This window comes from Mesoplodon mirus (genome assembly GCF_964341445.2).
Source record: "Mesoplodon mirus genome assembly, chromosome: 4".
NCBI classification, from domain to species: Eukaryota; Metazoa; Chordata; class Mammalia; order Artiodactyla; family Ziphiidae; genus Mesoplodon; species Mesoplodon mirus.
In genome coordinates, this window is record NC_138979.1 from 59917644 (window position 1) to 59988883 (window position 71240).

At 47.1% G+C, this 71240-nt stretch overlaps 1 protein-coding gene across 1 annotated transcript; it reads left to right on the plus strand.

Annotated features, from left to right (window-relative positions):
- The first annotated feature begins 37898 nt into the window (after positions 1-37898).
- Positions 37899-38538, plus strand: LOC309803265 (cytochrome c-like). The gene has a single exon (XM_082619272.1). The coding sequence runs from the start codon at positions 37961-37963 to the stop codon at positions 38276-38278; it is 318 nt and encodes a 105-aa protein (XP_082475398.1). The 5' UTR covers positions 37899-37960; the 3' UTR covers positions 38279-38538.
- Positions 38539-71240: the final 32702 nt, after the last annotated feature.

Sequence of the window (71240 nt, forward strand, 5' to 3'; positions counted from 1 at the left end):
GTCAGCACAACCAGCAGAGATGAGAGATGGCTAGAGTGGGAGGTCTGATGCCTGAAGCTCCTTCTTCAATTCTTTTGAGCTACCCTCATAGCTTTCGTAGTCCCATGAGCCTTAAAACTCCTCTTTTGCTTAAGTTAGCCAAAGTTCATTCCTGTTGCTTGCACACCAAATTCCTACCCTGTAGTGGGAGCTGATATTCTCAAACTACAACTGTCTGGGGCTTGGGGAATATAAACTTGATAGGGAATGGTACAAAGTATAATCATGCAGCCCCTCCGGGATGGCCCACTAAAACATGAGCTGCATGAAGAGGACCTTTGTCTCTTTTTTAGCTTCTAGAACAATGCCGGGCACATAGCTCCTCTTACCGCCTCTCTTGCGGCCTGCGTGGTCTTACCTATCACACAGCACCTCTGCTGTCTCCTGACTTCCGTTCCCTGTCTTTTTGAATCTCTGCTCCCTCATAACTTCAGTTTGTATGTGGCCACCATGGCCCAGCTCTACTTCACAGCCTCCACTGTTAACTGCTTCCTTCTCTCCATGTTTCTTGGTACAAGGTCCAAGTGCAGTTCCAGGATCAAAGAAAAACAGAATGCAATGGCTCTGCCCATCTTTTTGTGCCAGGCCACCTCCTAGGTCAGTCTGATGTCTCTGAGTCGGGTGGCCATGCCTGAGCCAATCCGCTGAGGCGATGGGGCAGGGAGTCACATGGTATAAAACATGGCCACCTGGGCCACAGAGGTCACAGGCCAACCAGTCCTCCCTGTTAGGAGCCACAGTATCTCTAGCACAGAATCTCTTGTTCAGACTAGGCTGTGGGAGGCCAAGGACTATCTACACTTCCCCCTTCCCTGTCCCAGAAGCTTCATCTGAGGCACAGGATTTTTCGCTGGCAGTGGGAACCCTTCCCCCATTCTAAGGAGCTTGCTCCCAGGTGCCTCTCTGCTGTGTTTCTTGCTTGAATTGCAAATGGAATCACTGCATAAACCCTACATAACTCAGAGCCCCATGTTGGCAGTATCTTATTTTTCAATTTCTTTTTTTTTTAATTGAATGAACATACTTTATGCAAGCCGTGCTACCTTGGTGAAGGCTGTTCCCCTGTGATTCATCAGAGTAATAACTAGAAACACCATTATTTGGCTCCATCCTCCTGCTGAGAACATCACATAACTGAGAAATGTTGACACGTCTCCTAGACTTGGGGGGGAGAGGGAAAGGGGGGGCCGCGAGAGGAGGAGGAGAGGAAAGGAGGAACAAATGAATGGTTGTATGCACACACGCAGGTGGGGAGGCGTCTGGAGCCATGGGGGAAACACTGACAAACGTCCTTGGAGGCACAGAAAGAACCACACGAGCTTCTCTCCTCAGGTATCTCACACTCGAGAAAAAGAAAAGAAAAAATAAACTCACAGAATTTCACAGTGAGAAGGGATGCGGGTGATCTGGTCCAAATGCCTCATTTAACATGTAAGAAAAATAAAGCTCAGAAAGATAACAGATACCCCTACATGTCCCATTTGCAGGCACCCATGTTCCTGGGTTTTTGCCTAGAAATATATAAATCAACTCTCTGAGATGCAAAGCATAGCTTTATGTATGCTTATTGAGCCCTTTATGTATGCTTATTGAGCCCTTGCTCCTGAGTTAATGATTTCCAGACATCATCACTTTGATAGAAGGTGTGACTGAAATAGTCTTGCTGATGTTTATTGTTCTGGTTGGTTTTTTTGTTTGTTTGTTTGTTTTTTTTTTGCTGTACGCGGGCTTCTCACTGCCGTGGCCTCTCCCGTTGCGGAGCACAGGCTCCGGACACACAGGCTCCGCGGCCATGGCCCGCGGGCCCAGCCGCTCCGCGGCATGTGGGATCCTCCGGGATCGGGGCACGAACCCGTGTCCCCTGCATCGGCAGGCGGACTCTCAACCACTGCGCCACCAGGGAAGCCCTCTGGTTTGTTTTGTTTTGGTTTGGTTTGGGTTTTTTTGCTGTACGCGGGCCTCTCACTGTTGTGGCCTCTCACGTTGCGGAGCACGGGCTCCGGAGCGCAGGCCCAGCGGCCATGGCTCACGGGCCCAGCCGCTCCGCGGTATGTGGGATCCTCCTGGACCGGGGCACGAACCCGCGTCCCCCACATCGGCAGGCGGACCCTCAACCACTGCGCCACCAGGGAAGCCCTTTTGTTTTGTTTTTTAATGACCTTTTGTTAGGTTGGCTGAGCACCTGGAAACATTTTCAAAAGGTTCTCTTCAGGACAGAGAAGCCCCACAATTAATGTCTTACAAACCCTAGCGTGCTCTCAGGGCCTATGCCAATAGACTTCTAAGCTTAGACAAGTCAAACCTTCAACTCAGGTTTCTGGGAACCTTTCCATTTCTTGTCCAGTTTTATTGGCACTTCCTTAATCCAGCTCTCCTCACCTCCTGCTTGGATGTTTGCCTTGTCCACTACCTATTTCCAAACTCTCCCCTCTCCAACCCTCTCTTCCTCTTACCACCAGGCTAATTTTTCTAAAGCATGACTCTCACCTTGCCCTTCTTAGAGTAACCTTTGTCCATCTCTGCACTGATCAGTCATCTTCTGGCTGCAAGTGAAAATATCCAACTCAAGTTTACAAACTGGCGGGGAGGAATGAGATATTTACAGGTTCACATAACTGGATATTCAAGGGGTAAAGGCTGGATTCTAAGTTTTAACTGATGCCATCAAGAACATTTCTTTCCTCTATCTCTCATCTCTGTTTTCCTTCATGGCAGCTTTACTATCCTTTTGCTTTCAACTTGTCAGTGCCCGTAAGATTTATGCATGTCTTTTTAAACAATACAGGGCTGACATTTTTAAAAATCCAATCTGAAAAGCTCTGAATTTCAACGAGAAATTTTAATCCATTGAAAAATATTGTGATTACAATCTATTTGGATTTATTCATACAATTTTAATTTTTGCATTCACTTTACTCTGCCTTTTTTATGCTTTTCTTCCTCCTATTTGATTGAGTGAACATTTTTTTCTTTATTCCCTTCTTTTCCTTTTACTAGTTTGTGGCTTACACATTGTTTTAGCGGTTTCCTTAATTTTTTTTAAACATGTACACTTGACTTAATAAAGCCTGAAGTTAATAAAAATCCATATCACCCAACAATATAAGACTTTAGAATACTTTAACCACTATCAGCCCCTTCCCATCTTTACTCTATCCAGTACTTTAGATCCATACTGTTTTATACCCCATAAATATTTTACAGTGTCACTATATTTTATAAAGAAAACATGTGATTTGATTCATCCACATTTTAACCATTTTCTTTCCTTACTAGTTTTTCTTGCATCTCAGTCCTTGCTTCCAGGTAGAATTGTCTTTTTCTTTAAATAATCCTGCCATAGATCTTTCAGAGAGGATCTGTTCATAGGACCCTGTTAGTCTTTGTCTGAAATGCCTTTACTTTTCCTTTTATTCTCTCAATTAGAATTCTAGTTTGGCAGTGTTTTCTCAACTCTTTAAAGACATTCCATTTTCTCCTTATCTATAGTTGCTGTTGTAAGCAACTAATCATGCCTTTATAGTAATCTATCTTTTCTCTATTATCTCTCTTAAGACCTTTTTTGTGTGCCTGATGCTCTACAGTCTTAGTACAAAGTGTGATTTTCAAGGGGTGGGGTTATTTTTATATATCTTGATTGGGATTGTCTGTGATTCCCAAGTTTGAGGATTAATGCCAATCAGTAATTCTGAAATATTTGTATCCATTATATTTGTCTAATATTGCCTCTCCTTCTTTCTCTGTAACTCCCATCTGATGTATGTGGGGCCTTCTTATCCTGTCCTCCATATCTCTTAACCACTCTTTCATATTTCTATCTTTTTAACTCTCTGCATGTTAAGTATTTTCCTCAAATATACTTCTAAGTTCACTAATCCTCTCTCCAGTTGTGTTCAATCAGCTTTTTAACTAATCCACTTTTTATTTTTATTATAAATTTATTTATTTATTTAATTTTGGCTGCGTTGGGTCTTCGTTGCTGAACACAAGCTTTCTCTAGTTGTGGCGAGCGGGGGCTACTCTTCGTTGTGGTGCGCGGGCTTCTCACTGCAGCAGCTTCTTGTTGCGGAGCACGGGCTTCAGTAGTTGTGGTGCATGGGCTCAGTAGCTGGCGCGCACGGGCTTAGTTGCTCCATGGCATGCGGGATCTTCCTGGACCAGGGCTCGAACCCGTGTCCCCTGCATTGGCAGGTAGATCCTTAACCACTGCGCCACCAGGGAAGTCCCACTAATCCACTTTTTAAAATATCAGCTGGCTGTATTGTTTTCATTTCTAGTAATTCCATCAGGTTCTTTCTGCAATGTGAAAGTTATTTTCTCATATTTCCATGTTCTTTCCTATGTTATTGATTCTTCCTTTTACATTTTTGTTCATTTCAAGCATAGTTATTTTTTATAGACTACTAGTTCTGCTACCTGGAATTTTTGTGGGTGGAGGGTGTTAGGGTCTAATATTGCTATTTGTTGAGTCTCCTGACTCTCGCTCAAGGTGGATAGATTCTTTGTGTGTTTTGTTATGTAGGATTATAAGGCTATTTTCAATGGAGATTTATCTGTGGAGAATTCTTTGCATTGATGGCACATTGCCAAAAAAGTCTGAGTTTGTTTCTGAGTAATCCCCCAGGGGTATCCCTATCTATCCTAGCATAATTTTCATGCTAATTTATAGATCTGGAGATTCCCAGACCATGCAGGTTAATACCATGACATACCTCAACCCTTCACAAGACATAGACTTGCATTATAAATGATCAGGGGAGACGTTCCCTCTTCAGAGCTCGGGCCAAGACACACATTCAATTAAAAAAAAAAAAAAAAAAAAAAGACACACAGCTTTCCTTTTATCTCCCTGTGTAAGATGTTTTCCCAGCACAGTGCTTGAACAATCCCACCTTTATGCAGGCTTCTCATCTCAAACTCAGCACAGGCTCAAAGCGTTATCTCTCACTCTATGTGAAAATCCAATCACAAGTCTAGGTTATAGAGGCTGACACTGCCCACCCCAGCCCAAAGGCAGCTACAACCTCAATTTATATGTCAAATGCTCTGATTTTTGCCTCATCTTCACTTAGGACTCCTTGTGGTTCCCCATATATTTTGCAAGCTCAGTTAGACATCTTATACATATACCTTTATAACACATTTGTTATAATTTATGTATAATTTTTTAATGTATAATTTTTAAAGGAATTTTCTGAGGGAGGGTTTCTGGGTTATCCAGGCAAATGCTGCCAGAAACAGAGGTCTCTGCTTTTCTCCATGTTGGCTTCATTCCCAGAGCAGCTTGCTCTATGTGGTGACAGCAATGGCCCCTAGCAATTCCAAGCTTACCTGGGCCTTAGAGACAGAGAGACCAGAGGACAGAGTGGATCAGTCCTGAAATGGGGATAACTATCATTGGCCTGACTTGGGTCACATGGCCATCTGTGGACCAATCATAATTACTCAGACGCCCTTCAAGGGAAAGACTGGCATAGGCCCACCTGAACCACATGAATACCAAGATCAGAAAAGGGGAAAGTAGGTGCTTGACAAGCAGAAACAACAGGTGTCAACCACAGCCACTATAAAATGCACAAAGTGTTATCTCATGTAATCCCAACCCTGTGAGGTAATATCTATAATCATCTCTCCAGTTCACACAGCTACTGAGGGGTAGAGCTGACACTGGATTGTGGGTCACCTAACTCAAATCTTGGACATTTTAAATCAAGGCTAAACACCTTGGCCCAGCAGATACGGCCTTGTATTCCTCGGTCCTGCTTTATCTGTCTAGCCTCATCTCTTGCCGCTTCTCTACTTGCTGCTCAACAATGTTCAGTTTCACCGTCGTGCCTCATGCAGGCCATCCCTGTACTTGTGACGGCCCCACACAGTCTTCCAACCAAGCCAGGAAGAGGGCAGGACCTGGAGCAGGAGAGACCAATAGGTTTTCCTTCTCAGGCCAACTCTGATCATGGGCAGGGTCTACATAAGATGCTACGATAAGGCTGTATCCAGGCTCTGTGGGTATCTTAGGTCTGGTTCCTAGAAGCAGAACCCTGAGGCAGGTATTCCCCTGTACTTCATTTATGAAGGGAGTGGTCTCCAGAAAAACCTGTAAAAAAGTGAGGGATGCAGGAGAAGCAGTTACACGAAGATGTGGTTTCAGCTGAAGCCTGATCTACAGAGAATGAACGGGACCACGGAGCTGTCCCCCAGTGAAGCAAAGCTTTCGTATCCCTGTGTCAATCAGTCAGCTGTGGGCTGGCCCTTAGGGTAGGTGGGAGGAGACTGCGACCTCTTGGGTATCTCCTGGAGAGGGGTCTCCTGTCTGCTGGGCGAGATGTTCCAGAGAAGAGTGCAGCTGTGAGTTATTAGCATTGAACACTCCCAACAGCTGGGGGTTGGGAGAACGAGGATCTGGGCAGGGCACCAACGGCATCTCGAGAGCAGTGGGAAGGACTGTCGTCACTGATTAATGACAACAACAAGTTATGAAAGCTGCCCTTTGTTGAGCACTTCCATGCCAGACACTACCCTACTTTACAAGTGTCCTCTCATTAAATACTGACAATGACCACATAGCTAAGTGCTATTCTTTCCCAAGACTGCAACTAAGGAAGCTGAGGCAGGCACAGAGAATCTAATTACTCAAGGTCACACAGTAGGCAGGATTCACACTGCACCCCAGAACCTGAACGTATCACCCTTTAATGAGGCCTGGTGTCAGTGAGAGAGGCAGGAAGGTGCCATTTTGGAGACTTTGGACTGCCTTGTGCAGGAGTCTTCTCCCTTCAGATGCATCTGGGCACTGTCCAGGCCACATCTGGGGGATGGTGTCTCCTTCCAGAAGCTTCCATCTGAAAGGGAAACTGACCACCTAGAGGTCATTTGGTCTGGAGCAGCCGGCCAAGGATGAGAGATGGGGGAATCAGGACGTACGGAGAATCCACTGGGGATGTTGAACCTAGAAGGGCATTCTGAGAGGAGCTGCAGGGCCTCAGAGCAGGAAAGGATGCTGAGTTCACAGATTCAGATGGATGAGGGCAGAGACCTGGAGGGGTGGCATGACTTGTCCCAGGTCAAGTATCTGGTTTAACCCAAGGCCTCTGACTGAGTGGCGGGCCGATAAATGTTTAAACGATCAGCTCTCTGGGAATACAGAGACCTGATCTGTAGCATTTGCCAGTTTCTGTGGTGTAAACTCTCCCATTGTGGTCAAGTTCAAGCTCCCCATGTGCCATCACGGAACGCAGAGGTGGGAGAGATGCACACTTTCGGCTGCTGTGAGTTGGTAGAAGCTGGATCCCACACACCAGCGACTCCCAGCTCCCAGGTCCAGTAATTCCCCAACACTAATCCCATAAGACTCCCACTAAAGGAGCATTCTAAGGTTACACAACTCTGAAAAACACAGCATTAGCTAAATCCCATTCTCAGAGCATGATTTGGTGCATTAGTTTATTAAAGGCCCCCAAAGTCCCACAGCAAAGAAACCTGGGCAAGTTCAATTAGCTCAGCATTCTCCAAACCTGTTTGACCGCCCAACCATTTCATCACATACCTCTTAGCAAGATCCCTTGGAACCAGCGTTCAATGAGACACACTTTGCAAAATGCCAGACAAAACAATGTCTTCACATAAACAAACGGCCATCATTGAAGAGGGGGATCAACTTGCTATTCTACTTGCTTTCAGGGAGTGGAAATGGGACCAAGGAGTTAAAATAAATGGAGGCAGAATTCAAATTGGTAAGAGGAAGTCTCTTCTAATGCTAAGACCACCCAACAGTAGCATGAGGCTAGGGCTTGAAGGGAGAAGGTCATCCTTGGCCTAGAGGGTGGATAACTGTAGGTCAAAGGATGCTGGGAAGGGGCTTCTTGCACCAGAGAAGAACTGCATCTCTTGCAGTTAGAGAAGATGCCTTCCAAGGACTATCTGTAAAGTCCCAGGATTCTACTAGTTTGAAGTGCATAGATCCTCAGAGTAGGGTCCATCGGATTGGTGGGGGTTGGTGGGGTGGGGGTGGGGTTGTGTGAAAATAGAGATTCCAACTCTTATTTATGTGTGTGATATAATTATAGAAGGACTAGGATGTCACCACTTACCTAAATACACTTCTTTAATGTCTAGTTTCTGCATAATTCACATTAGAGCTTTATTTCTTTAGCTTAGTGCTTTATTCCATGTCTATACACACATTCTCCTGGGAAAGGGGTAGTCCGACATAAGTTACTGTGGGCCTATGGTGCGGTTAGGTTCTCAGTTCCTCCCAGAGAGAGGGAATTGTTTGGAGAGGGAGGTCTGAGGAACGGGAGGAAGGTACAGGGGTCCTGAGTGCCTGGGCTGGAGGCTAGAGAGACCTCAAAGGCAGTCTTGGATGCCTTCATAAATGTGTTTGGGGCCAGGCCTGTCCTAGAGATATCCCCAAACTATTTTAGGAGGCAGCAAATTTAGCTGGTGGCTGGTTTGCAAGTCATCCAGATATGTTAGTATTTCTGATGAGACAATCTGTCTCAGAGTGAGACCTTTAAAGCCTTTACAACCAAAAGGGATTTGCCTTTTGGAAACACTATTATCTAAAAAGCACAACCACCACATTCTATTTCACTGGCCAAACCCAGCAGTGGGTAAAACATTCATCACCGTGTTTGCTTCATTTGTACAGAGATTGCCAGGTGAAAACTTGCTTCCATATTCATTGTCTGGCAGAATTCTCAGAGCAGCCTGAAAAAGCAAGCAGCTGGGTTTTTATTTTATAAATGGAAAAACCAAGGCTTTTACCTGAGGTTCTCCAGGGAGTGGATGGCAGAGTTTAGACTTCAACCCAAGTTTTTCAGATTTCAAATCCCGCTGTGATTAATTTTTTAAAGTTGATTTGCAGTTTTAACAAGGTAGTATGTAAGTATTACACTTTAAACTGTCAAGTGGTTCCACGAGGCTTTTGTTGAAGAGTGGTGGTCCTCTGCCCCATGCCCTCCCAGCCCTGAGTTCCCAAAACCTAGAGGCAAGCACTTGCCATTTTTTGGCTATTTCTTGTATTTATCTTCATATTTCTAAGTAAAATGCTTAAACTTCCAGTTCTTGATTTAAAAACCTTTAGATATGCAGTCAGCCCTCCATATCTGTGGGTTCTGCATCTGTGGATTCAACCAACTGTCATAAAAAATATTCCAGAAAGTTCCAAAAAGTAAAACCTAAATCTGCCACAGGGGCAACTATTTACATAGCATTTACATTGTATTAGGTATCATAGTAATCTTGAGTTGATTTAAAGTATATGGGAGGATGTATGTAGCTTATATGCAAATACTATGCCATTTTGTATAAGGGACTTGAGCACCCTTGGATTTTGGTATCCACGGGGGTTTGGGGTGAGGTGTGTCCTGAAGCCAATCCCCCATGGATACCAAGAGACAACTGTAATCTAAAATCTTCTTTCTGGACTTCCCTGGTGGTGCAGTGGTTAAGAATCCGCCTGCCAATGCAGGGGACTTGGGTTTGATCCCTGGTCCGGCAAGATCCCACATGCCACAGAGCAACTAAACCCGTGCGCCACAACTACTGAGCCTGCACTCTAGAGCCCATGAGCCACAACTACTGAGCCCGTGTGCCACAACTACTGAAGCCTGTGCACCCTAGAGCCCACATGCCACAACTACTGAGCCCATGTGTCACAACTAATGAAGCCTGTGTACCCTAGGGCCTGCACGCCGCAACTACTGAACTCACGTGCTGCAACTACTCACGTGAGCCTAGAGCCCGTGCTCCGCAACAAGAGAAGCCACCGCAATGAGAAGGCTGCGCACCACAACGAAGAGTAGCCCCCGTTCGCTGCAACGAGTGAAAGCCCACGTGCAGCAAGGAAGACCCAATGCAACCAAAAATAAATAAAATTTAAAACAAAATTAAAAAAAAAAAACTCTTCCTTCTATGGAAGATGAGGATTGTTTATTTTACACCCCATTCACACACGTGCACACACACACACACACACCATACACTCACATGCACACATACCCATATAGGCACTTTCCTTCCTCTGCACATCACAATTTTTTTTTTTAATAAATTTATTTATTTATGGCTGCGTTGGGTCTTCGTTGCTGCATGTGGGCTTTCTCTAGTTGTGGCGAGTGGGGGCTACTCTTCCTTGCGGTGCACGGGCTGCTCATTGCGCTGGCTTCTCTTGTTGTGGAGCACGGGCTCTAGGCTCTAGAGTGCAGGCTCATTAGTTGTGGCGCACAGGCTTAGTTTGCTCCGCAGCATGTGGGATCTTCCCAGACCTGGGCTTGAACCCCTGTCCCCTGCATTGGCAAGCGGGTTCTTAACCACTGCGCCACTAGGGAAGTCCTACATCACAATTTCTTTACATCACAATTTTTATTTCTGCTATGGTAGTTCGAATTTCCAGAATCTTTCTGACTGCTTTTTGAATAGCATCCTGGTTTTGTTGCAGAGACAATATGTCTTGACTTATCTGAGATTTTACTTTTTCATTTGAAGCTTTCATTTTCTCCCCACATTGTTTCTCTTTCTTCTGAGTTCCTTTTCCATGGGTTCCACGTTGACATCTGTCTTTCAAGTTAGAGACTGTCTTCAAATATCTGATAATCCTTGTTTTTTACATACACGTTTATGCGTAAGATGCTAAAAGGCATTCGGATGCTCTCAGTGCCCGGGTGGGTGGTTTCACTATAGGATGCTGAGGTACAGACCAGCCAATTCCCTGTGGTCCTCCCACCTGCCTGTATATGTAAGAATTAACTCTTGGACCTGTTGGTTCCCGCAGAAAAATCATCCAGTCTGCTGTCACTGGGGAAGCAACAGGGAGAAGGCGACTCTAAGCCTTGCCTCCAGCACTCTGGAAGCCAAGTAGTGGAAAGGTCCCCCGTTCACTATGCAGACTTACGCTCAACCTCACTTTCAGTGCTGCCTGCTTCCCTGGGCCAGGGATCTCCTATTTAGCATCTCCATGAGTGCAGCTCTTTTCCGCTGGCTGGGGGAGAAATACAAGCCACTATTTCTCACTATTTCTTGGTGTCACTGAGCGGGGAGGAAATCACGGTCAAAGTGTTTCTGTTATAGATCGCATCAGGCCAGTTCCTTGGAAATCGACTTTGAGTTTTGCCTGCAGGAAATGTACTGGGGCATGCCTGCAGGATGAGTGACGGTCGGGGAGTGTTAGAGGCAGGATTAGCCAGAGGGAGGAGAAAGACTCAGCCAGTTCCAGGGAGCCCTGCAGCTGAAAGGGCCCAGCAGAGCAGGCTTGCCCTGAGGCGAGAGGGCTGGGCCTTTCTACTGCCTTACTGACCAGACACTGGAGGTGGGCTCCCCCAGAGAGGGCTAGTGACCTTGGGCAAGAGGATTCTCTTTAACTAAGAGCAATTTGCTGGAGAGAGACGAGCTGAGAGTCACCAATACTCCCGGCATGCTGGAGAGGTAGTGCCTGGAGCCTGCTGGACACTAGGCAGCGCATCACCGCAACCACTAGAGCGACCTGCCTCCACAGGGCCCTCTAGAATTCTGGTTGGTCTTTTCCCCTGGGGAAACACAGAGGAGAAAGGTGTATCCCCACAGCAGCGCCCACCACCACTGGAGCTGGTTTCAAGGCTGTAACGATACCCCTCCTCTTTTTTCTACTCCCCATCCTAGATTTACCTTACCTTACTGAGCATGGATGCTGGACCAGACGGGTAACTTGCGGAAGTGACCCAGACCGTCATCCCTGAGGGGCCTGAGCCCTTGTCGTCATGCCCTTCTCAAGCAATGGATATTGCACTTCTCCCTTATCTGTGGACACTGAGCAACGGAGGACCAAGAGACACCCCAGAGTATGGCCTGAGTGCCAACCACAGCCCTCCCTGCCCCCGTTTTATAAGAGGAGCCCCACCCCATCGTGATGATCAGAGTCAGCTCCTCCTGCCAGGATGGGGGCCCCTTTCTCTGCCTGCTGGTCTCTTGGCACAAGGAACCCAAAGTGATCAGTCAGCAGTCATTGATGGAAGTTTAATGGAATTCTCACCATGTCTCTAGAAGAAGCAGGTGCCCCCGGAAGCCCAGACCTTGAGACCCACTAAGCCTAAAGTTGCAGGAAAAAGAAGCATAACCTCCCCATATGGGTCACAAGGAGTGATGACCAGCAGGGGCCCTGCTCCTGCCACCCCTGGGTTCTCAGAACCATCGGTTCCGCCTACTGGGCATAGGGCCGCTGCCCATGGATGAGTCCTTACCTGTTTTTGCCTCGGGTCCCTTCTCTCTCCACACAAAGGAGACAGCCAGGTGCACAGCCTGAAGCTCTGCCCCGGGGAGGACGACACTCATGGCTAAATGGCAGCAGGGCTGCAAGGTAACTAACAGTCCCTTTGCAGCCTGCATCCCTATTCCAAGTCAGTCCATCTGTGAACCAAACCGGCGCTTAGTCCTTCCCCATCAGCTAGTCCTAAGTGCTAGTCAGTGGTGCAAGCACAGCGAGAGGGGCCAGTACTACAGTGAGGCAGGATGTGGGGTCTGGACCACCTGCTCAGGCACCTCCTTGCTCCCTCTGATCTGCCCCGACCCGACCCCAGAAGTACCATTTCCCTCTTCTGGGAGATGGTTGCTGGGCCCTCGATGTTGTGAGTTCATGGGTCTGGCAAAACTCAGCTCTCAAAGGGCAATGCTGGCTACGTGGACATTTGCTGTTCTATGGGTTAGGTGCTTTCTCTCTTCCAGGGCCCAGGAGCATATCAGGAGCTGTGGTTCTTCTCCACTGCAGTCGGGATGGCTTTGTTCTAGAACCCTAGATGTCTACTTTGTGATTCTCTTACTGGTGTTTTCCATAAATTCCACATGACGTCTTGTCCCAGCACTGATAACCTCTAATATCATAGGATCTCCTGGATGGTGTGGCCCAACTTGTAGGACCACTGAAACCATAGCCTGAACCTGCTGCAGAACCCTTTCCTGGACCCCAAAGACACCAGCCTCTCATGTCATATGGCAGATGGCTTAGAGCAGTACTCCCAAGTGCATAATATGCTGACTCCAGAACCCAAAGAGGCCTAACAGGTGTTGTACTTCTTCCTTAATGATGAGAGATACAAGATGACTCACATCTGGAGAGAACATCCCAGGATGTTCCAGACCACTGAACCTCTAGACACTGCCATGGCCAGGCCCTGAATCTTTGTAAGCTTTATCTCCCAACCTCTGATGCACAGATGTAACCCAAGCCTCCAAAATTCTTGCTCAGCCAGTCTCACTGGCACCATGTCATCAGTAGGAGAAGCCAAGGTGACGTTCTGAAGAATGTCCAGATGGTCCAGGTCCCTGCAGACTACATTATGACAGAGGGTGGAAAGTTATCACGGTTCTGGGGTAAAACCATAAATGTATACTGTTATCCGTCCCAGGCGAATGCAAAACATTTCTGACCCTCATTCCTGATACTGGTGGAAAAGAAGGCATTCACCAACACAATGGCCATGTACTACTTACCTGAGGCTTTGTTAACCTACTCTAACAAAAGTCACATCTGGCACAGCAGCTGCAATTAGGGTCACTACCTATTTGAGTTTGCAAACAGCCCACTGTCATCCTCCAAGACCTGCCTAGTTTAAGCAGGAGGGTCAGACTACTGAACTAAAAGGGGAAATGATACAGACCACTCCCCACCTTCCCTACCCCACATCCTCCAGGTCTAAAGACCTAGATGAATCTCTTGCATTCCCCCTGGGATTGTGACATTGTTTTTTTTTATTTCCTACTTTGGCTCTGTGTGGGGAGACAGTTTCAGAGACTTCTACTGGGTCTTCATTACAGTAACTCTCAGCCCACATGTCTAAGAGGAGTTCTGCCAACTGCTAAGTATGTCCATTACAATTATACATTTGAAGTCTAGGAAATGAACAATGGGTAGGTCTGTGGACCTAGTTGATCCATTATGAGTTACCTGGGTCAAGACTCTATTTACTACCCACTATCTCTCCCCACTCCAACAGATGTGTTATGATTGGTCAGGTGACCAGGAGGGGAGATGGAAGTCAATCCTGAGAAAGGTATGCATTGCCTTGCACGGGAGAGGCCTTTGTACCACTTCCAAGAAAGAGAGAATTGCAATCTCTTAACAGGAAAAAAAAAAAAAAAGAGTACTACAAAGTTGGTCTACAAAGTTCAGAAGGATCTGGAGATTCAAGATTTCTGAGTGCATCAACCCAGATGTCCCCACCCAGTTCTCTGCGTCCCACTCCTTCCCAATCATGGCCCTGATCTTGGCATGACAAACTTTCTGAGGTGAAGAATTCAATCTCTTCTAGAGTTCTGCTACCCTTATAATTAAGTCCTGGACCTAATCCTCAGCTTTTCCTGCCCTCCAGTTGCAAGAGTTAAAGTTCCTTTTATATGCTGCCAACTGGCCTCACTGGCTTTCAGACTTGGTCTTTGATTGGTGAATAATCACCCTCAGGCTTTTCTTTCTTTCTTCAATGCACTGATTGCCCTTAGCAACAGCCATTTAACTTGACATTCTTCATAATTACTACTTCCCCAGAATTTCTCAAATGCCTTGGATATTGCCCCCACCAGGGTTCTACCTTCCGCTGGTATCCCCTCTTCCAGTGCACTCTTTGTGAAAGTGTTAACAATTGCACCATGACAGCACGCCAGGAGTTACCTATATTCCACTACCATATCCATAAGTCATTGCCACCAGTGATGAAGTCCTCGTCGCCGGCCAGCCAGTGGTAGGTAACTCAGCTCCACAATCCTATTTTAGAGTCTACTATCTTGGACCACTCCTGGCACCAACCCTCTTAGGTTAGGTTCTCTGGGCAACAGACTCTTAAGACAAGATTTGTATACAGGGGTTTATTTGGGAATGCCCTCGGGATCAACACCTGGGAGGAGTAAAGGAAGTAACATTGGCAAAGAGAGGAACTGAACTGTGACATCGTTGCAACAAAGACCTCAGCTGGCCCTACAGGAAGCTCTGGAGCTGGGATGGTCCTTTGGAGTCTCCCTATCTTCAGGAAAGGGAGCAGAAAATGTTTACCCTTGCATCCACCAGTCTCTGGACGTGTGCCTCACCCCGGAGAGGATAAGACCTTGGGCAAGGGACTTTCTTTGGTTGAGGGTGACTCTTGGTGAGGAACTTTTTGCCAAGAGCTGTCCACCAACAGCATTCAGAAGCTGGAGAAATGGGTTCTGAGGGAGGATGTGGGTGATACACCACAGCACAGACCTACCAGTTCTGCTGTTCTCGGCTCCACCCTACACCTCAGCCTCCAGAGGTCCTTGGCGCCTCCAGCTTCTGAGTCTTTCTGGGGGGCTCTACTGGGAAATAATTTGCTTCATTTCATCTCCCCAACCCCCCACCACTCCCTTGCCTTTATAGGGGCCCTGGCTGTCTCCCATCTGATGAGTTATCTACTGCTAGTCCTTTTACTTCCCAGCTTCAAAAATCTTATTGGACTCTCTTGCCTGATGTCACCACCTCTTCCTCTTCCCCAATGTGGATCTCTGCCTCTTTTTTATTCCTTTGTTGTTATTTTAGTAGGGATTGGGGAGGGGGTGAGAGTACACATGCATTCATTCTGCCATCATTACAACGTCCATCACTGCAATTTTATTAAACAGCAAGTAGTCTGAGTCCTGCCTTCTTCCCATCACCCTTCCTCCTTGGACTTCCAGGAGCTTCCATCCTGTAGTCTGTGAAGTCTTGACCCAACTTCATCTATGGCAGAGGCTTCTCCTGTAGCAGCCTGTCACGTCCACCTGGAGAGGAGTTTTTCTCAGTTCCACATTATCTGACCTACCCAGAGGACTGGAGTGTGTGAAACTGCTCCATGAAATGACTCCTCAGGGACTTCAAATTCCCACACTGGGGGTAGGATCTGATCCCCTCCTCCCACCCTCTCGTAGCTCTTCTCCCTCATCTGAAAGGTTCCCTTCTTTCCCTATGGCCCCTAGCCAGGGGCTCCCACCTTCTGGCTCCAAACTATGATCCAGCCTGGTCGGCCCCCAAACCACTGTTTCTCAAAGAGAAGCACGGTACATCTTGGGGTGCACGTCATAGTTTCCAGGGGAAACAAAACCATAGGATAAATATGGAGCATTATTTGGAGTGTCAATGTCTGCCCTGTTGGATAAACAGAATTATGTATATATGTAAGTTTTTCCCACTCAATAAAGAGGTATTGGGCTTCCCTGGTGGCGCAGTGGTTGAGAGTCCGCCTGCCGATGCAGGTGACACGGGTTCGTGCCCCAGTCCGGGAAGATCCCACATGCCGCAGAGCAGCTGGGCCCGTGAGCCATGGCCGCTGAGCCTGCGCGTCCGGAGCCTGTGCTCCGCAACGGGAGAGGCCACAACAGTGAGAGGCCCGCATACCACCAAAAAAAATAATAAAAATTAAAATAAATAAAAATAAAAATAAAGAGGTATTGTGTTCCAACAATGTAATTGCAGATAGATTCTCATATTGAAAGATGAAGGTCTGAAAACCTCTTCCCTTGAAGTGGTTATACATGCAGGGCAGGATCTGATCATTTACTGAGTCAACAGAGATGCACGCCCTGTGTGTGCCAAGCACTGTGATAGGTTAAATAGGAAGCAAGACTGATGAGGTACCTGCCTTCGTGGGACTTCTGTTCTAGTGGACAGAAGCAGTGGCTACTTTGAAGAGAGAAATACCCACCAGACTGCATAAACATTCCTCTGAATGAGTAAAAAAAAAACTAATTTAACAACCAAAAAAAAAAAAAAGGTCTCATTAATAGTCACATCTTTTTCTCGTGAAGGGAAAGGAAAGCTAAGGCAGAAAATTCTGAAAGTCCATTAAGGGAGTGAAACCAAGAAACATAGCCCCATAGACTAGAGATTCAAGACAGGCTTAAGAAACACAACATCAGGACTCTCCAGGGAAATGGGTAAGCCGGAGCCAAAGGCATTAGCACTGAATTAAGAGGAGCTTGAGCTAATGAGAAGGCAGCAGGATGTGGGGAGGGAAGGTGACTAGGGATCAAGTGCTGGACTGAGACGAGGGAGGCAGGAGGCCAGGGCCCCTCAGCCGGTGTCACTGACATGCTAAGCACGGCCTCCTCCTCCTCTGTCCTCCTCAGGGACAGAGCCAGCCAGATGTTAGGCTTCACTTTCTTCTGCATTCCTGCCCTTGCTCCCCTCCCCTCTGTCCACCTGGCTCTCTCTGGAGCTGCCATCTTGGTCCAGGTGTGAGCTGCTGTGTTTCCTCCTTGGGGGAAGGGGCAGCTGAAGCTGGTCTCTGAGTGCGGGAACAAGTCCTCGTTCCCTGGTAAAGGAGTAGCAGGACAGACACTGGGCCCAGGGACAGGACAAGGGTGGGGGGCATCTTGTCAGGATCCCCAGACTCACCCCGCGAGAACCGCCACGTGTTGCAGCCCAGAGTATGTCACGCCTTAAACTTTGACTCTTTGGCAAACAAGTAGTAGTCTCCACAACTAGTTAGTCACCAGCTGGGCCACAGCACAGCTCAGCCACAACTTAGCAAGGCCCCCATTTATTCCAGCCAACTCATCCTGCAGGCCTGCCAGGCCCAGACAGTGCACAGGGCAATTCCAGGTGCTCACAAACTCAGCCTGGGGCCCCAGACAATCACCCTGCTTGGTGACACTTGAGCCCCCCCCAAACCCATCACTGTGGCTTTTCATACACCACAGATGAAGCCCCTCTGGGCGAGAGTTGGAGGGTCTCACACACACAGGAGGCCTGGGGCTCTGAGCCAGCACCCAGCCCCCGCCACCACTGCCCCGGCCCTCATCCCCAGCAGGTGCTCCCTGAAGCGACAAGGACAGTGATGGTTCGGGTGGGAGCGCATGAGTTATGGTGCCGGTGCCTCGTAAACAAGTCTGGTGCCCGCCTGTCTTCATGAATCACCGAGGAGTCCTAATCCTTCATTAGAACATTCAACAGTAATTGCTGGCGAAATGCCACTTGCCTTTTTCTCATTTTAACAAAACATTTATGCATGAAAGATTTAATGCCAGGTATCAAGCATATCATTGTAAATTTACCACTAATTAAGCCTAATTAAAATAATTAAATGGCTGTGGAGTCACCATGTGAATTAAAATCGCTTCTCCTCCACCAGCCTGTTTCTCACTAGCCAGGCCCCCGGTTTCAGAGACAAATATATCTCTTTCTCTAGATTTTTTTCCATCGCCCCGCTCAGCTTCACGCGGGGTATTTGCACGGCCAAGGAGATTTGATAATTAAGATAACGCTGTGATTTGACGGTGCGGTTTTTCAATTTCGGGACCCCAGGAGATTTTCCTTTATCTCAGTGAAGTATAGACAATTTGACAAATCTGTTGCTCGAAGCAGTCGCTGGCGTTTGCATATTCATTACTCATTGGATTTTTAATCAAAGTAGCTGATGGACCTCTTGCACCACAAATAACTCGGTCATGAATAATTTATCCGCGCTCACTGGCGGGGCGAGTGCACCACCCCCCCGTCCCCCCACCCCCGGTGGCCAGGGGCCCCTGATTGGCTCACCAGGTCTGGCCTGCCCCGAGCAGCACATGGCCGCTCCAGATGTTTGGGTATCCATATGTGCACAGCTCATCAAAAACGGCAACGGCCCGCACCCAGGGGCCTCGGCCGTCCCCAGACAGGCCATCTGGAGTTGGAGGGGAAGACACACCACGGTGAATTGTGGGATGCATGTTTATATTCAGTGGCGCCGGCTGTGGCTGTGGAGGGGCGCGCACGAGGCCCTGGAATGCGGAGGATGCTGAGATCCAGGGCGGCAGGAAAGACTGGTGCCGGTAAAGCTGGGAAGCTACAGGCAGGGCCATTCCACATCTTCCTGTGGGTTCCCCTGGCTGCCTCCCCGATTCTTGGGCCCCTATCTTGCAACCCGCCCACCCCATAAACACACACATCTTTTCCCCAAGCCCTACTGACCAGTCAGGGCCAGCTGCTCCCCCCGGCCCCCCTCACTTTGTCCACGCTGCGCCTTTATCTGCGATCCTCAGCCCCCTCGGTGCTACCCCCAGCAGGGCTGGCTTAGAATTTCCCTCCGCCTCAGGCACTCTTACAGCACTCACGCCTAATCATATCAAACGCATTTAATTTACCCACATGCCACATTAACTATATTTTATATTTAAGTGTGGAAGAGGTGAGTGGAGATGCAGTTGACTGGGTGACATCATAGCGCGTTTTGTAGACATTTAATGGGCCATTTACTCATTCTGATTTTGCATTTTTCTTTTCCTTTGGAGCCCGTGGCGACTGGCTCCCTGGGTCTCAGTGCTTCTGCAGGCTCCTGACAAGCAGGCAGGTCTGGCGTTGGGCCTCCCGTGCCAAGTGGTTTCAAAGGCCCTGGTCTACACATTAGCCTTTACCACACCCAAGGTTCACAGAGTGGAAACTTCCGTGACCCCGCGGCTGAGGCTGATGCCCCTGCCTGGGCTTCTGGAGCATCCCGGTCCTCTCTGGCCCCAACACACATATGACGATTGCTAGCAGGCATGGCCCCCTTCTCCACAAGACAGTGAGCCTGGGAGGGCAGCCTGCCCGTCTCTGTCCCCCACACCGAAGCTCATGTTTGAGAAATGAACACTGGACTTCATGTTTCCAAAAAGAGGATCGACGACCTTGGAAGGGCAAGTGAGCTGGAATCGCAGTCTGAAAGCGTGTATGGAAGACAGACAGGGACAGCCCTTCTTGACCCAAGCCACAGATCCCCGTGCAGGGCAGGAAGGAGGGCACTTCCTCCTCGCCTCCAGCTACTTCCCAGCCACCTCTCAGCCAACAGCCTCACCCGTGAGAGTGGGGTTAGGGTGCCCCGGGCCCAGATCTGCTGTGGCACACGGGGGTCTCCCTGAGTCCGCCCTGAGGACTCTCAGATCCAAGGAACAGCCCCTGCCCAGGTAACTGATCGGACCAAGGTGAACCTTGGCCGCAGAGCCCCTCTCAAAATTGGGGCGCAGGTACTCACACGCCCCTTGTGAGTCAGCACCACCGTGACTGCCTCTCCCACCACCCAGCTCCACACCCCCAAGGCGCTGGCGGGAGCTGGGAGAAGACTGCCGACTAATTATCAGGCAGACGGGAAAACCAGTAGGCCACGCTCTCCCTGTGACAATTAAAGTGGAAATATTTCCAGATATTTTTGTCTATTTTTTTTAAGGTGAGAGGGAAGGTGTGCTTATACGACATGTTTCTGTTTTATGGGGAGGGAGGGAGTGAAGAAACAGCCTAAGCCCTAAGCAGGCTCCTTCCCAGAGCCTGTCACGGATGGTAAGGACCCCCTGTCGCCCCGAGTGGCTGCTTGCTGTCAGGGCCCACCTGACACACTCGTACCTTCCCGTTTGCAGGTGGGAACTCCCCACCAAAGCGCACTCGCACCCCATGTCACTGCAGAGAGCTGAGGTCCCCCAGTCCTCAGGTGGCTGCCCAGCTACTGGCTCCACCCCTAGAGACACCAGTCAAAATTCCAGAGGGAGACCCACAGGCAGGATTCCAGAAGGAGAGGCACCAGCAGTCTCCTCTCTAGAGGACAGTGAAGAGCGGCTGCCTGGGAGGGGCAGCAGACACCAGGGCGCTGGAGAAAGATCAATCCCACGCTCACACCAGAACCTTCCTCCTCCACCCGTGGTCCTCCCACCCTCCATCCACTCTCCTCAGGGAACCCACCCACCAGCAATGCTTATTAGACCAGACATGTCAACCCTGGACTGCCCCACACCTCAGGCACTCTGCCCCACCCGTCCGTCATCCTCCCAAGGGAAGCAGAGACCAGGCTGCGGCTTGAGCAACGGCCTCTCCCTGACTGAACCTTGTGGGGGCCAGGGCAAGGGGCTGGAAGACTCCTGCTCAAGGGACAGCCAGTGCACAGACCAGGGGTCAAGTCAGGACTGGGGTTGGGGGGGATGTCACTCTGACTTGCCCCTCTGGAATCTGAATGCGGACACAATAGCGAGGATGCCAGGTGAGGCCGGAAGAAAGTTATGAAGACCCAGGAAAGGAGCAGTTACACTGATGGCAGAGCCTGGAGTAAAATTTATCGCTCTGCTTCTGAGGGAGGAGATGAAATTAGCCGTCCCTAGAGATGACTGGGCTGCAGGAGATGGTGATTCCTGGGAGCCAGGAGAGGCTTGTCGCCCTCACCACCATAGTACATGTGGGTATCCTTAAGGTCACTCCACGACTGGGGTCTATTCCCTGCCCCCAGAAGCGCCAAGCCCTCACTGCTCATCGCCAACCCCCGCCCCCCAGAGGACCCCCCAGGGGCTCCCGCCTTGCATGTCTCCTTCCCACTGACAGCCAGGAGCGCGCACTGGAGCACAGTGGTACAGCAGCAGTCCAAGCAGATACAACAATACTGCAATTATGCACCTCGCTCAGAATCCCCCAGTCAGCCATCTGCAGCCATAACCATTCAGATCCCAGTCTTGTTTGTTTGTGTCGTAGTCAGAGCAATAATGTGTATTCCCAATTCCTTGACAACGAACTTTAGTTTTATTGTCTTTGTGTTCCATTGTTGAATTTGCAAAATCTATGTTTAACAGCACTGTTATAATTTTCAACTCCAAGCAATATTTTTGCTTATGCTTCCAGCTTGGCAAACATGTTTTGAAAACCTGTTGGGTGAAAGGCATGATGCTGGATCCTAGGACACAAAGATGATGAAAATAATAACAGTGACTCTTATTGACCACCTACTCACTGAACTCTCCTAATGACCCTATATATTGGTACTGTTATGATTCCTATTTTTACCAGTTTACCAGTGAAGAAATGGAGGTCACGCAGCTCTTAAGTGGTAGAGCCAGGGTTTGAACCTCGGAAATCTGGTTCCAGGAGGCATGCTCATAATCTCTGTTAGAAAAAGAAAATAAAACTCTGTGGAAAGCTTACTGTCTAATAGCAGAAGTGGACCCATAAACAGATAATTTGACTTCTTATGTTAACCGCTAAGAGAACAGTACATACTGGATGCTTAAAAGCTGTAGCTTTAGGGCCTCCCTGGTGGCGCAGTGGTTGAGAGTCCGCCTGCCGATGCAGGGGAAACGGGTTCGTGCCCCGGTCTGGGAGGATCCCATATGCCGCGGAGCGGCTGGGCCCGTGAGCCATGGCCGCTGGGCCTGCGCGTCCGGAGCCTGTGCTCCGCAACGGGAGAGGCCACAACAGCGAGAGGCCCGCGTACCGCAAAAAGAAAAAAAAAAAACAAAAAAAAAAAGCCGTAGCTTTATATAACATGTATTTCCATTAATTCCAACTCTAAGTTTTCATGACTTAAACTGATTGTAGATGACATCTGTAATCACAAAGGCTACTAAACATAGAAAGGCCTCTCTCCTGAGCTCCTGCTTTCTTTCATGGCGGGGCCCGGCTTCTGTGCTAGCTAGAGGAATTGGCAGGAGGTAAATCAGGAAAGCTGAACGCTGCTGGTGTCTATCATCATGTTGAGGGTACATGTGTCGCAGCAATCTGATTGATCTCATGCGGTTTTATTTCATATCCTCAGGGAAAGTGTAAGCCCCTTGAGGATAGCATCTGTGAACGTCCATTTGTTAATTCCTTTCTCCATGAAAGAAAAATCACACAAACACACACATTATATTGAGCACCTATTAGGTGCCAGGCATGAGCTAGCAATCAGAGTTAGAGAGATAAAGAGAGCTTTACATTCTGAACAAGAAAGATGGCCAAAGAGCTAATGAGTGACATGGTGCAGCCAGGGCTGTATCAGAGGTAAGAAAAAGTGCCAAGAACCCAGAGGAGGGAGTGACCAACTCTGCCCAGTTGGTGGCTATAAGCAGTCCACACAGAGCAGGGTTCCTGTTGCTGTAAGGTTTAAAGGAGAAGAACGATGAAGAGTAACCCAACTGCCAAGTGGCAATAACATCCAAAGTCCTTAAGCAGTTCTGTTATCACAACTCTGATTAATGAACACACTTCAGTACAGGCAAGGTTTTACACACGAAGTCTGACCCTCCTCTCTCGAATCCATGCTTTCTACCCCTCTCTCCCTCCTTTATCCTCTCTGCTTCTCAGTGCCTCTTTCTCTGCTTAACTTTCCCTCCCCCCTTCAGTTTACCATCCCTTTCCTCTAATGATCTGCTTAGTGTCTATCTTTTCCCCTTACTTTCTTAACTGTGGTTAACTGGACATGATAGGAAACTCAGATTCTGGAAAGAACCAGGAATCTGGCAGGACTGAGCCATGGTACTGACCTGGTTCTATCTGGGTTACATCCTTCTCTATCCCAGGTCCCACCACCTCCTCCTGGAAGTATTTTCTCACTCATCAAGAAAGTGCCTGAGTATTTCACATGTGAATGAGTTGTCACCTTCAAAACTGGCCTTGGGGACTTGCCTGGTGGTCCAGTGGGTAAGACTCCACGCTCCCAGTGCAGGGGGCCTGGGTTCGATCCCTGGTCGGGGAACTAGATCCCACATGCGTGCCACAACTAAGAGTCGGCATGCCACAGCTAAGAGTCTGCATGTTGCAACTAAAAGATCCCGCATGCTGCAATGAAGATCCTGAGTGCCATAACTAAGACCCAGCGCAGCCATAATAAATAAATAAATATAAAAAAAAAAACTGGCCTTGGATTTCACCCTCGTTCATAGGGCAGAACCTCATGAGTATTGCTAAGTGTATCCACTCATGTGTTCATTCATCCATCTATCCATTCGCTCAATCAACAGGACATTCTGAATCCCTGTGGTAATTACCAGGGAGGTTGAGATGAATATAGCCCACTAGCAGAGCCAAACACATACAAGCCCAAATGACAATATGCTATCATATAAATCAGAGTTGAAAGCAGTGGCCTGTGGAAATGAAGCCTGCAAAAGGGTACTGAAGAGTGAGCGGAGAGGTAGAAGGAGGATCAATAGAGAATGGTGTCATAAAAACCAACAGAGGAAGGTTTTAGAGCAGGGGAGGTGCCAACGGGTCAAAGGCAGCTAAGTGGTCCAAGAGAACAAGAATGGAAACGCTTCACATGGATCTGACCACAGGAAGTTGCTGGTGACCGTCGTGGTGCAGTTGCGGGGGACAAGGATGGAAGCCAGGTGGTCGTGGGTCAGGGAGGGAGTGGATGGTATGGACATGGAGAACTTCAGTGCACACAGCTCTGCAGAAGTTTGGCTGGATGGATGAAAAAGAGAAATAGGGCAGTAGATGGAAAGAGACAAGCAGGTAGAGAGTCTGGGGATTATTTAGGATGAACGAAATTTGAGCAATATGGCAGATCTCACTGCCTCCATCTGGGACAGGAAGAGAGTCTATCATTTTCCCTCTTTCCTTCCTTTCAGAGGGTCCCTGGCCCTTCATCAATGCCTGCTACATGGAGGGCCGGCAGGCAGCCTCTGCTATCCCTGATTCTGCTAGGGGAGCTGGAGCCAGCAGAGTCCTGCCCCTTTAAGTCACGGACCCTTTAAATGCTTGGCTGAGTCAATGAGAGCGAGGAGTGTGGGGAGGCCACGGGAGAGGGGCCTGGGGACAGATCCCAACATGGGTGTGCAAGTGCACGCACGGGAGGGTGCTGTTTAACAGGGAATCCCCAGATCACAGAACTGAAGTCCACGGCGTCGTTGGATCTAAGGATCCTCTTTTTTACATATGAAGAAACTGAGGCCCAGAGAGAAGAAGGGACTTGCCTGAGGTTGTACAGAGAGTTTTGTAGCAGAGCTGGGTCTAGCCCAGGCCCTTGACTGTTGGCTTCTTGCACGGTCCACTCCAACTACCCGAGGCATGACCATGCTCAGCCTTGGGCGGCTGCATTACAGGGCTGGCTGTGAAAACACATTTGAATTCAGGATAATTTTCCTGGAAAAGCAGTGTGGCTCAAGGTAGTTAGATGTAACCTTCCAGCCAACTATGATGGATATAGGCGACACCATCATCATGACCTCAGGGAAGCCCACTCTGAGCCCTGACATGGGTCCCTGTGGTGCACCCCAGAACACCCTGCACATCTGCATAAGAGGCACGGTCCTCGGCAGTTCTTGTCCCATAGCTGTCACCTACACTGCACCGCACTCCGTGGGGACCTGGATCTGTTTGCCTTGTTCACTGCTTTGCCCCAACACTTAGCCAACGACTGGCCCAGAGTGCAGTTCAATTAGTATCTGTTGAAATAATTAATTAGTTAATTAATTCTACCCTGTAGAACAGGCTCTCCAGGTGGAAAGGTGTTCAGAATTCTGACCTCGAACCTGAGGGAACTGTCTCTCTCCCAGGCAGCCCCTGTCACAGAAGCAGGCCTCCTCTCCTGCTCTGTTTCCCACGAAGCAGACCCAGGGCCGGGCTCCTCCAGATGCTGGCGGAACAGCAAACATCACATATGCCTCCCTCCTCCCATGTTTGAATGCTGTGCTTCTCTTAATGCTACGCAACCATACCCTCTCTGTTGTAAGCTAACAGCTGACTACCTGCCACCCTACCACCCTTGCTGCCAGTTTTGAACATGCACCCAGAATTGCGAAGTTGACTATGGGGCCCCAAATGTAGGCCTCGATGTTACTAAACGTTATCTGATTGGATGTGCCCCTTCCATCTCGACTGTCAAGGTGTGCATGCATGCTACCTTTCCCCTAATGCATTTACTGTCCTTCCCAAATTCGGGGCATCTAAAAATTTGGCAAGCAGTTGTTCTGTCTTCATCAACTTAATTGATTAAAACAGAGACTGGTCAGCATTTAAGCCAGAGTCCTGTGGCACATCACTAGAGACCCACCCCATCAGGTTGATAATGTTTTTTTTTAATTGACACATATTGAACAGACTCCTTTACCAGTTACAAGTGCATCTAACATACCATCAGCCAGCTCTGAATTTATTTATTTATTTTTTTTTTTTTTGCGGTGCACGGGCCTCTCACTGTTGTGGTCTCTCCCGTTGCGGAGCACAGACTCTGGACGCACAGGCACAGCGGCCATGGCTCACAGGCCCAGCTGCTACGCGGCATGTGGGATCTTCCCGGACCGGGGCACAAACCCGTGTCCCCTGTACCGGCAGGCGGACTCTCAACCACTGCGCCACCAGGGAAGACCTGAATTTTTTCCTAAACCTTGATCCAATGATTGGAAAGACATGATTATATGACCTTTTTGCCATTTTCTCGACTCAGCTTTCTTTATATCTTAATTTCTCTCTAGGCCTCCCCATCTCCTCCTTTTGCACATTATTGCGTCTTTTTAAGAAAATATACATGGCTTGTAGGTCCACAGTGTAAGTATTTGAGAAACCCTGATCTAGCCAAAATTGTTCTTGTGGGTTTTCTCATGACTGCACAGAACTTAACATAAAATCAATGTGTAATAAATGTTTGTGGAAGAAAAGAAAGATGCTGTGAGTGAGTTTGCCAAATTCCTTGTTGGGAATGAAATCTATGTGTTAGAAGGTTCTTCTGGAATATGGTTGTTTTCTTACTGCAGTTTCCCTAGAAAGGAAAACCTGAAAGCAAGCTTGCGTGCTGATGCTTTATTAGGAAGAAGTATAACCCCAGGGCAGTAAGAGTGAGGGCAGGAGAAAAGAAAGTAAAGAAGAAAGCTGTACTAGGTTGAATAGGGTCCCCCAAAACTCATGTCCATCCAGAACCTCCAAATGGGACATCATTTGGAAATGGGATCTTAATTAGGTAAGATGAGGTCACACTGGACCACTTAGGGTGGTCCTTACATCCAATGGCTGGTATTCTTATAAGAAGAGAGATACAGAGATACATAGATACTCATGGGAGAAGGCATGTGAAGAGGGAGGCAGAAATCAGAGTGATGTGTCTACAAGCCATGGAAAGTCAAGTATTGCCAGCAACCACCAGAAGCTTGAAGAGACAAAGAAGGACCCCTTCCTAGAAACAGCAGGAGGAACCCGGCCTTACGGACACTTTGATTTCAGACTTCTGACCTCCAGAACTGTGAGAGCATAAAGTTCTGTTGCTTTAGGCCACCCTGTTTGTGGTCCATAATTATGGCAGCCCTAGGAAAACAATACAGAGGGAAAGTAAGTACAAGGCAGTGTGTTCTGAGATGGGCGCATCTTTATACAAAAAGAGGCTGGATGCTAAATTTTATGTTATGTGTAGTCTACCACAATTTCAAAAACTGAGGAACAAAAAGAGACCAGATATATCTGAAGAGGCTATTTGGAACCACTGCTCCTTGGAATGGTCTGTCAGCAGGGAAGAAATAAAAGGAATTGATTCGCTATCTCCTTCCTACCTTCTCTTTCTCATTGGTCAGAATTTTCCACCCAAGGTGTTAAATCCTCTGAACCTCTAGACCCTGTCATCAATGAGCAGCTGCTAGGGGAACCAAACCTATGTCTGTGGTTGGGCTCCTCCACTGAGCCCAGAAATAGCACTAAGAATCAGAGTCTCTGCTCTGGCCAGATTGGGCTCCATGGCTCATGCCAGGGGGCATGCAGAACCTGGTCCTCCAACCCCAGGAGGCTGAGGTGGGAGGTGGTGTCAGGAGACAAGACATGAGCAGCACTGAGAGGACCCTCCTGAGCAAGCAGCTCAGGGACCAGAGGGAGGTGAGGCAGGCAAACCTAGAGAGGCTCAGGCAGTGACTTCACAGTGATGTGTCTGCGCATGAGAGTGTAGAAGCTGCTGATTCAGGGTTCCCACCCCAATGCCCGTAGGGACCAGACACTGATTCGAGAGGTGAGCCCTGTGTACAACCAGACAGTGATCTTGGGAGCACACATTCTCTGTGACAGGCCAGCCTCTATCAGGTGGGCAATCAATTGTTGCCTAGCAGGACATGGATGCAGCATTGCCAGATCTTCTCACTTTTCACAAGAAGAAAAAAAAAAATCCAGATTTGAAAAAAAAAATGACCTCTCTCAACTTTGCAATGTTGTTAGGTATTGGGAAAATGTGTCTACATGGTATGAGTGTGTGAGAACTAAATTAAGAAACTTAAAATTCTCTTGAAGGATATAGAGGTGACTTAACCAAATGGAAAGATGTACCATGTGCTCAGACAGGAAAACACGACATCATAAGGATGTTGAATCTCTCTGAGTTAATCTATACAAAAAGTCTACATAATCTAGATAAAAAGTAATCGAGTATTACTTTTAAAGTAATACATGTGAATATAAAGTGCATACAGGAAAAGATAAACAAGCAATAATAGGAAAATTCTGAAAAAGCAGAGGAAAGGATGGGGAAGGCCAGCTTTAGCAGATAGGAAAACACAGTATATAAGTTTCACACATGAATAAATAGAGAGAGAGATGGACCCAGAAGGAAAGTCTGGAAATAGACACAAATACATAAGGGAATTTAAAATATGATAAAGATGAACTGGCAAGATGGAGGCATGGATTACATCAATAAGTGATAGGGATAACTGGGTAAGACATGTAAGAAAAAATAAAGGTAAATCTGTATCTTCACCCCACACAAAATAATTTCCATCTAATCTAATATACCATTTATTTCATTCATTTATATTGTTTATTGTCTGCTTTCCCACTCTGGAATGTAAGTTCCATGAAGCCAGGTGTTTTTGACAGTTTTGGTCACTACTGTATCCTCTGTGTCTACAACAGTGTCTGACATACACTCTGTGGTCAATACATATTTGATAAATGAGTTAAATAAGCGAATCAAACATTTAAATGTTAATAGCAATAGCTTTAAAGTAAGAGGAAAAACCACTGGAGTATATTTTCGTAATCTTATAGTGGATAATATTTTTTAAGTATTAAAAGAACTTAAAAACCATAAAACAAAAAAAATGATAAATTTGATCATAGAAAAAAATTTCTTAATGGCAAAAGCCATGAAATTAAAGACAGAAAATGAGTATCTGGTAAAACACACACACAGACACACACACACACACACACACACACACTTCTATCTCATGTAATAGACAAAGGGAAAAATAACCTAATATACAAAGAGCTCCTTTAGAAAAAACACAACACAAGAGAAAAATTGGCAAAGACTATGAATAGAAATTCACAGAAAGATGTTTATCCTTACTCATAATATGACAAATGCAAATTAAAACTCCTATGAGATACCAGTTTTCATCTATCAGATTGGCAAGACTGAACATTTTGCTACTTCACTGAGTTGATGAGGGTGTGAGGGAACAGGCCCTCTCAGACACTGGCCATGGGAGTATAACCTGGCCCAGACCACAGTGACAAGCAATTTAATAACGTCTTCAAAATTATAAACGCTCACACCCTTGACCCAGAAGTTCTACTTCTAAAAATTTATCCTACAGATACACTCAAACACTTGCAAAACAGGTTGTACAAGTTATTGCAGCATTGTTTGTAGCAGAAAAAAAACTGGAAACAACCCAAATGTCTATCAATAGAAGTGTGATTAAATACATGATGGTCTCTCCATACAGTGCAGCGTGAGCACTAACACACCACACGGCCTGAAAACGACGCGGAAGTTCTATCTGTGCCAATATGGAAAGGTCTCCAAAACATATAACTATATTATTCAAAATAATGAACACAATGAACGCAATTAAATGTGAACAAACGAGAGTTAGGTCTGGTCTGAGAGCTGCCAGTTTTCAACCCATGTAGAAATGGTATTTCATTACATGATCAACATGAACAATTGTATCAGTGAGACAAGTATAGACTATTGAATAAATGGTCTTGGACAAACAGAGTAGCCACTGGGGAAAAAAGTAAAGTTAGGTTTCTTATTTCACACCATGCCGCACAAAAAAATTCCTATGGGTTAAAGAACTAAACATAATAAATGAAACAATAAGAGTATTAGAAGAAAATATCATCTTGGGGAAAGAATATATCTTTGAAAGATTCAGGACTCAACAGCAACTGATAAATTTGACCACATAAAAGTGTCATAAAAATGATGGAGGGGAACATAAAGCCAAAAGACAAGAGACAGACTAGGAGAAAATAGCTGCCACATGAATAAAAGACAAAGAAATAATAACCCCCTTATATATAAATTGTGTGTATAGATCAGTAAGAAAATAGACAATCTAGTAGAAAAATGAGCAAAGAATGTGAAAGGGACACTCACAGAAAAAGAAATGCCAATAAGTCATGAGAAGATGCTCATGCCTGCAAGTAGTCAGAAAAATGCAAATTAAAGCAGTAATGGGATATTGCTTATCACCCATCAGATGGGGCAAAAACTGGGGGAAGGGAGGAGGAACATATTCAGTGTTGGAGGGAGATTGAAGAAGTGGTCTCATGTGTTGCTGGCAGGTATATAATTAGAATATCATTGTTGGAGAGCAACTTGGCATAATCTATCATATTTTTAAATGTGCATACCCTTCAAGCAAGAAATTTCTGAGTAGCCATCCTAAAGAAATACTTGCACCTATACACAAAACAATATATGTAAGATAGTCATTACTGTATCGCCGTAACAAGAAAAAAAGAACCAAACTAAATGTCTATCCACAGAGAGTGGTCAAACTGATACATATGTATTATAGAACGCTTCACAAAAGATCTAGTTTTTAATGGAATAGATCTATAACTGAACAGGACCCTATGGGGCCTTCCCGGGACAGGACACCCCACCACCACCTGCCTCTTGTCTGTAGAAAAACTTTAGCCTCCTAGGCCTTCCCCAAGTTCCAAAGAATAAATTTAATCAGAGAAATGAGAATATGCAGAAACAAAGGAAACCTGGCAAGCAAGACAAAGTAAGAGTAGTTTACCCATTAGATGAAGTCAAGGACCTTTAGTTCCTCCTCAAGAGCTACATATAATATTTTGAGCCATAATCCTTTGAGCTGTTTTGCAGAGATTGAAACTCCCAGCAGGTGGAAGAAGTTAACTGTATGCTGCCCACAAGCATGTAGACCCCAGACTAGTTGGAACCAGAAGGTTGATGATGTTGACTCCCAGTTACCTCACCAAAAACCAATCAGAAGAATGTCCATGAGCTAATCACACACCCTGTAACCCTCTCCTCAGCACATAGCCCCTTCCTCTTTTCCTTATATAATCCCTCAGCAAAACCTGGGAAGTGAGGAGTTGGTTCTTTGGGACATGAGTCCACCTTCTTCCCAGGGTTGCTAGCTTCTTCAATAAAGCTGTCTTTCCTTTTTCTCCAATACTTGTCTCTCAGTATTGGATTCTTGAGCAACAAGCTGCTGAACCTGAGTTCGATAACAGATCTATGTGAAAAAAAAAATGAAGGTATCTGCAAAGACATTGTTAAGCAAAAAAAAGAAAAAGCAGACCGTAGAAGAATACATATACTATTTTGCCAACAGAACAAACCATGTATTTTTATATTAGCACATGAGTATATAAATGCTTATAAAATAGTCTGGAAGAACACAAACTCCTAACAGCAGGCACTTCTGAAGAGAGGAATAGGATGAGGGAGGGTGAAGGCAAACTTCTGTTTTTGCTGTATCCCTCTCCAATCTATCAAGCATTTGTGACATGCTATGTATAAATGTGCATTCATTGATTCATCCAAATATATGCATATGTTCACATACACATATTAAACATTACAACAAAAGATTTACTGAGGACTTTCCCTGTGCCTTGCACTGTGCTAAACACTTTACTTGCATTATCTCGTTTAATCCTCACGACAGTGTTATGATTTAGGTACTGTTATTATCCCCATTTACAGATGAGAAAGCTGAGGCTATGACAGGTTAAATGGCCTGAAGTCATGCAGATAGGAAGTGGCAGAGCTGGAATTCAAATTCAAGGGTGTCTGATTTCAGAGGACACATCCTCAGTCTTGCCCTTCTAAGAACACATTTAGGTAACACATTTAGGTAGTGACACCTGGAGTCCAACCTCTTCCAGCTCTGTGACTCTGCAAGGTCCTTGGGTCAGCTGGACATGCCAGGAGAGGGAGCCAGGAGTGCCGGAGAAGGTGGCTCTCCCCAGCTGGCGGGTCCCTGGAAGGGCAGCTGTAGCCGGTTAGCCTGGGGACCCCATGCTGCCTGTCTTCCAGCTGATGCTGAGGGCTTGTGCTCATGCACAGACGCACAGCTTTAGAGCAGAGCCCACAGGGCCCTCACTGCAGGCCTGATCACCTCTGAGTGCAGATGGGGAAACTGAGGCTCAGAGCAGGAAGGGGCTTGCTCCATTGCATGTGGAGGCAGGGCTGGAATCGGGATGGGATCCCAGCTGGTCTTGCCCTCTCCCCCAAAGGCTGACAAACCCTGTTGCAATTTCTTTCCCCATTAAGTGGAAGTGGAGCACTTCCACAGTGCTGGGTGCTGAGGGCCAAACAGGACACGGCACAACTTCTTCTAATTTCTTCTTAAATCAGCCATGTCCAAGGGCAGCTTTTGTAACCCAAAGGCTCATTTATTCCTGAAGGAATATCCACAGATACTCTGGTGTCTTAACAAGTGGCAGGAGATGGGCAAGGACTGAGCTGGCCCTCTGCGAGCCACGGGGACTGGGGCGGCAGCGGGGCGTCACACTCGGGCATCTCATCCCTCTCTCTGTCTCTCTCTGTCTCTCTCTCTCTCTCTGTGTCTCTTTATCTCTGGTTTTAAATCATCTAACTGCTCCTGCTTTGGGCAGAACAATTACAGCCATTTGACCTGAATCGATCTTTAGGCCACAGGGACCTCCTTCTGGGTTCATCAAAAAGGCCACCATTGTCCCTGGCAGGAGCGTCTGACTCACCTCTGGGGACCAAAGTGATGGCACCAGGCTCACTGGATCTGGAGACTTTGTTCTCAGACAGGATTAAAGGACTGTCCCCTAAAATCCAACCACCCTGCCCTGCTGGGCTGCCCTCCTATCTCCTTCTTTTTGGGTCTCTTTGCCCCTGTTTCTCTCTGTCCCCCATTTCTTCCTCGGTTTCTCTCTCTCTCTCTCTCTCTCCCTCTCTCTCTCTCTCTCACACACCCCTTCTCTCTCTCATCATGTCTCCATGTCATTGTCTGGACCTCTCTGTGTCACCATAATTTATCTCAGTCTCTGATTGACTTCCCCCCCCTCCAACTTCCCCCTTAGTCATTGAAGACTCAAGTAACTTGCTGATTGCCAATTACCTTCCCTGCTGTTTCCCTCTCATCTTCCTTCCTTGTCTTTCCCCTCTTTTTTCTTCCCTCCTTTTCTCTCTGCTCCCCCCAACGCCCAGCCAACTGGGTGCTACAGGAGCCAGGCAGCCTGTGACCTGCAGGTGAGAGCCATCCCAGCTCTGGGGAGGGGCGTGTGGCTTGTGACCTGGTCATGAGGCAGCGTTGCCTCTACGCGTGATCCCAGGGCTCACTACGGCTGTGAGCTCTCTCACCTTCCCCGTGGCATTTGTCAATCAGAGCCAACATGACAGGCCATGGTACAAGTTGTCACACACCCCTTTCAGACACATTGCCAGGGCTTATTTTAAACCTCTGAGCCCAGTGCTAGGATGGCAGGGTTGATGGTGCAAAGGAGCACAGGATGGTCTGAGGAGAGCGGTACTTCCCCCAGCCTAGGCAGTCTCATGGTGTGCCTTGGGGAGCTCATGGGGCACCATGCACCCTGGTACTCTCTGAGGTGAGGCCACATCGGCTTCTAGGCAGTGAAGAGAAGCCCGAGTCCCATCGAGGCCTGGCTGGCTGCAAGAGGAGTGTCCACTCTGGACTCAAGCTGAGACCTGGGACCCAGGCTGAGCCAAGCACCAGTCTCCCTGGCTGTGATACCTGACCAGACAGGCTGCCCCAACCAAAGCCCAGGCCCGGCTACCATGAGACTGGCAGGCAGCTGTAGCCCGGGCCAGGTCGGGGAGCCGTCTGCTGGGTCAGTCTGCAGGGGCACAGGCGCCTTCCCTGCCTGCAGGCCACCTCTTCCCCGCTACCACCTAAAGACTGCTCTCCCAGAGAACCCTGGGGAGGCTGCCCTGGGCACCAAGGGCTTGGCCAGGAAACAGTGCTTGAGAAAAAACACTACACTGGCGGCAGGAGACCCAAGTTCTGCCCAGCTCACTGTGAGATCACTACCTCACCTGAGCCTCAGGGTCTCATTTATAAATCTAAAGATCCACTCACAGGGAAATGATTGAGGAAATGAAGATACATACACACAGTGGAAAGGACTGTCATTGTGGTCACTGTTGCCAGATGCCCATTCCCCTTTCTTTTGGTCTTAGCAGGGCTCACAAACGTGCACCTCTAAACTACATTTCCCAGCCTCCCTTGCAGCCAAGGACAAAAGCTCAGGATAGAAATAGCCAGTGATGGGTGCATTTTCTGGATCACACACTTAAAGGGGAACTGCTTGTCCTGCATTTCCTCTTTCCTCTTCCCAGGGTCTAGGCTCCCCTTTTCAAGAGTGGTGAGTTAGCTTCTGCCACGCAGATGGGGACAACATACTGGAGGCAACAAGACAGGAGCAGCCTGGGTGCCTGGAAGAGGGGATGGAGCTGAGCTGCCCACCTCTGGATCACCACCTGCTCTCACATGAAAACCATACCTCCTGCCTTGTTTAAACCTCCGCTATGTGGTCTTGTTAAAGCAGCCAAACCAATATCCAAATGAGTGTTCACGCCATGGAGTACTCTGGGAACATTAAAAAGGACAAAGTAGCTCTATAAATACTTCTATGAAATGATCTCCAGGATATACTGTTGGATGAAAAATGCAAGTTGCCAAAAAAACACATAGAGGGTGACTCCATTTAGGCTACAGCAGGCGCAAACCTCCTGTGTACCCAGAGAAACATGCAGATTTCTGTATATCCACATTCATACATGGAAAAGCACAGGAAAAGACCTGAAAGGATACATGCTAACTGACAACAGAGCAACTTTTCTCTGCACAGGGCTCCAGGATCAGGTCCTAGGGGGTCAAGTGAGGACTGTGATTGTTTCTTCAAACCACTCATAATGAGACGGTAGGCGCGAATCTCTCAGCTCCCTTTCAGCCATAATATCTTATGATTTTAAGCACATAGAATATAGACTTGACACTGCTACCCTCCACCACCCCTCACTCGTAAGAAGTTCCCAGGACTTCTTGTTTAACCAAATTCATCTCCACCCCATCCCACCCATGCCTCCCTCTCCCCCAGCCAATGTTCCAGGTCTTTCTTCCTCCACTCCCTCTATTAAGTTTCACCTTCCCTTTATCCATTTTCCCCTGTGCTGATCATGAGCTTGGGAACTATGTGATAGGCTAATCCCTGTTATGGGCTTTAATGCCTGATGTCTCAGCTGACGGCATTTACCTGCCCCAGTCACATCTCCTCAGTATACCCAGGCCCAGGTGTAGAAGCAGCATACAGCAGGTATACAATAAATATTCAAGGAAACAGAGATGAGGCTTGAAGACATTAGGCTAAGTGTAATAGGCCAGACACAAAAGGACACCATCTATTGTATGATTCCACTTATATGAGGTACCTGGAATAGCCTAAAATAGAGAGATAGAAAATAGAACAACGGTGGCCAGAGCCTGGGGGAATAGGGAAAGGGGGAGTCAGTGTTTAATGTATACAATTTCAGTTTGGGAAGACAGAAACATTCTGGAGATGGATGATGGTGATATGTGTACAACAATGTGAGTGCACTTAATGCCACTGAACTGTATACTTAAAAATGGTTAAAATGGTAATTCTTAGGTATATTTTACCTCAATTTTAAAAATCAGTCAAAAAAAAAGGGGGGCTTCCCTGGTGGCACAGTGGTTGGGGGTCCGCCTGCCGATGCAGGGGACACGGGTTCATGCCCCAGTCCGGGAGGATCCCACATGCCGCGGAGCGGCTGGGCCCATGAGCCATGGCCGCTGAGCCTGCACATCCGGAGCCTGTGCTCCGCAACGGGAGAGGCCACAACAGTGAGAGGGCCGCGTACCGCAAAAAAGAAAAAGAATACAAAGGGGGAGGGAAGGAGGGAGCAGCAAGCCTGTGATGGATGATGCTATGAGGATGGAGGGGGCTTCCTAGTGCCCTTTGGAAAACACCCAAAGCACTTTCCCATCTGCCCTAAAATTCTTAGTCCTGTAAACTTCCTTTCAAGCCACACTGAGCTAAAAATAAGTGATAAATTGTGGGGTGTTAAATTTATATTAAGTGAAAATGTTACCTTCCAAAACCAAATTATTGCTGGAATGGAAAAAAAGGAGGAAAAGAAAATGGTCATGGAAAACCAGGACAGAGAACACTCAAAAGTCATTTCAAAGGTATTGAAGGTCAAGCATTTACACGAAGACTGAAAAGTGGCAATGCATTTAGAGACCAGGAGGCCAGAAGTAGCCTTTCCTGTACAGACACCTGGTGTGGTGGGAGCAGAACCCTGATGACCATGTATTACAATAGTCAATGGTCACACACATACACACTCATTCCAAAGACTGTGGTGTAATACATAAGGTACCCTGTTAATTGAACAAAGCTGTTACAGAACTATATATATACATATGTGTGTATGTGTGTACATATATATGTATAGTATGATTTTAATTATGTTAAAATCAAAACAACAACCAAAGACACTAGAGGAAACATATCAAAAAAGGAACCATTGTTTTGGTACCCTTTATTTTCTTTTTCTATTTATAAATCTGACTTAATGAACATATGTTATTTTTATAACAACAGATAAAAATCCATGCCTTTGGATTACATTACAATGGTGGGGACCAGGCCATAAATAAATAAACAACATGTCAGGTGGTGATAATGCAGAAGAAAAATAAAGCACTGGGAGGGGGTCAGAGAGTAACAGGTAGAGGGATTGTTTAGTAGAGGGTCCTCAGGAAAGTGACAGGCAGCAGAGACCAGAAAAAATGGAGGGGGCAAGCCTTGTGGATATATGGGGGGAAGAGAAGAGGTAATCAACGATAATAAATAATTTATGTTCAAGGATATTCAGTGCAACATTAGTTATGATAGTGAGAAATTAGAAACAACCTAAAGGATGAGTAAAAGGGGAATAGTTAAATAAAATATGGCACGTCCATATCATGGACTATCCTGCAGCACTTGGAGAATGCAAAATAAAACCACAGAAAGCCACACCCACCTTTTACATCCATAGGACTGATCTGATGATGGATCAGGGTCAACCACAGTCACCTGGGAGAGGAGTGCTCGAAATCACTGCTGGGCAGGGCACATCTTGGTCCAGCACTGCAGGAAAGCAATTTAACTACATATGTATCAAGAATCTCAGAAATATCTATTTTTGTTTAAGGGAATAATTCTCCTTCTAGAAATCCATCCTCAGATAGTTTTAAAATGGACAAAGCAAACCACACTCTTACTTACGATGGTGAAAAGTTGGAAATGGCCTATTATTCAACATTTAGGTATTTAAGTAAAATACGGTACATCCATATGATGAAATACTGTGAGGCCATTAAAAGTGTGTTTTCGGGCTTCCCTGGTGGCGCAGTGGTTGAGTCCGCCTGCCGATGCAGGGGACACGGGTCCATGCCCCAGTCCGGGAAGATCCCACATGCCACGGAACGGCTAGGCCCATGAGCCATGGCCGCTAAGCCTGCGCGTCCAGAGCCTGTGCTCCGCAACGGGAGAGGCCACAACAGTGAGAGGCCCTCATACCTCAAAAAAAAGAAAAAAAAACAAAAAAAAAGTGTGTTTTCAAAAAAATGATACAAGTGAATTTATATACAAAACAGAAATAGACCCACAGACACAGAAAACAAACTTATAGTTAACAAAGGGGAAACTTTGGGGGAGAAGTAAATTAGGAGTTTGGGATTAACATATACATACTACTATATATAAAATAGATAATCAACAAGGACCTACTGTATAGCACAGGGAACTATACTCAATATCTTATAATGACCTAAAAGGGAAAAGAATCTGAAAAAGAATATATATGTGTATATGTGCATATATAAATGGAACTGAATCATTTTGCTTATACCTGAAACTAACACATTACTAATCAACTATGCTTCAATTTAAAAAATTATTACCGAGAAAGCGGGAGGTTTGGCTTGGGAGCGGGAACGGCTTAGTCGTACACGGAGAAAGAACGATTTAAAAATGGGTGATGTTGAGAAGGGCAAGAAGATTTTTATTCAGAAGTGTGCCCAGTGCCATACTGTGGAAAAGGGAGGCAAGCACAAGACTGGACCCAATCTCCATGGTCTGTTTGGGCGAAAGACAGGTCAGGCTGTCGGATTCACTTACACAGATGCCAACAAGAACAAAGGCATCACCTGGGGAGAGGAGACGCTCATGGAGTATTTGGAGAATCCCAAGAAGTACATCCCTGGAACAAAAATGATCTTCGCTGGCATTAAGAAGAAGGGAGAAAGGGCAGACTTGATAGCTTATCTCAAAAAAGCTACTAATGAGTAATAGTTGGCCACTGCCTTATTTATTATGAAACAAATGTCTCATGACTTTTTATGTATACCATATTTAAATTGATCTCATACACTAGAATTCAGATCATGAATAGCTGATGTAATATTTCTGTCCTGATTTAAATAAGATTGGCTTGTGGCTAAATGAATATGGTCAGCTTTTTGAATTTTGATAGTAATTCTGGTTCAGCAAGTACTATCCCTGTTTTCCCCTTCTAAAGAGATGATTAAACTTGAATAAGGAATGTTAAACTTTTCAGGGATATGGTGAATGCCTTCTCAAACCCTATAGGAGATTGGTTTTATATTTAGATTTCTATAACTGGTTATATTAATATATTTAAATATTGAGAAGCTCCCTTCACTGTCTCATAGACCAGCAAGATTCACCTGTGTTTCAAGTTGTGTTCATTCACCTGTTAAGACAAGGGCTGAAGATACATTGACATTGTCCACTTTATCTTTTTGGTTTTAAATATGCCAAATTAATTAAAATTCTCCATCTAAAAAAAAATTATTACCAAAAAAATTTTTTTTTAATTTTATGTTTTCAAAGAGTTTCTTTTAATCCTACAGGAAAATGTTCATGATATAATGTTAAGCACAAAAAGAAGTCAATAGTCAAAACTGTATACAGTATAATATCATGAAGAAAAAGAAAAGTAAGTACCAAAAAAAATTAAAAAAAAAAAAGAAAGAAAGAAAAGTAAGTACCCTTAGGTAAAATGTGAAATAAATGTGCTCAAACTGTTATTCATAGCTGCCCCTGGGTAAGAATATGGGTGGTATTGTTATTGGGTTTTCTATAGACTTCTGTACGCTTTCCTGAACTTTACAAGTCCTATATGAGGAGCGCATATTATTATTATTATTATTATTTTGCATTATGCGGGCCTCTCACTGCTGTGGCCTCTCCCATTGCAGAGCACAGGTTCCAGACACGCAGGCTCAGCGACCATGGCTCAGGGGCCCAGCCACTCCGCGGCATGTGGGATCTTCCCAGACTGGGGCACAAACCCGTGTCCCCTGCATCGGCAGGCGGACTCTCAACCACTGCGCCACCAGGGAAGCCCTATTTTGATAACTATAAAAATAATAAAATTTAGGGAATTCCCTAATGGTCCAGTGGTTAGGACTCAGTGCTTTCACCACTGGGGCCAGGGTTCAATCCCTAGTCGGGGAACTAAGATCTCACAAGCCACGCAGTGCAGCCAAAAATAATAATAATAATAATATAATAATAAAATTTAAAAACTTTAAAAAATTACTCTCTGGGGAAAAAAACAGAATTGAACACGTGAAAAAGTGAAGCTAATAAGTGTAGAATATTCTTTTGATAAAACCGGCTCTCAAATTATTTTGTAATCAGCCTAATGGGGGCCAGTTCTCAGGGTAAAATTATGATTTTTTTTTTTTTTTTTTTTTTTTTGCGGTACGCGGGCCTCTCACTGCTGTGGCCTCTCCTGTTGCGGAGCACAGGCTCCAGACGCACAGGCTCAGCGGCCATGGCTCACGGGCCCAGCCGCTCCGCGGCATGTGGGATCTTCCCGGACCGGGGAACGAACCCGTGTTCCCTGCATCAGCAGGTGGTCTCTCAACCACTGCGCCACCAGGGAAGCCCTGATTTTTTTAGCTATTGTTTTTTATTTGTGTTTGTGTTCTAAGTGATGGGAGAGATCTGACCTGGTTCATAGGCTGTGAGGAAAGCACCAGAAGAGAGAAAGCCGCTGAAAATGCAGAGGACAGAGGAGCCACAGGTGAACTTGACTGCAGGCTAGCAAGGCCTGGTTGGCCCTCTTCAACTCACAAATAAAATGTCTCAACTGATAAAGAAATGTCACCCTAGACAGTAAGAGAAGGAAAGGCCACACTCCCAAGGGTGGGGAGTGAGTCCTGGCTGCACTGAGAGACGCATATCAGGCTGCCTCCATGCCACCATTGAAACAAAATAGCTGGGAGAGTCAGAAAGAAAGTGGGAGAAGCATTGGGCTTCCGCAGCCACTGCGTCTGCCTCAGGGCCCTGGGCTGCACTGGCAGAGGGGCAGACAGCTCCCCACTCCCCACGCACACCTTCCTCTGGCTCTTCTGGATTGAGACGTTTCACTCCCAGGACAGGTGTGGCCCTTGGCCCAGTGCGAAGAGAGGGGAAATGGGAAGGGCACGGAGAGGGCTGGGGAAGGCAAAGGTAGGAGGCAGGCTGGCTGGACCGAGTGACAAGAGACAGATCAGAGAAGAAACGACAGAACCAGAATCCCTTTGACAAATGCCCACGAGACCCTAAAAACCATCCAAGGGTGAATGGACAAACAAACTGTGGCACAGCTGAAAAACTGAATGCTGCTCAGCAGTAAGAAGGACCAAATGTGGACATGAGCGGCACCTTGGATGGATCCCAAAGACATTATGCGAAGTGAGAGAGGCCATTCTCAAAAGGTTACCTACTGAATGATTCCATTTACATGACAGTCTCAGAGAGAAGAAACCACAGTGATGGACAAGAAATCGGGGTAGTTGCCAGGGGTCCTGGATGGGAATGAGGGGTGGGTGGCTATGTGAGGAGTCTTTTTGGAGGGATGGAACTGATTGGGGGGATGCTTACGAGAATATACTTGTGCTAAAATTGATAGACGTGTACACCAATAGAAAAAAGGCAATTTTAGTGTATGATCATTATTAAAGTAAAATGAATAATTAAAAAAATAAATAACCTGGATGAGAGAAAACAGATCAGTGGTTGCCAGGAATTGATGGTGGAGTGACTATAAAGGATCCGCAGGAGGGAATTTGGAGCAGGGGCGGGTGACAGAAATGTTTTGTGTCTTGACTGTGGTGGTTACATGACAAAGCATTTGTCAGAACTCAAGAACTATACCCCAAAGAGTAAATTTTACTGTATGTAAATTAAAAAGCAAACACGTAAAATTTTAAAGCTTTAATAAAAAGTTTTTTTTTAACTGGGCCAGGGGTATGCACACTAATTTACGTTCTCAGATCTAGATTTTACCAGCTTCTTGAAGAAGAAAACTAATCTAATGAAGTGAAGACAGTAATCAAATTTAAAATAGAAGAAACCTTTGGTTTTCCATTGTCCATTGTGTTAACAGCAATACCTAACGAACAAAGACTTCTTATCTTAGGGATAGTTTTTGAAATTTCAAAAACTAAAATATGTCTTATGAGCATTCAAGATGAAAAAAAAAACAGGTGTAACTCCAATTTGTCAATAGTACCATCCACCAGAAAAAAATGGAACTTTTTTTTTTTTTTAAAGAATCTTGATGGGAGGGAAAAGAAGCCCAAGAATTTGCTACCCAACCAATTTGTTTTTCATTGAGAGGGCAACACAAAGACAGTTTCAGATATGTAAGCCTCAGAAAATATATCACCCACATGTTCCTGCTAGAAAAAAAGATATTTTAAGACACGTGTTAGTCATCTGAGAGATGAATCAAAATGGAGAATTCAAGAAAGGAAATGAAATAGTACAAAAGGATTAGTGACAAACTTTAAAATCAGTTAAAACCTCAAAGTATAATTACCGAATTAATGCAAAAAGAGGAAAGAGGATTGCTTGTTTCAAATAACTGAGGAAAATTAAACTGGATTGTTAAGCCCTGATTAAATGAACACATCTAAAAAGCGAATGTAGATGTAAAAATTCAAAGTACAATACAAGCAACTACATTCAACAATCTACCAAGAGAACAATTCTCTTTGATTTATTAGGCTTGACGTCAGAAACACAGGAATCATTTAAGATGAGGAGGTCTGATGATGTAATCCAGCACTTCAGTGTCAAATTTCTTAAAGATCTACTTAATGTTTGCTAACAATTACTCCATGAATTTAAACATATTCTTAAGTTAAAATCTCTGAGAAAATTAAGAACAGAAAGACATTTTTCTAACATGGTAAAGAATATCTCTCTCAAACCAACAGCCAAACTATGAAAATCAGCTATACATTACAACGTAGATGATCCTTGAACACACGATGACAAGTTTAATAAGCCAGTCACAGAAGGACATACTGTATGATTCCACTTATATGATGCTTAGAGTAGTCAAATTCATAGAGACAGAAAGTAAAAGGTTGGTTGCCAGGGGCTGGGGGAGGAGGGATTGAGGAGCTAGTGCTTAATGGGTCTAGAGTTTCAGTTTCATAAGAAGAAGAGAGCTCCTGAGATGGATGGTGATGATGGTTGTACAGCATCACGAATGTATTTAATACCACTTAACTGAACACTTAAAAATAATTAAGATGGTAAATATGATAAGAATTTTACCACAATAAAAATTCTTTTAAAGACTAGACAGGAATAAACAAAAATAATAATGTGTTAGGGGTTCTGAGTGATTATTCTCCCTTATCAAACTATCCATAATGATATGTCTCTTATAATTTAAAAAATAATTGGAAAAGACAGCTCTAAGAATGGTAATAACAACTACATTTAATTAGCCCCTACTATGTGCCCGCTGCTTGGTAGCTACTGCCGAGGTGTTGTCTAATCCTCAGCTACTCTACAAAGTGGACGCGTTTGTTTGAAACTTGACGAAAGCGGGTCTTATGAGGACTATGTGAAGCCATTCACGGACCTTTTTAAAGAGACGAGCATCTGTGGAGGATGTACTGGGTTCCTGGGAGGGCCTCTGATTGAGCTCCTACTATGTGCCCATCCATGCTGGATGGGGCAGGCAGTCCAGGCAAAGAGCGACAACAAAGAAGGCAGAGTCATTTGGTGGAGCGCTGGGACCGCCCTGGGGAGCGCTGTGCCCTTGATGTTGCGAGGAGCCCATGAGGGTTTATGAGGTAGGGATGGGGTAAGGGAGGATTATGCTTAAATGTTAGAGGCTGCGGGGAGAGGGAACAGCGCTGACGATGTTCCAAAGTCTCTAGTTCAATGGTGAATAGTTGGCGGTGGTGGTGAGAGGCTGTTAGGAGCAAGGACATCAGCGAAGGTGGCGCAGTCAGGGGAGGGCTCACAGAGCCCTGGGACATGGGCTCGGCAGAGAAGGGTGAGCCACACAGGGCAGGTGGAGAGCCCCAGGGGTAGGGTCCTGCAGCGCAGCAGTGCTCTCCAGGGCTTGTAAAGGTGAGAGGTGGAAGTTACTGACCGGCCATCTGTAGAGACTGGTTACTTCAGAGAACAGCCTTCACATACAACACTCTGCAGAGGTTTGAAAGAACGCAGCCACAAACGTAGAACAGGATCTTAAATTGAACCACGAGAAATTGCCGTTTTGTACTTTATAAAAGCAGTCACACATCAGCAATTTCATACGGCTCAATCTGAGATATAGTGCGGTCCCTCCTTGTTTAAAAGGAAAGGAAAAAGCAAGTGTGTGTGTTCAGGTACACTAGAGTAACAGGAAAACACTGGAGTGGGGATGGAATTGGGTGGGTCAGGGAGGTGGGAGCTTTTATTTTCACTTCCGCAACACACTTCTATAGGGCTTAAATTCATCACAATTCATATGGTGATTATTTTTTGAAAGGAAGGAAAGTTAATTAAATATGAAGGTTGAATTAAGGATGTTTTAACCCTCAAGGCTGACCTGGTTCTGACCTTGGTCCTATATCCACTGTATGATCTCAGTCACCTATTCCTTCTTTTGTGAAATGGGGGGCGCTGATTAGATCAGTGAGTCCCACAGACACAAATGAAAATCTCCTAGAGACCTTTGCAAAAAATAAAGAGAAGAAGAAAGAAGGGCAGAAGATCTAAAAAGACAGTTCTCCAAAGAAGACACAGATGGCCAACAGGCACATGAAAAGATGCTCAACGTTGCTAATTAATAGAGAAATGCAAATCAAAACCACAAGGAGGTATCACCTCACACTGGTCAGAATGGCCATCATCAAAAGGTCTACAAATAACAAATGCTGGAGAGGGTGTAGAGAAAAAGGAACCCTCCTACACTGTTGGTGGGAATGTAAACTGGTGCAGCCATTATGGAGAACAGTATGGAGGTTCCTTAAAAAACTAAAAATAGAGCTACCATATGATCCTGCAATCTCACTCCTGGGCATATGTGGAGAAAAACATAATTCAAAAAGATGCATGTACCCCAATGTTCACTGCGGCACTATTTACAACAGCCAAGGCATAGAAGCAACCTAAGTGTCCATCGACAGATGAACGGACAAAGAAGATGTGGTATATATAAACAATGTAATATTACTCAGCCATAAAAAAGAATGAAATAATGCCATCTGCGGTAACATGGATGGACCCAGAGATTATCACATTAAGTGAAGTAAGTCGCACAGAGAAAGACAAATATGATATCACCTGTATGCAGAATCTTTAAAAAAAAGGATACAAATGCACTTACAAAACAGAAATAGACTCAGACATAGAAAGCAAATTTATGGTTACCAAACGGGGTGGGGAGAGGGATAAATTAGGAGTTTGGGATTGACATATACACACTACTATATAAAAAATAGATAACCAACAAGGACCTACTGTATAGCACAGGGAGTTATACCCAGTATCTTGTAATAACCTATAATGGAAGAGAATATAAAAAAAGAATATACATATATATATATAACTGAATCACTTTACTGTACACCTGAAACTAACAGAACATTGTAAATCAACTAGTTTCAATATTTTTGAAAATGCAAAACAAAAAAGGAACAGAAAAGGAAACAATTCACCAGGCCTGGGAAGCTGCATTCTTACCAGTCCCTCCCCAGGTGACTCTGATGATTAACCAGGGATGGGAACCCCTGGCCTGAAGAGGCCATAATTTTCCTTCCAGCCCTAACATGACTTTATTCCATCGCAGTTGTTGTTCCCATCATCCCCCTTCGACTGAGTTTAGTGCCAACCCAGTAAGACATCCAACTCCGTATCACAGAAGTGTCTTAAAGCACCCTTCTAGGGCTTCCCTGGTGGCGCAGTGGTTGAGGGTCCGCCTGCCGATGCAGGGGACACGGGTTCGTGCCCCGGTCCGGGAAGATCCCACATGCCGCGGAGCGGCTGGGCCCGTGAGCCACGGCCGCTGAGCCTGCGCGTCCGGAGCCTGTGCTCCGCAACGGGAGAGGCCACAACAGTGAGAGGCCCACGTACCGCAAAAAAAAAAAAAAAAAAAAAAAAAAAAAAAAAAAAAAAGAACCCTTCTAGCACCCAGTCTCTTCAAAGAGGAAGAACTGGGAAAAAAAAAAAATTAATGCTCAAATGCTTCAAATGGATTAAGCATTTGGTTTATTATTTTTTTCCGTGAATATAAACCATTTTGCATTTTGGAATCCTTCTGCAAACACAAAGCAGTTTGTCTTTGTGTTTGCTCATTTAAAAACAAATATTTGCCTGCCAAGCAAATACTGTCTCTTAGGATGTGCTATTAATAGGATAATTAGGCAGCCGGTAATGAAAAGGATTGCTGGTAATTATGGCAAGATTTGTTTTGGCATTTGAAGGCAGCAATGGAGGCTGGAGTGCTAAAATCTACCTTCGAGTTAATGAGTACAATTAGAACACACCTGAAAAAATAGCCCAGCTAATGAACACTTCACTCCACTTTTAAAGTGACAGCACTCAGTGGCTCCCTAGGCTGCTTGGGCAATCCCAGCCCTGATGTTTCCAAAGTGACAGGGGGCGGGTTGTGGACACAACAGAGAACGTGAATTTGCCCAGCCTCAGTTTTCAAAAGAGCTCACTGTCTATGAGCTCTTTCCTCTCACCTCTACTCATCCCATGTTTTGTTTGAAAGCAAGTTCAAACAAAATGTATTTTCTCATTTGAGTTTCATCATAACCCTTTGAAATAGATAAGTGAAGTTTAGGTTTTTTTTTAAAGGAGGGTGTTTCTTGCCATTTGGGGGATAAGGAAGTTGAGGCCAGAGATGCCCAGGGGTTGCCCAAGGTCAGAGATGAGGTCAGAGGCATTGATGAGGTCAGGGGTCAGAGTCTAGGTCTAAGAAAAATTAGAGAATGATTCGGAGAAAGGTAGTTTTCTAATTCCTGTAGGGGTCCCCACATCTGCACAAAATGCTAAACTTGCTGGGTCCTCTTTAAAGCAGCCGCCCTCCAACTTGCAACCCTGGTTAACTTCCCTGTAACAAGGTAGGGTCTGAAATAACTAAAATCATTCCGCTCAGAAAAGATTCCCAAACGTATCCTTCTCCCTCTCCCCTGCTGGCCTTCTCCCTATCGTGGCTCATTCTCAGGGAGGTTTGTCTCTGTGAGCAGGTGCATGTGTGGGCATGCTGGGCCTGGGGGAGCATACGGGCCAGTGGATGTGTGTCTGCATGAGCTCTTGGGGGCTGGGCATGGAAATCTGGCGTGTACATACACACACACACACACACACACACACACACACACACACTCCCTGGGGATGAGCATGAGCAGAGTGAAGACAGGAAGGAAAATGGCAGCCTATCTAAGGAAGGCTCTGCAAAATAAGGGAAGTTATTCAACCTCTTTAAAGTCTTAGTTTCTTCATCCCAAGAAATGGGAGAAGAATTCACATCCACTGTGTAGGTTTGTCATTAAGGATACAGTGAGCCAAAGTATAAAGCATGCCCGGCCCATCATCACCACCGTAATTATTACTGTGATAGAGGCTATTGTAAAACGTTCTCTCTTGCTGACCCCGTGTAGGGTGGGTCACACATTGGCACTGTCTCATTCAGACCTCTGGGGCAGTTCGGTGGGCCAATGAGGAAAGGAGGGCTGGAAACTCTAGGGAGGCCATACCCTTCTAGGATTCATGAACCTGTTCTCTATGCAGGGAAAGTCTAAAACCAGAATCCTGCCAGAACAAATGTAGAGGCTCAAGCCTGAGATTTTAGGTCATCTCCTCCTGCACTGCATCCTCTAGCATCTTTGTCCTCAACTGCAAACAACAGCAGCAGCTAACAATTCACCAGGAACTGTGCACATACTCTCAAGCACAGCATTTATTGTTCACAGCATCTCCATGAGGCAAGTCACATTATCTTTTTAAGAATGAGGAAACTGGGGCTCAGAGAGGTTAGGTAACATGTCCTAGGCCACACAGCCTGTCAAGGATCAGGCCAGGATTGAACCTGAGCCAAGTAGCCCCAAGGCCAGGCTCTTTCCAACCCACACAAAGTCATATATTGTCCATGGTCCAAAGTCTCCTGCTGAGAACTTGAGGACTTGGGGTCACTATGATGACATTCCTGGGAATTGTCAGAACTCTGGACTACCCCATGGCCCATTAGCATTAGAAATTACAGGGACAGGACTTGCATTTTGTTAACTAAACTCAAAGAAGACTACCCCTCACATAAAAGCTGAAATCTATGTCCCCTGCAATAGCTGGCTCTGCACTGATTAATTAGAAAATTGCATTTATATAACCCTTTAATCTGTATTTATGTGTTGCTAAGGGTGCAGCGAGCTGGGCGGGGAATTACATCCAGATTAGCTTTGAGCCATAAGCAGCCTGGATTGGAGCTGCTTTCTGTGCTGAAAGAGGAGAATCAAAAGGATTTGGGGCAGGGATCCCCAGTGAGGACTCTATCCCCCTCTCCTGCCTTGGACCCAATGTGTTTGGGGCCTTTGAGGGATACCCAGTAAAACCCACATGGCCTCCTTGGTCAGAACAAGGGGTGAGATTACCCAAAGAGCTAATTTCCAGCCGAGTTTGGCCCTTGGTTTCCTAAACAAAATTGGTATTCTTCTTTTCAACACGTGTTCAGCAAGATTAAAGATCCGTCAACCTGCACAGCTTAATTCAAGCTGTACTGGAAGCAGCCCACGTCCTCCCAGAGTGAGGGAAAGGAAGTGGGAGGGCACAGGGCCTGAAATCCTGTTTATTGAATTAGAAAGACCCTTAATGGATAAAGGGTACTGATGTAGGGATCTTAATAGGTTATGATGTTTTGAGGAAGCTACTGGATCTCAAAAATCATTTGAAAATCATTTGAAAGTATTTCAGTTGTGGTTGTCACTTTTTTTTCATTCTCTTTTTAAAAAGTTGGATCAGCAGATGGGCATGGGTGGGGGAGATGTGGCTGAGAGGGTCAGTTCCCTTCTTCAGCGTCTGACTCTGGAGCCGTCTGGCGTGGGAGTCAACGAACACAGGGTCTAGGTTACAGATGGGGTGGAGAGGGGTGCAGGCTGGGCTCATGGGTACTGTGGGGAGGAAGGCAACACAGCTGGAGTTTGACAGCAGAGCAAGGAGGCTCCCACTCTTCCCACCATTGCCAGGAAGTTCAATTCCATTCGTCTAGTGAGGCCAAAAGTTGTTGACCTTGGCCAGTCTGTTGTCTTCCCTGGGCCTGTCCTTCATCAGTTATGATGAAGGGAGTGGACTGAATGACTCATGAGGCTTATTCCAGCTCTAATATTCTGATCTTATAAGCATCACCATGGATTTCACAGCCAATCAGAGCAGCAGTTCCCAAAACTCTCTAATGCTCCATAGCAGGGGGGAGAACATTGTGGTTTAAAAGTGTGCGTTCTGCAGTCAGCCTGCTGGAGAGAAATCCAGCCTGGCTCTCTCTGTCTTAAGCTCCTTAACCCTGGCTCTGTTTTCCTCCCCTGTTATATCGCAATGATAGTAACAGCACCTGCATCACAGAGATGAAGTGAGAAGCAGATGATTAAATACGGGCAAAGTTGTTCCAATAGTACCTGGGGCCCAGCAGGCACGTGATCAGTGGAAGCTGTGATTATCATCACCCTCCTGACGCAGACCACAGCGCCCTCTCCCCACCAGGTGCCACTCACTGGGGCCTGAGTGCACACACCTTGGACAGCTCCCGGGTTGCTCTGCAACTTGACGTGGGCTGCCCGGGCGATGCTTCCTGGAGGACATGCCAGGCTCTCACCAAGCAGCTTGTTGAACAGCTCACAGGCCACAGGTTGCACAGCCGTGTGCAACCTATGGCCTGTGAGCGGCATCCCAGTTTCTACCCTGAGGTCATTTTACTCTGCTTCCTCTCGTCGGATCCTCAGTGAAGACGAAAACCAAAGTTTCTCCCCATACCCAGCATTCCCGATCATACTCATACTCACACCGTCTTTCTTATTTTTTGTTTGTTTTGTTTCGTTTTGTTTGGCTGTGTTTGGGCCTTTGTTGCTGCGTGGACTTTCTCTAGTTGTGGCGAGCGGGGGCTACTCTTCGTTGCGGTGCGTGGGCTTCTCATTGCGGTGGCTTCTCTTGCTGCAGAACATGGGCTCTAGGCACGCGGGCTTCAGTAGTTGCCGCACACGGGCTCAGTAGTTGCGGCACACGGTCCCTAGAGCGTGTGGGCTTCAGTAGTTGCAGCACATGGGTTCAGTAGTTGCAGCATGCGGGCCCTAGAGCACATGGGCTTCAGTAGTTGTGGCTCACGGGCTCTAGAGCGCAGGCTCAGTAGTTGTGGTGCATGGGCTTAGTTGCTCCACGGCATGTGGGATCTTCCAGGACCAGGGCTCGAAACCGTGTCCCCTGCACTGGCAGGCAGATTGTTAACCACTGCGCCACCAGGGAAGTCCCACTCACACTCTGTCTTATCCTGGGTATTTTACACAGAAAGTACATGTTCTATGCTTTCCAAGGGGCCCAATGGCACTTCCAAATTGGAAAACAACCCAGTGTCTCATGGAAGCAGAGGGAGCTTCTTGGGGTGGATGTGAGTGGGGTGATGCTATGGAAAGAGCCCTGGGGCAGGAGACAGAGGACAGGGGACGGGTCTTCTGCTCCACCTGACTTGCCCTGTCTGGGCCTCCCTGTCCCTGACTGTGAAGTTAGGTATGAGGCTGGATCACTTTCCCAAGGTGTTTTCAGCAGGGCACCAGTCCCAGAAATGCTCTGTCAGAGGGAAAAAAAGTCTGCCCAAAGTGTGTGTGTGTGTGTGTGTGTATAGACACACACACGTATATGTCTATAATGGGAAATGGGGCTATTATATCCCCTTCTTGATGATGAGCAAAACTCATTAGTGTATTAAAGGCCCTGAGAGATTCTACATGATAAAAACAAAATTGTTTAGTTTTACTTTACCCAGGGGTTTACAAGAGTTTCTGCCAACAGTCCTCTTTTCAAGTGAGTCCCCCCTGGCCTCCTATGGAATTAGATGGAGGCCTCTGATCTTTCCTGGGTCCAACAGACTGTGCCCCCTCCCCCAGGAAACAATAAATAAACATGCAGCAAGTTGCAGCCATCCCAAGAAGAAGTGTTTTAGTGTCCTCATTTCTTGGCCCGAGGCAGAAAAAGAGAAGAGGAAACCAAAACCATGTGACCAGCCTTGCACACTGTCATAAAAGGACCCCATGGCCCCCTGACCCAGGGCATCATGGAGAGAGGGGAGAGGTAGTTCAAGGAAGAGTCAGGAAGCCCAGCATGAGTCGCCCACCATAAATAAATAAATCAGGGGGCCACCCTCAAAGCAGGTCGCATTGGGTTATTTGAGCAAGGCTGCTCGACATCTGGACGTTTCTGTTAGCCCTCACCCCTCCTGTTGCCATAAATTTAAGCTAATCCTTTGGGGCCCAGGATCATAAGAATAATCCTCACATCTGTGTGGGCTTTTCAGCTTTCGAAAGCTCATTCACAGCATTATCTCATTAGCTCCCCTCAATGCCTACAGGAGGGACTCAGGGATGGTCATCCCCATTTGGCAGAGAAGATGCTGCAGTCCACAGAAGGAAAGTGACTTTCTCAAGGTCACACAGCAAGGCAACAGAGAGCTAAGATTAACTCACACATCCCCTGATCCCCAGCCCAGAGCTCTCCCACGAGCACAGTGCCAGCTTACAGAGAACGCCCTGAGGCACAGACTCCATCCCCCTGCCACCATATGAGAATGGAATGTAGGTAGAAGGCTATGGTGGGAGGACCATGGGCTTTAGAGTCAGACGACCCAGGTTCAAATCTCAGCTCCAGCTTCCTGGTCATCAAACCTCAGACAATGCGGTCGAGCTCTACATCAGCTCCTCCCCGCAAACATGGGGAAGAAAACTCTGCCTTGAGGGCCACCTGCTTCACCTGCTCTCCATCCCTCTCCTCTTCTGATAAGGACGCCCCCCCCCATCTTGGGGAAACTGTTCTTCCCCACAACTCTAACCATGTAGCTCTCAAAGGAGCAGCCCATCCCAGTGGTCCCACCTGCCTGAATATGGGAGTGGGCACACAACCCAGCCAGGCCAATTGGAGGCCTCCCCTGAGAGTATCTTCAAAATGAAATAAAGGAAGACACCCCTTCCCTTTCTGGGGGTAAAGCTGAGAAGATGTGACCCCAGCCTCATGGGCAAAGCTGGCCTGAGAGATTGAAGCTGGTGTGCAGAGGGAAGCAGGGCAGAGATGGGGAGAGAGCCCTGGGGCATCTGAGGCATCTGATGCAATCAACCCTGAGGCCCCTGCCCTTCCCATGGGTGGGTCACATGAGCCTGTGAATCACCTAGGCAGGCTCCATCCAGCCCCTAGGATCCAGACTGTACTGAATGTGTAGCAGATGGGATTACCACCCACACCGCTCACTTGGAGGGGCCCTACCGGCTCAAATTCCAGGAAAACAGGCAGCCATCTAGGAGGTTCCCAAATAGCACTCCACATAATGAACAGAAGACCTGAGTTCCTCAGCCTTTGTGGACCACTAGAAACTCAGAGCTTAAAAGAATTGAAAGATTGGAGTCCTGACCTCCCATTTTAACATATGGGTGAGAAAACCCATTTCATGTGCCTGAATGTTGGATCCTAAGGGCACTCGTCTAGTTAGAAAGTCTTAGGACGCAGGGAATCCAGAATCCTGGGTCCTCCTCCATCTGCTGCTCTTTTGGTTGCCTTCCCTCACCCTGGCTCACACGCTTAGAGGATAAGAGAGGAGAAAAGAACTGGGTAATGCAAATGCACCTGGATGCTCTGCTCTTCTCAGAAAGGGTTGTAAGGATCAAGCCAGATTATATAATATGTGACTATGAAAGGATTTATCAAAGTCTCAGCACCGCTGAAAACAAGAGATTATTGTTATTATGAAATTACAGACTCAAGATTCCCTTCACATAAAGTCTGACTTTCCCCAGGGAAATAATGGTAAACCAGACTGTGTACAAAGGGTGGAGATGGCAGTTAGAAAACTGAGCCAAGTCACCTCCCCGTAAGTCATCAACTGAGTCCCCTGCCTCTCCTGCCCTCTAACCCCCCAGCCCTCCAGCTGCCTGAACTTGGGGAAATGGGTGACGGACCAACAGTCCTGGTTTGTCTGGGAATGAGGGGTTTCCTGAGCTAACAGCTGTCTGGCAAGACTCACTAGCGCCCGTATCAGGGCCACGTCCTTTTATACTTCTGTCTCCCCCTGCACCCTGAACCACTGTTCTCACTCTCACCCCAGAGCCTGGCAAGTGCTCAGCTCAGCTCAAATACACCCCCCCATCCTGTGCCTCTGTCCGTGGTCCTGAAACACTTTTTTGTGCACTGAGACAAGGCTAGTTCTCCCAACCCTGGGATTCTTTCTGTTTCATCCAGGTATTCATTCCATAAATATCTTTACCAGTTAGCTATGGCTGTATAATAAACCATCCCAAAACTTAGTGGATTAAAACAAAAACATTATTTTTTTTCTCATAATTCTATGGGCTGCCTAGGCCATCCTGGCTGGCTGATCTGTGGTCAACTGGTGGCTTGGCTGAAGCTGGATGAGCTAGGATGGCCTTACTCATACATCTGGTGATTGACAAGCTGTTGGCCAGAGCACCTCACTACCTTCCATACAGTCTCTCCAGTATGTTAACTCAGGCTTATTTGTATGGCGGAATCAGTGCCCCAAGCCTGTAAGAGAAGGCAAGCTCCAAGGCTCAAGTTCTTTTTAAGTCTCTGTCACATCTGCTAATGTTCCATTGTCCAAAGCAAGTCGCATAGACAAGCTCTGAGTCAGTGTGGGAGGGGAGTCCCCAAAGGCCCAAACACAGGGAAGAGCATGACTGTGCCTGTCTTTTTAAAACAATCTGCCACTTCTCCCATTATCCTGCACCCACAAAGCACTCTAAGGCTACAAATAATGGGATGACCCACTGGTGAATCCATGGAGAAATGAGTTTGCCCCTACAGCTGTTTTAAGCTGAGAGTCCACTTGGCCTCTGCTGAAATCACTTTCAAAATTGTATCAGGAACAAATAAAAGTCTCTTTGAGCCCTCTCTCGAACATTCAGGGCCACGTTACCAGTTCTCACTGCATCAGACAAGAACTGTTTTTTTTTTCACTTCTAAACTTTAAAAAACAAACAAACAAAACAAAACAAAACAAAAAACCCTTCTGAATTGTAAGCCTTTTCAACAACATTCAGCAACAATTTTTTGAGTTATGCATGGCTAGGCAATAAATCCTTAGTTACCTTCTTGGATGAATGCAAAAGAGCTTTAGAGTACAGCAGAGTTCCCTGGCCCCCAACTCCCCAGAAGGGAGGAAGTTTCAGAGGGCACTTTCTAGGGCCCAGATCCTTACAGAAATTCTCACTGAATCCTCATGACAGTCCCTCCTTGATAGCGTTGCCATCTCCACTTCAAGGATAAGAAACTGAGGTCAAATACCATATGGTATCATTTATATGTGGAATCTAAAATATGACACAGATGAACCTATCTATGAAACAGAAACAGAATCATGAATATAGAGAGCAGACTAGTGATTGCCAAGGCGGGGGTGGGTGGGGTGGGTGGGGGAGGGATGGAGTAGGAGGTTGGGGTTAACAGATGTCGGCTTTTATATATGGAATGGATAAGCAGCAAGGTCCTACTGTATGGCACAGAGAACTATGTTCAATATCCTACAATAAACCATAATGGAAAATAATATATAAAAAAGAATGTATGTATATGTATAACTGAATTACTTGGCTGTACAACAGTAATTAGCACAAGATTGTAAATCAACTATACTTCAATAAAAAAGAATGTTTTTTTTCCAAAATAAAAAAAAAAAAAAGAAAAGAAACTGAGGTCAGGTAGATTAAGTATCTTGGTCGAAGTCCAAGAAGTGGCAAGTTGCATGGAAAGAATTCAGACCCAGGAGTTCTGACCTCAGAGTCAGAGTTCATTCCATCAAGCCATCACCTCAGGGTTGCAGAGCGCTTAGACTCAGGGTCGGGGGCACAAAGGCTTCGATCTCAGCTCTGTCCCTGGCTCCTGTGTGACACTAGAATACCCACTGTCTTCTCTGAGCTGTTGTCCCATCATCACATGGACATCAGAACACCTGCACCTGCTAATCCAGGCTCAAATGCGGCAAATGCAAACATCCTCAGCCTGCCCCCTGCCTTGTGGAGAGAAAGGTCAATTGGCCTCTTTGGAGAGTGATTTTGGCAGCATCTTTCCAATTTTTAAATGTGTGTGTTCTTGATCTGGCAGTTCTAAGAATTCATGTTAAAGATATATGTCTGCATGTGAGTTAGGACATATGTATAAAGATGTTTATTTCAGCATTGTTTATCATAGCAAAAAAAGCCTAGAAATAATGTAAATGCCCAAATGAATTATGCTTATCCATGATACAAAAATACTGTTTATCATTTTAAAAGGGGAGGGGGAAAGACCTACTGATGAAGAACATATCCAAGATACATTGTTTAAAAAGAATAAAGTAGGGCTTCCCTGGTGGCGCAGTGATTGGGAGTCTGCCTGCCGATGCAGGAGACACGGGTTCGTGCCCTGGTCTGGGAAGATCCCACGTGCTGCGGAGCGGCTGGGCCCGTGAGCCATGGCCGCTGGGCCTGCGCATCTGGAGCCTGTGCTCTGCAACGGGAGAGGCCACAACAGTGAGAGGCCTGTGTACCGCAAAAAAAAAAAAAAAAAAAGAATAAAGTAGATCTATATATGATGGCACAGGAAGATCACTGAAACATATTTTAAGTACAAAAAATAAATTTTAGGATAATAAAACTTACATATGTTATTTATGTTGAGAGAGAGAGAAAATCATTTGGAAGGAAACGCACCAAATTATTAACAACTTCTGCCTCTAGTAACGGTAAGAAGGTGATGACTTTTTTTTTATTTGGTTCTACTTTCCATATTTCTACACTGTTGAGCATGTTCATAACAAATACGTGTTATAATTGTAATGTAAAGAGAGACCAGAATTCTAGTGCTAGAAGAAACTTTGAAGATGACCACAGCCCATGGAGAGCAGCTGGCTTGTTGTCACATAGGCAACCACTGGTAGAGTCAGGCTGAGATCCTGACCTCTAGATGCCCAGCCCAGGCTGGTTTCAGTCATAAGAGCAAGCCCTTCAGAGAGCATATAAGCCATAAAAGCCTGAAGAATCACTGATGTAGCACAAGGGGAAAATCCTGGTCAGAGTGTAGAGAATGGCATTTGGTCTTAGTTCCACCATTTACCTACTAGGCAAAATCACTTCACTTTTCTGAGTTCTATTTCAGCATCATAAGTTGGGACTGGTGCTGTCTATCTCCCACAGTTATTCTAAGCCTCAGATAAGACAGGCAGGAGGTCCTGGCAGCAAACACATGAACTTGAACCCTAAACAGGTCTGTGTTCAATTATTTAGTCCTCTTCTCTGAACGCTGGACCTAGCAAAATGCATCTCACTGGGTTGTTGGAGAACTAAAGTGACAAAACGCATGTCAAACACTTGTCACAGTCTAGGGACTCAGTATGGAAGCCATCGTCATGATGGGAAAGCTCTGTGAAGACCGACCGGGGCTTTGCAAGGCTCGCCATTAGACAACAGGGTCTTGTGATTACTGGGCTGGCTTCCCCTTCTGGCCTCCTCTTCCTATCCTCCCTCACCTCCTTGAAGCAGGATGCAAATCCTCTGATGCCCCAGGGCCCCAGACTCATGGGAGAACTGCTCCTCTGACACTGCTACTCCACTGGCCGAGTTCAGAAGGCAGCTACACATTTACAGTCCCCACAGACGTGGAGCCTCACCCTTGGGAAGAGAGACACACTTGGGGTCTGGAGACAGATTCAAATCCTGAATCAGTCCCTTCCAGGTTACATGAGCTTTTGACTTCATTCTGTAAGCAACAGAGAACCATGGCCCAATTTGAGAGATTGGGTTCGTTTCTCTGTATATGAATTCTCGTCTTTGTTGACAGCCTCAGAAATGAGAGAAAGGCAACCCTTCCCTGTGCCTTTTAAGATGAATGGAATCCACACCGCATTTCTCCTCTATGCAGTTCAGAACAGGCTAAATGAGAGGTGAAGGCCGGAGGGTGGCAGGAGGATACTGAAACACCAAAGAGGCACCATTCCTGGGGCTTGGAGCAGGGGGGTCTTTCCAACCCCCTCTCACTGCTCAGGGAAAACACCACCCTGGGGTCTCTGATCAGGCCTCTGCTCAGCACATAACCTTCACACTCCCCCAGCCATCCTCCGTGAGCCCCCTGGGTCCCTGGCTTTACCCCACCTCGCTCAGCATCTCGGGCACACCGGATGTAGAGCACGGATTGCACTGATTTCTACCGGGAGGCCAGGAATTGCTGGGTGGCGTGACCTGCCGCTGCTGAGGAGGGAGGGACGACATCTGGGCTCTGGGACTGACTCAGGGCGGGGCACAACTTGGCATTCAGCTGGAGCCTTGTTTTTCAGCCTGAGCCCAAGAGCGATCCGTCGCAGCCACCGCAGAGCCGCCATGATCGGCCCCCTTCACACTTCTCACCAAGTCAGCTTCTCTTCCCGTCCTGGACTCAGCTAACATTCGCCAAGGGCCCACCGTGGCCTCAGCCCCGTGTGGGTTCCTGAGGAGCAGCCTTGCTCCCGTCCCCGCTCCAAGCACCCCCCGACACCCCCGCACACACCAAGAGCTACTAGAACTTATAACTCCCCTGTCCCGGGAAAACATGACATGAACCATGAAGCTGCAGTGAGTCAGTGGGGGGTGTTTGTTTGGTTCTGACTGTGAGCCAGGCGGGAGGCCACAGAAGGGAAAAGCCCGAGCGGTCCTGCCTCCAGAGCCCCAGGACTCTGTCTCTTAGCAAGAGCGAGGCCTGGGATGCAGGCAAGATCGGCATGATTTACGAGCCAGGTCCCCACTGGAATGGTTTTCTATGTTCGGGTCTCTAAATAAAGGCGGAGGGTAGGGGTCTGTGAGGAGAGTCACAGTTGTTTAATCACTGAGGTTATGAGCAGAGACAACCAGAGTTCTAAGTGCATAAAGTAAAGAAAACATAAACATATGTTCTGGAGAAAAGAAGAAATAACAACTCGCTGAGTTTTCTGCTTCTATTCAGCCTTTGTTTCTAAGTTTGGCTATGAGGCTTTACATTTCACTACAAAAGTTTTCAAGAAGATTTGCTGCTTTGTTTCTGTTGACGTTCTTGCCCTAACCCAGGATGTGAGGGCTGGAAAAACCCCACGGATTCTCATTACTTAAAGTGGGGTCCCTGGAACTGGGCACCTCCTCTGGGAGCTTGTGAAGAAGGCAGAGTTTCAGGCCCCGCCCCAGACCTCCTGAATCAGAATCTGCATTTTAGTAAGTTCCCCAGGTGTTTCGGGCACACACCATGTCAGAGAGGCTGCCCGAGCCCCAGGATGGGGGTTTCCCTCCATGGGGTACACTCACATCTCAGGCTGGCACGTACACGGATCTTAGGAGGTAAGAGAGTGAACACTTACTATTTTAACAGCTAACTTTACTGTCCATTTAGAGCAAATGATGCATCATTTACAGAAATGGTAGATTGACATGAATTGGTGTGTTTTAAAAAGTGAGTCAAGGGCCTCCCTGGTGGCGCAGTGGTTGAGAGTCCGCCTGCCGATGCAGGGGATACGGGTTCATGCCCCGGTCTGGGAGGATCCCATATGCCGCGGAGCGGCTGGGCCCGTGAGCCATGGCCGCTGAGCCTGCGCATCCGGAGCCTGTGCTCCGCAACGGGAGAGGCCACAACAGTGAGAGGCCCGCGTACGGAAAAAAAAAAAAAAAAAAAAAAAAAAAAGTGAGTCAACTTAAGGGAAATACTCACTGACTAATAGTAGGGGATGCTCAGATAGGATGCTGCCTTCGGAGAGGGGATGAGAGTGACTGTTTCCAGAAGTGCTGATCCAGGGCAAGCCCTCACGCGGGTTGCGGTGAGAAGACAGCTGCACAGAGAGAGACGGGGACTTGCCAAGGTCGCACCGTGAGAGTGTGACGACAGGCAGGACTGGAGCCCGAGGCCCCGTCCAGGTCAGCGGTGCCCTGCCCTCCCTGTGCCCTGGCTGGGCGGCTCAGCCAATCACCCAGCTGCAAACCTGAGCCTGAAGCTGGGGCTGCAGCCACAGTGGCAACAGGTACTGGGACATTTGCAGGTGACACTAGGCAAATGAGCAGTGTAAATCACTGTTACTGAAAATGAAGGGATCACGGGGGGCCAAGGATGATTTCAAGATGAGCCGTCTCCCTCCTCCCAGTGGCCCCCAACTCTTCACAAATGAATAAACTTTTTTTTTTTTTTTTTTTTTTTTCCTTTTTGCGGTATGCGGGCCTCTCACTGTTGTGGCCTCTCCCGTTGCGGAGCACAGGCTCCGGATGCGCAGGCCCAGCGGCCATGGCTCACGGGCCCAGCCGCTCCGCGGCATATGGGATCCTCCCAGACCGGGGCACGAACCCGTATCCCCTGCATCGGCAGGCGGACTCTCAACCACTGCGCCACCAGGGAGGCCCTAAACTTTTTTTTTTTTTTTTGCGGTACGCGGGCCTCTCACTGTTGTGGCCTCTCCCGTTGCGGAGCACAGGCTCTGGACGCGCAGGCTCAGCGGCCATGGCTCACAGGCCCAGCCGCTCCGCGGCATGTGGGATCTTCCCGGACCGGGGCACGAACCCATGTCCCCTGCATCGGCAGGCGGACTCTCAACCACTGCGCCACCAGGGAAGCCCATGAATAAACATTTTAAGGGGTTCTGCATAGTCTGCGGAGCCGAATGAGTTCTCGGTGTAGTTTGGTGAGGTTTTGCAGAGAGGAAATCCAAGGAAGTAAAAAGGAGTTGGTCAATTATCTTCCCAACCTGGCTCATGGAGGTTTTGCTCAGATCTCTAGGATAAGGACATTGAGCTGCTTCACAAAATCAAAACCGAAAAACCTCACAATATTTTTAGGTTTTCTCAGCCCTATTTGAACTACCTGTATTGTCAGTTTCTGTCCGTTTTTCCACTTTTTCTACAGCGCAGAATTTAGGTGCAAAACTTGTCGAGTGTCCTGTCCTCTTTCCATTGCTCTGTTCCGAACTCCCTGCCCTGGCATTCAGAACTGCCATCAATATGGCCTCAACCTAGCTTTCCAGCCTATCTCCCACCAATCCCTCTTCACACCATCTTCCAACCGAAATATCCCAGGAACCACGTCTGGCTAAACCACACCCCCTTCTGCAAACTTCCCATCTAGCGTTCTCCAAAAGCCCTGCTGTCTGCCTAGAACTCTCTCTACACTCTTGAAATCCCTCTCCTTCAAGGTCCAGTTTAAAAGCCCTCTCCTCCAGGAAGCCTCTTTGGACTGTCCCCAAGCCCTGCCTGGAACTCCCATAGCCCTCTATTGCTACCTTGTTATGGTGTTTAGAACAAGTCTCCAGGGTTAGGGGTGGGTTTTCCCTTAACTCTGTGTTCCAGGCCTCCTAGCCCAGAGCCCGACTCCCAGAAATCCAACCAGGATTAAGGACCCTGGACCCAAACAAGTCCTGGGTTTGATTCCCAACTCTGTTGGCAATACTAGTTAGAGTGTGACACTGGGCGAGCTTCCTACCCTGTTTACTCAGCTGGGAACATTAATAGCTTTTACATAGAGAAGGCATGAAAACAGCCATGTATTATACTACACCCCAACCTACTTAATACTGCCTGGCACCTACTAGTGATTACTCTAGCTGTTATTAGTGCCATGGATAATAATAAAAGTTAACACTATTTGGATTGGAAGATAGATTCATAAAATTTGGAACTGGCCAGCCCCTGGAGGTGTCTGGACCCTGGCACGTCCTGTCCACCTCCCACAGGCCCCTCTGCCAAGCTGTGCCTCCCTCACGCTCTGGCCCCCAGACGTGCCCTCCCCTTTTCCTTCACCCTGTGTCTTCAGGAAAGACCAAAAGCATTTAAGGGGTCTGCAGTCTCGGGTTAAGAAACAATGATCTGGCCCTGGTTCTCTTTTCTTGGGGGAAGGAACCCAGGCCAGAGGGGAGAAGGTGCTTGACTGAGGTCTCACTAGTCCAGACGTATGGGATTCTGTGGTTTCCAGAGAAGCATTTCCTCCCCCAGATCTGGCACAGATGCAGCCACTAAGATGCTACTGGACTTCTCCCTCTCTGTTTTCATGGAACAATGATCCTTTCCAAGTCCACATCTTCCTTAACAAATGCACTCATACGAGGGAATCATAACTTTCAGGTCTTTCTTCCCTGAACTGGGAGGAGAGCTCAGGGCAAGGAATCTTTCCAAGGGCCCACCCTGGGGCCGAGCCCGAACAGAACACGGAGCCGGTGGTCCAAATCTGCCCGGGACGGTGACCCCTCAAAGAGTGAGTGAGTGCTTCCCCTCCCAGCTGTCAGGCCGGCCCTGCAGATGGGGGAGGACTGGGGGCAGCTAAGATGCTGAACAGGTGTCAGACTGGAGTTCAGCCTGAGCAGCAGAAGCAGGATGGGGCAGCCCAAGCCAGACACCAGGGAACAGAGGAGAGAGGAATGGATTTGAGCCAGCCTCTTTAGAGAGCCCTCTGGAGAGCAGGCAGGGGACAGGTCCATTGACAGCTATAGGAATAAACTAGGCGGTAGGACCTCTCAAGGGCCCTCCATGAGCACCCACATGAGGGCAGCTCTCTTATCCTCCCCACTTCACTGCTAGGATCAAGGCAACAGACACTGGTTCCATTTCAAACATCACTCAGCCCCACTTGGTTTAAAAGAAAGAAAACCTGCCGAGTGTTCAGTTGATGGTGGGACAGGGGAGTGGGGCTTAGAGATCAGGAATGTCTGCACAAGCCCAGCCCAAAATGCTCACAGTACAGTCACTCTTCTGGGTTAAAGCACTGAGTAATCCCATGAGAATTCAAGGAAGGTAGAGGAAGAGGGAGAACATGCCATCCTAGCTCCTCACCAGGACAGGCATGACAGATATGCCACCTGCCCTTCCCTAGCAGAGGTCTGGGGCCCCAGGTTAGGTCCAGATAAAAACAGCAGGGTCTGGCTCAGGAATATGGAGACCGTACAAGAAAATCCTGAGAGGCCCCCCTATGGGAAAGACCTGGGTGGCTTTTCTTTTAACCCAGTCAACAATCTGGATGTTTAAAACTCCCAGGGAATCCCCTGTAGGAGACCAGATCGGCAGACGAGGTGAAGGTCAGAGCTGTCAGCTCAGCCTGTCCCAGCAGGATTTTACCATGTATTATACTACTCAATGGTGCCAGATCAGGCAAAACTTCATAAAGAAACTAGATTATAAAGTCAAGCACACTATTGCATTGTAATGGCAGACCTCATCTGCAGAATTCCCGATTTTAGTTGGTATAGCAGACTGACAGCTTTAATGGCCCCAACTGTACACACACACACCCACACACACCCCTTGTAGCCACAGCCACTGTCACGTGACTTTGCAGTTCCTCCCACCAAAGAGCTGGAGATGATGTCCCTGTCCTTAAGTCTGGGCTAGGCTGATGACTTGCTTTGGCCAGTAGAATGTAGCGGAAGTAACAGGTTGTCATTTTGGGGCCAAAGCCTCAGGAAGCCTTGTACCTCTGTCACTGGCATGAACAGATGTCCAGGCTAGCCTGCTGGAGGATGAGAGACACAAGGAACGGAACCCAATTACCCCCAATTACCAAATTACTACAGATGAGGTCATCCTAGATCAGCCAACAGCCAGCCAACCCCAGACATAGGAGAGAGCCCAACCAAGAACAGCAGAGAAAGCCTCCCAGCCTCCCTGCAGCTGACCCCATACCTGACAGCAATAAGCAATTATTGTACACCTCTGAGGTTGTTGTGGTTGTTTATAATACAGCATTACTGTGGCAACAGACAACTGATACAGTTAGTTCACTAGTTTTCATCTGATAATTGGCCATGAAGAGTTGTGGTCCGTAATGCTCCCTCATCTCAAGTATGGATTTCTAAGAAAACTAAGCCAAAAAGGAGTTAGAAGAAAAAAGCTATTTGTTGGCTCCTGAATTTTAAATTAAGTCTAAGACACTTTCTCTTCATTCAGAGACAATATATGACCTAAAGAGTCAATTATTATACTCAATCAAACATTCTTAAAATAAATAAATTGGACTTCCGGCTGATGTCTGCTTCCTCTCAAAAACCTTATTAAAATTACAGTAGAGGGCTTCCCTGGTGGCGCAGTGGTTGAGAGTCCGCCTGCCGATGCAGGGGACATGGGTTTGTGCCCCGGTCCGGGAGGATCCCACATGCCGTGGAGAGGCTGGGCCCATAAGCCGTGGCCGCTGAGTCTGCGCGTCCGGAGCCTGTGCTCCGCAACGGGAGAGGCCACGACAGTGAGAGGCCCGCGTACCGCAAAAAAAAAAAAAAAAAAGAAAAAAAAAATTACAGTAGAGAGGTTTTAAAAGGATAAGAAACCAAAAAAAAACAGGGAAGATGAAAGAGAAGATAGCAAACGATGGGTTTCAAGAAAACTTTGGAAGATAAGAAACAGATGAACAACCAATGAAATGACTTAGATTTCAGCTTTTTCTCTCTTCAAGTACCTATAAGGGCTAAGTTAGAAGCAGCAAGCTGATTTATACTCTGGAACCCTAGCAAGTCTCAGGAATCAAACACACCAGTGCTCCTAAAGGCAAAGGTGCTGGAAGGGACTGAAAATTACAGATGTAATTGGAAGCTGTGCTCAACCACAGCAAAGGAGAAAACAAGAGAAAGCAAAGGTACAAAGTGAGAGGCGGCACAGAAGAGAGGCCCCCAAATAAACATATAAGAACCACCAGGATGATGGTGGAGGGAGGTCCAGGATGCTAGCTACACAGTGGACTTGGAGATCCCCTTCCAGATTGGAGCAGAGGGTTAATGGTTCCAGAAGGGGCGTCTCTGTGGAAAAAAATAGAACTGAACTACTATCTGATGTGTCTAACCATATTTAGAGGAGTTTTACAATTTGGGGGGGAATCTAGAGATAAATTAGTGATAGAAATATAGAAAACTAAGCAAACAACAAAAAAGAGGCAATTATTAACTGCAAGAAAAAATTAAAGTTATAAGAGAAAGGAAACCTAACCATAGTACACTACATGGCTCAGCTGTAAACAATATTCAAGTTGTCATAGTAACATAAACACTGAATACTGATATATTATCAAAACTTGTGATAGAACTATATTGGGAGGGTGGGAGAAGAAATGTGTACATGTGCATGTGTGTATGTGTGTGCATGTGTGTGTCTCAGAAAGCTAAATTCTATCATGCAAAGCCAGTAGATAATATCTAAAATTGAGAAAATCAGAAAATACAGATATAATCATACGATTTTAAAATGTGGAGATAAAAATACAGAGAAAAGAGTTGAAATGATTGCCTCAAGAAAGCAGGACTGCGGCTGGGAAAGAGTAGGAATGGGGACTGCTTACTTCAGCCAGAAGCCTTGTAACACCAGTTCGTTTTTTGAACAATGTATACAGGCATTACTGTGATAAAATTTTAAATTAAATTTTAGAAAACCAATTGAAGACTAGATGTATTAAAATTACAGACTGTAATATATATTCATTAAGCAAACATTTGATAGTGACCTACAAAAGCATTAAAGGAAGGCATATCCCTCACCTTCCCCGCTAACTGTCTTGTAGGGAAAACAGGCCTTCCAAATGTCCATGACCCTATAGTGCCATGTAAGGACACAATGTCACAGTCTTAATGATTGGGAAAGCTTTGCAGATGAAGCAATGATAATTCTGGGTTTTTTCCTTCTACTGACCTGCTTCTTAACAGAGAATTTAAAATCTGCTTTGTAGCTGTATCACCTCCTTAACACAGTTTGTACAAAACAAGGGCTGATCGTCATCATCATTGTAGTGTATCAGCATCAACAAGTGAAATCCCTCTCCGTCTCTAAGAACTGTGCAGAAGTGGAGAGGTAGTGAGCTCCCAGGCACAGAGGTATCCAGGCTGAGCCCCAGAGGTGAGTGGATATTTTTCAAAAAGCCTAGGAACAGGTGAGTGGGGAACACTGCCTGGTGTGAGGCTGGACCCATAGATCCCACGGGCCCTTGTGGACGGTAGGGACAGCACACAGCACCCAGAGCAGCCTGCCCTCTGCCACCCCTGACAGCCGCAGCAAGACCACCAGGCCTGACCTCACCAGGGGTGAGGTGGGAGCTCCTGACCACCAGCCCTGACCAGGAACAACGGCAGGTCAGGTTCAACATCAACCATCCTCCAGTTCATTTCAAAATCAGACATCCTCCAATCGATCCCTCCTGGGGAGCTGTCGGGCTGGTTGCTTCCTGGTATCAGCCAAGAGAAGGAAAGCAATTCATTTGCTGGGTCTGACTGCGGTTAAATGAAATCAAAGATGGAGGGGGCACCTTCTACCAAGAAAACCATTCACTCGGGGCATCTACGAAGAACCTCAGACAGAGGACAATGGGGAGAGAAAGTGGTGAGGAGGGTAGGGACCTGGAAATCCTCAAAGGTACCCCTCCTCGCTTCACAGATGGGGAAACCAAAGCACAGAGAGGGGAATCGATCTGCTCAAGGTCATATAGTTGTTTAGGGGAAGACTCTGAAATAGGGTGATAAAACTCAGCATTTATAGCGTGCTTGAGGTGTGCTAACCCTTTAATGTACATAGACTCCCCAAAACCTGTGAGGTAAGCATCCTTGTATATTGTATAAGGATCTCCATTTTACAGATGATGAAACTGAGGCTCAGAAGTTTAATTAAGTAGCGCAATATCACAAACTTCTAGTATGTGGGGAAGCTGGGACTTGAACTCCATCTGATCATTGCAATCTAATTCCTAAGCTGTGGATCTTCACCACTGGACATACTACCTCTTGGAGTTAGAATCTAGGTCCCCTATTGCAAACTAGGGCCCAGCCTGCTGCTCCCCAAGGCACAATCGTGCCCAAACTCTGCTTGTTTATTCCAGTGCCCTCCTACTGTGGGGAGTATGTTTCTCCCTTCACCTCTGTCTCTCTGTGTATTTCCTTCCCCATGAGTGTCTGTGTCTCCATCTCTGTCTCTCCCTATGTCTCTGCCTCACTGTTTCTCTGTGTAAATGTCAGTGCCTATCTTTGTTCTGTGTGTTCCTGTCTCTGAGTATGTATGGGTATCTGTCCATCTTTATCTCCCTCTGAATAGCTGAGAACCAAAATTCCACAGTAGATGGATGGATGGATAGATGGATGAGGGACCGCATCCATCCACAAACAGCAGACATGGTAATGAGCAAGCACATCCCAACCTGAGCATCGCTGGCAGCCAAGTCTCACAGAGCCATTGATCTGTCTCCCCCTCTAATGCCCTCCCTCCCCAAGGCCTGTGCATTCCATTTCCGTCTTAACCCAAAGCTGCTTCCCGAGGGCTTGGTGGCTTGTATCCAGTTTTATTGTTGTTACAGATCTTTATCTGCCTTGGGCTTATAACTGACATTTAAATTACTCTGCAAACAACGAATCAATATTTATGGATTCTTGGACCAATGTATTTGCCAAACCTGGTGTCCTGAGTTTCTCCCAGGCCATGAGTCAAGGTCAAGACTTTGTCTAATTAGAAATGAGGGAACTGGGTCTGCCTCTAAGCAAAGGTCTCAAATTAGAACAGAACTGTGTGTCCCTGGACCATCTAATTAGACCAAGGCAGTTCCCCACTGGAAATTCAATTCACTTCACAAACAGTGGGCATTTCCTGTGTGTGCAAAGCACCACGTTAAGCCTATATGAGAGAAGGATGAATAAATCAGGTCCCCATCCTTTAGAGGTTCCCACACTAGGAGGAAACAGAGGCACACGCAGGTAACCACAAGAAGATTGCACCCAGGGTTGCAACAGAGATCCAAACACAGTCTGTGGGAAGACAGGGAAAAGAAAAAGTAATTCCAATAAGTGGAACTTCTTGGAGGGCTCCCTGGAGGAGGAAGGGCATTCCAGGAGGGGAAAACAGCCAGGGTCAACAAGAACTGGAGATACAGAACAGGTTTCAGGGCTAGAAGAAAAGGTTCAAGGGAAAGTATCATAGAAAGGTAAACTGAGGCCTGGTCCTGAAGAGCTCTGGAGACCAAACTGAGGCATTTGGCTTTCCTTCTGTGGACAAAGGGGAGCCATCGAAGGTCTTTGAGAGAGGGAGGCACCCCAGTCGAGCTATGCTTTTAGGAAGTCTCTAGGAGTAGCAGGAAGCACGAAAATCAGAGGGAAGTGGGGCTTTAAACTGCAAGGGTGGAGGGTAGAACCAGTGAGGTGCTCTAACATGGAATCCAGCATCCCTGGGCCTCACTCCCCAGGTCACAGCAGGATGGCTAGGCCATTTTTTTCTCGATCTTTTAAGCATGGCCCTCCTCTGCCTTGAGAAAAACAAACATGAGACTGATGCTTCTGGGCCCTCTTTGGCGCTGTGAGTTATCGAGGTGGCCTTAATCGTGGAGGCTAAACCATTTATCACCCTGGTGAATTTAAGCCCTGGTTGCAGGAAAAAAGACAAGCAATCTCTTGTCCCTGCATCAGCACAGACACACGTTCCCAGGCAGTGATTTATTTGTCCAGCTGCCCTCACCAGCTCAACTGCAGAGACACTCAAGCTAAAGCTTCCTGGTGGCATCTGCCCCTGCTCAGGGCACGGTGTGGGCATTTTGGCAGTGGGGTGCGAGCTCCTGGAGTTTGGGGAGGTGGCTGTGAGATCTGGAGGAGCTGTGGAGCACCTGTGGAGGGTCAGCAGACCTGCTTCTCCACTAGGCACTAGTGGGGGCACCATGCCTCAAGCTCACGGTTCATTTGGGGGTCGACAAGAATGTTATAAATCTTTTCAAAATCAGAAGGAGAAATGAATATATTCATCTTTATACCACCACAGTCAGAAAATATAATTTTTAATAATTTTTTAAGGGAGAAATGGGGCCCATGAAGGCAAAAGGCCCAGAGCCCATGAAAGTCATACCATGGCCCTGCCACCCAGACCTAGGCCCTCTGTTTCCATTTCTTCGCAGTGGGAATGGATAAAGCCAGGCGGAGCCAGGGGCAAATCCCACCTACATTACTCAGTGGCTCTAATTCCTGCTCTGTACCTCAGTTTCCTCATCTATGAAATGGGCTAATGATCTGAACCTAGCAGAAAGATTGAGAGGGCAGGAGATGTGTGTCTAGCAGAGAGGCACTGGTATCTACAATTACTGCTCCTTTGCCCAAGCTCAGTTTACATTCTGTCTTCCCTGGGAAGTCTTCCCAACCATGCCAAGCCTCCATGTTGCCTCCTCCTGAACAGCCAGGGCTGCTGGCTGCAAAGAGGCCCCAAGAGCCTCAGCTTCTCTCTGTAGTTCTCAGCTGGGCCACACTCAGAAGGTGCTAAGTGTGAAGAGGCTGTCCAGGTCAAAGCAGCTGTCACTGGCTTGAGGGCAGGGACCACATCTTTCACATCATCCTGTTCTCCACAGCATTAGGCACAGAGCTGTACCCAGGAGGTGTTCTGTGACCATCAGTTGGTTGATGATCTCTAAAATTTTGTGTTGAGGATCCTTGTAGTTTTCTCCCATTACTTAACGCTTTAAACTCTAACAATTGATGTTCATTGGCTCATTCAAACTCATCCTCACGGCTGCACACTCTGGCCTGCCCAATTTGCTAAGCATGCCTTGCAACACTCTCTCCTCCTGGCTCTGGCCACATGTAAACCTCAGGACCCTTGCACATGCTGTCTGCTCCTCCAGAAATGCCCTTTTGCCCACAGTCTGCATGTCAGATTCCTCATTCTTCAGGTGTCATTTAGACATCACCTCCACAGGGAGGCCTTCCCTGACCACCTCCCTAAAATGGATCATTCCAATATTTCTTTTAGCTCTGAACCAGACCAACCTCTCCACCTATTGATACTTAATACAAGTTTCTTGTCTCCTCTCTCTCTCAACACATGTAAATTGCTTGACGGTGAAGACTTGGCCAATTTAAATCATTCCTGTGTTACACAATACCTAGCACAGGGCTAGACTGAAAAATGTTTGTCAAATGAATAAACGAGCGGATGGGCAGATTAACTGTCTTATTAAGAAGTATCGAGCGCTCACTCTCTACCGGGCAGGCACTGAGGGCCCATCAGAGGCTTCTGTGCCTTAGCAAGGTGACTCCCACAGCCTGGAATGGCCAGGTGTGTGGGAAAGGGCAGAGCATCCCTGTGGGAGACTCTAATGACACTAAGCAATCCAGACCCGGACACCTCACCTCAGGAGCTGATCCCCAAGTAGGGAACACAAGACATCTTTAGAGTCTAACGTGGGTTCTCCGTGCACAGAACGCAACACTACGGTTTCCACGAAACTTCACCAAAGCCTTAGCCTGGGCTGATTATACATATATATGTACGTATGTGTGTGTGTGTGTGTGTGTGTGTGTGTATATACATATATACTTACGTATATACATATATACACACACACGCTTGTTTGAAAGAATTTGGTTTAACTCATTCAACCAACAAATACATATTAAGTGCTTCCAATGTGCCAGACAATGTGATTACGCGGAACGTTCAATGATGAACAAAAGCAGCCACTGTGTGTTTGTGGAGTGAAAAATAGAGAAGACAGGTAATCTAAAAAATATTTTTTTAATAAAAATTAAAGCGGGGCAAGCCACCCAGAATATCAGCTCTAGAAGGAATCTTAGACATGCAACTAGTATGCATCAGAACCACCTGGAAGGCCTGTGACCCTCCTCTGAGTTACTGCCTAGCCCAGTACTTTCCACCCCAAGATCACCAGACCACCCGGCAGGTGTGGAGGAAGAGAGAGGAGGCGGGCAGGGGCGGAGGGCATGTCGGACACGCCCACATGGCCCGCTTGAGGGAGGACTGCTCTCTGAGCAGGGGTTACTGCCTTGGGGGCCAGGGCTGCTCTCTGTCCTCCCACCCAGCCCAGTATTCCGCGGGGATGTGTGTGGGGTGGCGGGAGCTTCAGCACCTCCTCCCACAGCAACCCCTACCTCGGGGCGCAGGCAGATGAGGCAGAGGGCCTTGTCCCATCTCCTGGAGACAAATGCCACCTTAGTCTTCTGCACCTCCAGCGTGCATGCGTGTGTGTGTGTGTGTGTGTGCAATTATATACGTGTGAGCGCAAATGTGTGTCCGTGGATGTGTGTGAACGTGTCTGAGTGTGACTGTGTGGAGGTGCACAGATGTGATCGTGAGCGTGCAAATACGTGTGCATGCGGCTGTGTGTGGACGGACACGCGTGACCGTGTGTGCGCGAGGCTGCGAGCCTGGGTGCGCGCCTGGCTCCGCCCAGCTGGGCCCCGCCCTTGCTCGCTCGCTCCCTCCTCCCTGGAAGGAAGCTGCAGGGAAGGGGCCAGATGGTCTCCTCTGACCTGCTATTTATCATCCCGGCAAAAGCTTATTCAGTTTAATGCTCTTCGGCAATTCATTTAAGGGCTCTGTTTGTTTCTGCTGATGAGGACTGTTAATTTGCACAGCGGTCTCATTAGGCCTAAACCACCAATTAATTCCTTTTGTTCTCATTAAATGGCTGATTCAGAAACATTTCGTGGACAACAATGGGCCGCCCCGGCCCAGCCGCTGCAGAGGGGGAGGAGGAGCAGGTACGGATAGGGGCTCTCCGGGGCCTCCGGGGCCCTGGCAAGGCCCCTCGGGGCCACCCCAGCCGAGCTCTGTAAACCCTCGGGTCCCGCCATCCACACACTGGGCCCAAAAACAAGGCCCCGAAGCCCATGGCCTGGAAGGGTCGGGGCAAGCTGGGCTGAGCAGGAGCCTGTGTCTGCTGGAGATGCCGGGCCGGCTCCTAGGCAGCCTCAGCCGTGCTGGCGCTGGAGTCCAAGGGTTCAGAAGCGGGTGGGCTGGGAGGGTGGAGCCAAGACTGACCAGCGATGCTCTGGAGACCCTGCTGCACCCAGCAAGATCACGCCCCACCGCCACCCCTCCGGGGAATCAGTTTCCTCCCTGCAAATGGAGGGCGTTGGGCTACCAGCAGGATGTTTGTTTCCAAAGCCACTGAGCCTCTTTGTATTCATGGGCAGCCTCTCACAGATGCCCGTGCATACGTGGTGCTCTAGTTGGAGTCCCACCCCATTGTCAACCTCTCCTTCACAAGGCTCTCCCCATCCCTCCTCCTCCCCCCTCATCCCCTCACCTCTTCAGAGGCCCCACCCCTCTCAGGACCCTTAAGGGCTGCTAAGTGCCCAGTGTGGAAGCCTCTGGACTAGCTGTTCTCTGAGAGTCCAAGGGCCGCGTTTTCAACGAGCTTTTAAACAGCCTGGGCCTCCCCTCATTTTCTCCTCTGTTCGGGCAGCTGTGTGACTGCGAACTCTGCAGGATGATAGGGAGCTGGGTGAATGAGATAAGACACAACAGGGCCATGGAATATCCCAAGGAGGCACAGCTGGATTTACACCAGAGTTGGAATCCCCACTCTACCACTGCCCAGCTATTACTTTGCCTCAGCTGTAAAATGGGTATAATACAAGCACCTCTCTCCTAGCGATGGCTGAGGATGACAGGAGTCAATACGAGAGTTCTGGCACATGGTAGTTTCTCCAAAAAGTGTTCATTAATAGATACTCCTGACTCCTGTTCACTAGATAATGACCTGCCCTGCTTCCTCTTCCAGCCTCGCTCCCCTCCTCCCAGCCCCCCACACCCCCTCACACACCTCCTCACTCACTCCTGCCTGCCAAGCTGCTTCCAGCTCCCCAGCCCTTGGGCCTTTCTGCATCAGCTTACTGCACGTGGACTGTCTTCATCCCCACATAGGGTTACCAGATTTAGCAAATAAAAGTACAAGATGCTAGATAAATTTGAATTTCAGATAAACAACACATGATCTTTTAGTGCAAATACCTTCCAAATATCATATGGGTTATACTTATCCTAAAATTATTAGTTGTTTATCTAAA

Excerpts from the sequence above, each read along its gene's own strand:
- LOC309803265 (XM_082619272.1), top strand. The coding sequence starts at position 37,961 with ATGGGTGATGTTGAGAAGGGCAAGAAGATTTTTATTCAGAAGTGTGCC.